Source organism: Homalodisca vitripennis, unplaced genomic scaffold (assembly GCF_021130785.1).
Source record: "Homalodisca vitripennis isolate AUS2020 unplaced genomic scaffold, UT_GWSS_2.1 ScUCBcl_2;HRSCAF=254, whole genome shotgun sequence".
Taxonomy (NCBI): Eukaryota; Metazoa; Arthropoda; class Insecta; order Hemiptera; family Cicadellidae; genus Homalodisca; species Homalodisca vitripennis.
The window spans coordinates 126,936-199,024 of record NW_025776200.1 but is presented as its reverse complement, the minus strand read 5'-3'; the positions used below and the strand labels follow the sequence as shown (position 1 = coordinate 199,024).

General features: G+C 38.1%; 3 protein-coding genes across 3 annotated transcripts; all 3 read left to right on the top strand.

Annotated features, from left to right (window-relative positions):
• Positions 1–19,390: 19,390 nt before the first annotated feature.
• LOC124370308 (putative nuclease HARBI1) lies at positions 19,391–21,153 on the top strand. Its single transcript, XM_046828596.1, has 2 exons — positions 19,391–19,443; positions 20,770–21,153. The coding sequence occupies exon 2, from the start codon at positions 20,794–20,796 to the stop codon at positions 21,151–21,153; it is 360 nt and encodes a 119-aa protein (XP_046684552.1). The 5' UTR covers positions 19,391–19,443; positions 20,770–20,793.
• Positions 21,154–40,642: 19,489 nt separating this feature from the next.
• LOC124370307 lies at positions 40,643–48,520 on the top strand. Its single transcript, XM_046828594.1, has 3 exons — positions 40,643–40,787; positions 42,092–42,815; positions 48,385–48,520. The coding sequence occupies exons 1-3, from the start codon at positions 40,643–40,645 to the stop codon at positions 48,518–48,520; spliced, it is 1,005 nt and encodes a 334-aa protein (XP_046684550.1).
• Positions 48,521–65,728: 17,208 nt separating this feature from the next.
• On the top strand, positions 65,729–66,802 carry LOC124370306. The gene has a single exon (XM_046828593.1). It carries the CDS (start codon positions 65,729–65,731, stop codon positions 66,800–66,802), a length of 1,074 nt encoding a protein of 357 aa, XP_046684549.1.
• Positions 66,803–72,089: the final 5,287 nt, after the last annotated feature.

Genomic DNA, 72,089 nt, shown 5'->3' with positions numbered 1-72,089 from the left:
TACAGTTTCACCCATACAAAATTATGATCACGCAAAAGCTCTATGATCGTGATTTTGAGCACCGAAGACGATTTTGTGAAACAATGTTGGACATTTTGTACTCTAATAATGATGTTGTGCTTTTAATGTCAGATGAAGCCCATTTCCATTTAGACGGCTATGTCAACAAACAAAACTGTAGGTATTGGGCAGCAACTAATCCCAGAGAATTGCACCAAAAGCCTCTTCATCTTCATAGTGCTAAAGTAACAGTCTGGTGTGGAATGTCAAAATTGGGGATTGTTGGTCCTTATTTTTTTGAGGAGAACAACGCTACAGTCACTGTGAACTCGGAACGTTACGTTAACATGCTACGTAGCTTTTTGGGGTCGAAACTGCGAGAGTTACGTGTAAATCGAGATCGAATTTGGTTTCAACAGGACGGGGCCACGGCCCACACAGCCAATGACTCCATGTGTGTCTTAAAGCGGATGTTCCCCTACCACATCATCTCGCGTTTTGGAGATGTCCACTGGCCCGTTAGATCACCTGAGCTCTAAGCCTGTGATTTTTTTCTTTGGGGATACCTAAAGTCAAAAGTCTACGTAAACAAGCCCCGAAACTTAATTGATCTGAAGGAGGCAATCAGTGCGGAAATTATGGCAATTCAAGAAGAAACTGTAGTGAAAGTGATGGAAAATTTCAAGGAAAGACTTGTGGAATGCATCACCGAGGAAGGACACCATCTTCCGGAAGTTATTTTCCGTACATGAATTTTGGAGGTTATTTCTTGTAATTGGGTGCCTGGGAGCATTTAGTTACGTAATTGAATAAAATTAATTTGTAAAACTGATGGAGTTATAGTTATTTAAAATCCGACCATCCTTTTTGCGCCACCCATCAAAGCTTTAAAAGATTAACTTTCTGGAGCAAGCCGTCCAAAACATATATATGGAAAGACTACAAAAGGTGCATTTATTTGGATAATGCTGTAGAAGTCTGTAGAGTAGACTGGATTGCTGCTTGATGATCTCAAGTTAAACCCCACCAGCAGTGCCAACCTTGTAACAACCGCTCCGCAGGACGTCTAAAGAAATGGTAATAAACTCCAGGATGTGGCCCAATTGTCCTTAATAGGCTGCTGTGGAACGCCTCCAGAGCGTTGTTGGTCCGGTGCGGCTCGCCAAACACGCTAAATCGATTCGCACCGACCATCCGCATCCAGACATTTTTCATATAGCTGCAATATACAAATAAAATACTCAATAACCTATAAAAACATACATTTTACCATAACATAGTTTGTTACAATCGAAAACAATTATTTGTCATACCGATATTGTTGTCACTATATCTTGGAGAAAGAAAAATGTACAATACAAAACATAAATTACCTGTACCAAAATGCATAAAAATTACTCGAAAAGGCTTAAATTGTGATAACTTCTAAGGAAAGATTTTGACAATTGCTGGAAGCAGAGTAATTGTATAGCGTTGCTTAACTTTTTCAACTTTTCAGGAGGGACAAAAAACTTGCTTTTTACCACAGATAATGTCAAATCGTGATTTAATTTTACCTGTTTTCACATTTTTAAGTTCTGTGTGAACGGTATTAGGTCATTTAATTAGTATTTACCATTCTTTTTTTTTGTAATGCACTTACGCGGGACTGCCGCTTATTATTATTTTTCGTTAGGTACTTAGGCGGTATTGACGGGTTTTGTTTTTAACTGGCTTTAGAGCGTAAAAAAGTTTGTTTTCATCAAATTTTTGTTTTATTAGTAAAGTAATTTAAATATAAAACCACTTATTTCAATTAATGCTGAAAATCAATATGGGGAAATAAACAACTCATTAAAAATGCAAAGATAAAAATTCTTTATTTTTGTTGTATTCTTATTTGTATAAAGTAAGCATACATCAAATATAAGTACTTGTAAATGGTTATTATCATCATTACATTATGAAAAGTTGTATACATTTTAAATGGTAGAATCTATACAATTTGGGGGGAAAGTACTAGCTATGGTTAAATAATACAACAATAGTATAATAAAACTAAATTATGATAGTAAGGAATCGGTAAAGTCCCAATCAATCAAAGGTTTACTTGTTTTTGTACGGCAGACTGTCATAAAATTCATGACAATCTCTAGGAATAAAATGCTTCAGTTCCTGAAGGTGTTTCCACTTTGATTCAGTGATGGGGAGTCTCTGTTTGTTAAGTGGCGGGAAGTTAGTTTATTGGCTCAACATTTTTCAACATTTGTTTCCGACTTTGGGGCAGTTCTTTGAATTCATCATTGAAATTGAATTTGTAGAGGGTCTTTCCATCCGGCTGGTACTGTAATTGCTTTTACATCGTTAACCTTTGGGTCTGATACATTTCTACCGGGTCTTATTGAATTCGTAAAACATAGTGCTGGGCTTTGAAAAATCTTTAAAAAACTGGTGTGTCAAAAAACACAGACCTGTAAGGAATAGGTGCTTTCCTGGTTTCTAAGGTCAGGCTGTGATACGTGCTCGGCAGATAAATTTCTTTTCTTCCCTGTTTGTTGTAGCTAGGTTGGTGCAGGGATTCAATTTTGCTGTGAACTGAGTCACACTCCATCTGAGTATGACCCTTTACTAGCCACTTTTGTTCGATTTACTACGTTGGATTCCATCGATAGATGTAGCAAGGCATTTGTAGCTAGGTTGGAGCAGGGATTCAATTTTGCTGTGAACTGAGTCACACTCCATCTGAGTATGACCCTTCACTAGCCACTTTTGTTCGATTACTACGTTGGATTCCATCGATAGATGTAGCAAGGCATTTGTAGCTAGGTTGGAGCAGGGATTCAATTTTGCTGTGAACTGAGTCACACTCCATCTGAGTTTGACCTTCACTAGCCACTTTTGTTCGATTACTACGTTGGATTCCATCGATAGATGTAGCAAGGCATTTGTAGCTAGGTTGGAGCAGGGATTCAATTTTGCTGTGAACTGAGTCACACTCCATCTGAGTATGACCCTTCACTAGCCACTTTTGTTCAATTACTACGTTGGATTCCATCGATAGATGTAGCAAGGCATTTGTAGCTAGGTTGGTGCAGGGATTCAATTTTGCTGTGAAACTGAGTCACACTCCATCTGAGTATGACCCTTCACTAGCCACTTTTGTTCGATTACTACGTTGGATTCCATCGATAGATGTAGCAAGGCATTTGTAGCTAGGTTGGTGCAGGGATTCAATTTTGCTGTGAACTGAGTCACACTCCATCTGAGTATGACCCTTCACTAGCCACTTTTGTTCGATTACTACGTTGGATTCCATCGATAGATGTAGCAAGGCATTTGTAGCTAGGTTGGAGCAGGGATTCAATTTTGCTGTGAACTGAGTCACACTCCATCTGAGTATGACCCTTTACTAGCCACTTTTGTTCAATTACTACGTTGGATCCCATCGATAGATTTGTAGCAAGGCATTTGACAGTATGGCATTTTTTATTTTGGGCTCCACAGCCATCTGACCATAAAACAATAGGTTTTTTGTCTTCTGCAAGCATAGTTTTTAAATTATCAATAATGCAGGATGCATAAGTTGACGCTTCAATTGAAGATGCTGTTTCGTCAAACAGTAACACTTGACATCTTTTTTCCCCAAATTGTACATAGTGAAATTGTGTACTGCTAACTTAGTTTTGAAGTACATAGAACTGGCATTCAAGCAAGGGGCTGACTTTACTGGTTCAACATCCTGAGTGAAAGCGTAATGCAATCCTTGAATGGCTTTTGCTTTGTCAATTTGTTTTTGCTCTCTAGCTTGTTCTTTTTCAATGTATGTTTGTTATACTCCTCCTCAGTAACGGTTCCATTTTTATCTCAAAGGCAGAACAAAGATCGCATTTATCCTTTTTCGGGGGCATGTATAGCTAGGTTCTTCTGTTTGAAAAATCTTATCAAATGTAAACTACTAAGTGGAACAGCGCTACTGGTCTGACATTGGTTCTTATATAGATCATAGAGCTGAGTCTTGGACACAATCGTTGTTTCTAGATACAAAGATGTAGAAGTGGGATCTACAATAATGGGCGGGAAGTTTGGCCAAACTGTCAAAAAACTTGTTTAAAAACTCAATCTGAATCGGATTTTACCCTTCTTTCTCCAATGTTATCATGAGATGTCTCAAATGAAGAGGCAGTACCTGTAGATTGTCCAGGCGTGTCTAACCAGTATCGTGCAGTCCCATTTTCTTAATTCCTAAGGTTTGTAGAAACATGTTCTGGCAGACTTTCATCTTTTGCCATTTACAGTCAAATAGTAAGTCAGGGTATCGTTTCTTCTTGATTCATCACCTTCAGCTACCCTCCGTTTAACTGGTGTGTTTTTTTAAGACATTGTTTACTATGAAAACTTTTCTTTGATGCCAGTTCATATTATTCCAATAGTTTGAAAAGATTTTCCTGTCTCTCTTGTTGTATTATGCTGTTGCAAAACCTAACTTTGGACCGTTCACAAAATCTTGAAATACACGGAGGTCCCATCCTTCTTCCTTCTCTCTCTGTGTCATGGTAGGTTTTTCCTTCGGCTGTTTTTCTAAACCCTAAATATGCTTGCCCCTTTCATTTTTTTTTCCTTTTCAGCATTTCTTTTCCATTTAGTCTTATCAGGGAATTTTGCTTCTCACTCTGTTTCTTACAACGGCTGTTCCTTCAGGAGGTTTCCGGACCTTATTGGTTTACTTCCACTTCTGGTGGCTGCTGGTCCACATCTAATATCTGCTGCTGGTCACGTAAGGTGAAGATTGAACAATCAGGCTGCTGTTAATTGATGGAATAATAATCAAGATCGTTGGGGTCATCAAAACTTGAGTCACTATCTGCAATTGAAGTGTCTTTCTGAACGTCAAAATATTTATTTCTAATATCAGGGAGCTGATGTTGTGTCGTGCTACACGATGAGACAGCTGTATCAACAATATCACTTATATTCAAAGTGGTAGACACATCCTGCAATTCCATTTCCATAGTGCTTAGGTAGCAGAGAGAATCTGTTACAATGTCCTCTTCAGCACCTGTAATAAATTCAAACTAGTTAGGAGCCATCCAAGCTCAAAAAAATTGATTATTTTCTGTTTACCAAAGTCGTATACCATTGTAAGTGTATTGGGCAAACATTCTCTTCTTTCAGCACACAAAATACATAATACATTACAATTATGCAGTAATCATGTATAAACAAAATCTAAAATAGCTTTCACTTGTTATAGTACCTCGGCCAGCTAAAAACAAAAAGTGGTGGTGTCCCTTGGAAACCATGAGGAAAATAATTGCACTACCATACAACAATTAAAGAGAATTTTTGGCTAAAACAAGACAACTGAAATGATACATCAATGATGCAGGGCAAACTCTGAATTTTTCTATACAGTACGGTACTAAGAGCTTCACACTTTCAAATCGTACTAATAAATAAATCAATTGTTGTCAATTGAACACAATAGTTGTCCGTTTTCAAAAACTTATGATTGCTTTTTAAATATTAAAAAAATTATTAACACGTAACAAATACCGTAACTTAGTTAATACATACTACTTACTTGTCATTTTTAATGTTCTTTAAATTGTGGTATTCATTGCCAGAAGAACTTTGATGTGACCTCTTAGTAGCTCTTTCAATTGTGGATGTACTAAATCCCATTTCTTTTAAGATCTCTGACGATGTGAATAAACCTCCCTCATCCTCAGAATTACTTGAACTATCCATCACTGTACTCTAAAAAATAAAATTTATCAGCGTAATTCAATTTTTAAATCTTTCATAATATCTGCATTCAGATGAGGACATTAAAGATAACAATATATCATAACGTAGTCATTGCTATGGTATACATCCCTGGTAATTAAAAGTATGTATTTTTGACTTAAGCTTTAAGTTGAAGTTCATTTGTAACTTTGTCGATGCAAACATGTAATTTATGACAATAAAATATTATTTATTTTATTAATGAAGATGCTATTTCAGAAGCGGAATGATAAAACAATTTTATTAAGACTTGAAAAATAAAAACAACTTGTGTAAGGTATCTACTGTTAGGTTCAAAACCGCCTATCTGCTAAAACTCAACGAAAAGCAGAACCGCATATCTTGAGTTGTGTAAAGTAAGGTTAAGCTAGAAACTGTTTTAGATAAATGTTAGTGTTAATTTCACTATAAACAAGATCACAAAGCAAAGAGCTTTTCCGTGAGTAAAACATAGTTTTATTCTTACCTTAATGACGCCAAAGGTTGCACAATGTAGACACAATTCCAATAGAACAGCGAGGAAATGCGAGCCGGTATCTACTGACTGATGGCTTGCTTCGCTATATAGGCGGTACTGCCACTGAGGTTGCAGATAGGCGGGGGCTGTTTCAAATGCGATAGTGGCGCTATCTGATAGAGTTTTGTTGAACTAACAGAGCCAAACGGTCCGCAGAGAAATTCTGCGTCCATTGATACCAATAACTCAATTTCAGCAAAAATGTCACTTAGGCGGTCCTGTTTATTAAGCGACGATAGGAAATCTAACAATAAACTAATTTTGAGCACACGAGAAACACCAAGGGCTAGCTTTTAATACCAAACATCCTGATAAACTTATCGAAGCAGTATTCTGAATCTGGCAGCCAGACCGTGCAGCACTGAGTAGTGAGCTATGACCCTGAGGCCAAGTGCTATTCTTTCAGCAGGCAGCAAAGCTAATGACGTTAACATCTGTAGAGCAGCCTCTACGTTGGTGTCGACTAAGTGTTGGAGGCGTATGCGATAAATTGCCTAAAAAACGTAAATTTTCTTGTATAATATAACTAATTATATGTCACCAGATAATAAATGTCCACATTTTTCCTTTATACAGTTTAAATTAAAAATTTACTGTAAAAATAGGGTGTTGCGATAAAAGAGGCACAGTAAAAAAGCGCATTGCGAAGAAAAGGTCCAGTTAACCCTGTTGGACAAAAGAAATTTAGTCTCTATGTTCGTAGAAAAAAAGGAATGTTACGCACACACAGAGCGCTCTCTGCCCTGAGCTTAAATTTGGGTACTATCTCGAGGAATGGTTATAGTAAAACAATATAATTAGAGTTAAACTTAATAAGTTATTATATATACCTGTGCAAAATGAAAGAAGCATCCGGCTACTCAAGCATTAGGCCATCTAACTGAGCAGCATTGCTCATAGCCAATTCAAAATCAGTCAAAATGACCTGCGGATTCCAATCAGGAATAAATTGTTTTAAAAATGTGAAAACACCTTGGCAGGCCTCCTGTGTCTTCCTCGTCATAAGCACAAAAGTTACTGGAAACAGCTGAAACACGAAGAATAGTTTGTTAGTTTTAGTAACTTCCTGGGCCATTAAGAGTTTTAATTACAATTGAAAATTTTTCTACATGATCTCTTTAATCGATGATAATATCTAGTTAATGCTGCTTTAGTACAAAATGCGTAAAGAAATCACATTGATTGCCCTTGAGATGTCCAATTTTTACAGTGTTTGTGTCTTGGGGAGGTGCCATATGTATGTCCGAAATAACTTTTCAACCACATATTACGTATATAAATAGAATAGTTTAAAACCATGTAATACTGTATAGACTAATGCACTACATCTTTTTATTTCTGAAATAATTTCAGTTTTTCTAAAGATTACGCCTCAAGATTAAGGTAACACATTTACATGTTTATATACCTGAAGAGTGTTAAGATAAACAAGAGGTAAATTACATGTTAATATCGAGGAGAAAGATATTAAAATGTATTTAGAGGCGATTATTGCTTCAAAAAAATTAGGCTATTATAAATTCATAGTCATGCTATATAGAACGAGATCGACGTGCTATAATTCCTCTTATCCACGTGTACATAATAAATAAATAAATGTTTTATTGCGTTAGACAATATAACACTGTATGGCAATCGTCATTATATTTGTTTAAACTAAAAATTTTCCACTCATTTTTACATCTCAATCCCTTTTAGACATACATTGTCAACATTTATTCATTCCCAATCATTCGAATTGTCCCACTCTTTCACCTAATCAGTCTTCCAATTCGGTGGTCTCCCAATGGTGTGCCATGAACTCGTCTGTGCTGTAGAATGCTTTTGCAATCAACGCAGTTTTCAGACGGGTTTTAAATGCTTTGAGCATTGGGGCATTTTTGATTGAATTTGGCAATTTGTTGACGAATTGAACTCCCGCCTGTGACGGTAAACGTTCATGAACTGCCGTTCTGTGTCTCCCAGTTCGGTAGTTCTCCCTGCCCCTTGTTGCGTAAGAGTGTATGTTACTACCTCTTATGGTTTCGCATTTTGACATGAAGAAAAGGCATGTCTCTAATACGTAGGGGCAGGGTAGTGTCAACAGTTTCAGATTTTTGAATGCTGGCTTACACGACTCTCTCCTTTGCAGCTTGGCAATGATTCTGACTGCTCTTTTTTGCAGTATGAAGATTCTGGAAACATTTGTTTTTGAGCAACCCCCCCACAAAACCAATCCATAGGAGAGGTGTGGGTAGATTAGTCCATAGTACGCCGTCATCAGCACCTGAGTTGGGCAATACTCGGACAGTCTCCTCAAAACATAAATGCCTGAGGATACCTTGGAACAAACGCTGTCTACATGAAAATCCCATGTCAACCCTTGATCGAGGTGTATTCCAAGGAATTTTGTTGAGTAGACTTCTTCGATCTCAGTCTCATTCAACATGACAGTGGGACTAGAGCCTGAGTTCGTTTGTCTCAGGCAAAATTGAATAAATGTTGATTTCGTTGGGTTTGTTCTGAGGTTGAGTTCATTGAAATGCTGGATCGCATTGTTGAGTTCAATGAATGTAATCTCTTCGAGTTCTGTTTTTGAATTCGCTTTGAAGCATAGAGTCGTGTCATCGGCATACTGGACGAGTTGTCCGCGGCTTACCGATGAACCAACATCATTGACGTAGATCAAAAAGAGTAGAGGACTCAGGATGGAGCCCTGGGGAACTCCATAATAAAGCCCTCTCCCTTCAGATCGAACGTCTGAAATTCCAACAAATTGTTTTCTATCACTAAGGTACGATTCGAGCCACTTGAGTGGCACTCCTCGCACCCCGTAATGTTCCAATTTGAGAATGAGGGAATGGTGGTCAACACAGTCAAATGCTTTCGATAGGTCGAGAAATACACTCAACGTGTCTCCTCGATCTTCCATTCCTTCTACTATCATGTCGACCAGACGAACGCGTCAGCTGTTGACTTTCCACTTCGGAACCCGAATTGGTTTGCTGATAGTAGGTTGTGTTTTTCAAAAAAATTCACACATCGAGTGAAAAAAACTTTTTCAAAAATTTTGCTGAAGACCGGCAGCATTGAAATTGGGCGATAATTTTGAGTTGAAAGGGGGTCGCCCTTCTTAAAAATTGGGGTAACTTTCGCAATTTTGAGAGAGGGTGGAAACGTTCCCGAGTGAAAAGAGAGATTAATCAAATGCTCGAGTGGCCTCAACAAATGCTTGGAGCACAGTTTTAGAAGCCACGTTGAGACATAGTTTGAATCATTCGATTTTTTCGAAGAGAGTTCTCTTATCACTCTGGCGATCTCCTCCTCTGTGACCGGGGTCAGAGCCATTGAGGCTGCTGGACTTGGTATCAATGATGGGGATTTTTGGTTCTGATGCGGACTAAGTCCTTGGTCAGTCCCAACCGAGGCAAAAAATTTGTTGAACTCCTTAGCGATCCTCATTGGGTCACTAATATGTTCATTTTCAATTTGGAGATCGATTTTCTTGTCGATCAGTGAGGATTTATTGTTTATTATGGCCCATGCGGTTTTTGAGACATTTTTGGACGTGAGCAATGCTTTGTTTACATCATAAGCTTTTTCTGTAAATTCTTTTGTAATTTTGAAAAAAGATTTTGAACTCTTCATCTAATGAGTGCTTATTAATTTCTGAGAGAAACAATAATTTTTCTCTCGAAATTAGAATACCTTTGGTGATCCATGTGCACTTTTGTTGCCTCGTTTTTTGTTGAATTTTTATCAGGGGACAGCTCACGTTTAAGTGGTAGTTAAAGGTCGATTCAAAACTACTGAATTTTGTTTCAAGGGGATCTCCAAACTTTAGAAAGCTCCAATTTTCTTGAGCGAGAAAAAAAATTTAAGAGCTTAATATTTGCGGGCCTTGTGTTTCTGATTGTTTTTTGTTGACTGGATCCCTTGCTGGTTCATGACCATTGATTGTGACCTGTTGGCCATAGTGATCTGAAATGGCTGTGTTGACCACTAAAGCCTCGGTGTCTGACAAATTTGTGACGACATTGTCAATCGCAGTCGCCGAAGTGGTCGTAACTCTCGTGGGAGAGGTGATCGACCAGTTTAAGGCCAAACGACCCCAACAAGTCAGCGAGTTTTCTAGTCATTGGACTGTTATCATATAAAATGTCGATGTTAAAGTCCCCCATGACAATGAAATTGCGCTTTTTCTTCGTCACGTCAGACAAAATTTGTTCGAAATTTGAAAAAAAGATTCATCGTTTCCGTTGGGAGACCTGTACAAGCCAATCACATCAAATTGTGATTGACTTGTTCTTATCTTTACCCCTGTAACTTCAAAATGTTTGTCTACGGATGTGCCAAACGTGCGAGGGGTAAAGGAAAAGTTGTTTCTCAAGAAAATTGCTACACCTCCTCCTTTGGAGGAGTTGCGGCAGAAAGAGTTTGCCAATTGGTAATTTTGAAATTTGAAACTGTCAATGTTGCTGTTGTTGAAACCGTGTTCGGTTATAATCAGCAGGTCGGGATTGAGTTCTTCACACATGAGTGACAGTTCGTCTCCCTTATTTGTAGCCACTTGTGCGTTTTGATGCACCAGAGTGACCTTCTTTGAGGATAATTGGCTTTTCAGATTGGATTTTTTGATTTTTTTGTTTTTTTCCTGTCAAATTTTGAGCGGTGCTATGAGTGGGGTCCCTAAAAAATTTTGCATGTTAATTTCATCCAGTTGAGATGCATGGCCGGGGTCTCGCGTAGTCGGCGAAGCAGCAGCTCCACTGAGAGCCTCTGCATAGGACACGTCCTGGTGGTTCGATGTAGACCTCCTGATGGCTGGATGTCTGGTGGCTGCCGGAGTGGGCTCGAACGGTGGCGGCACAGTCTTCACGGGCCTCTGAGTGGCTGTGAGGCTCTTCACAATAATTTCAGCCAGCACCCGTTTACCTCGCATGGAGAGGTGTTGACCGTGCCTCGTGAAATACCTCCGGCTTAACTCGTGGAACTTCAGCACCCGAAAGTTGTGCCGAACGGCCAGTTCTTCTATATAGGCATTCACGAGCACGGTCTCGTCATGGATGGGGTGGGCTGGATGCAGGTTGTGTCGGTGCGGTAATGTGGCCACGAGGAGCTCGGTGTTACTGGCTCTGGTTGTTATGTAGGGCTCAAGGTGTCGGTAGATGTTTCGCTGCGTGCCAACGGCCAGGTCATTGGTGCCGGCGATGAGCACCTCGCAGCGTGGCCCTGGTTCAGGGAATGTTGGGGTCGGCTTCAAAACATCCAGCAGGCGGGGCCCGGGCATGCACTTGCCTCCAACCGATGTCGCAGGGCAGGTCAGTTGGTCTACAAGCTCGGCGATGTGCCGAGTGTGGCTGTCACCATTGATGTGGACTTTGTGGAGGAAGGGGATAGATGTTTGGGAAGGTTTTCGGTATTTTTGGGACGGATGTTTTTGTTTTGTTTTTTCTATGGGTGGACGTTCACTTTTGGGATGGTGTGGAGCTTTGGGATTAGGATGTAATGTTTTGGTTGGTGGCGTATGATGTCGGTTCATAGTTGTTTGTCCAGTTGGTTTTTTTTTATTTTTATTTTTGTTTTTGATTTCCGTCCATGCCTGTTCATGAGGCTGATCACCACATTCGTACGCTTTTAATTGCTGTGTCAAGTATTGGTTATCAGCCTCAAGGACTTCCGAAGTGGTTTTTAAGCTTTTGTAGAGTTCAGCCGTTTCGGTACACCGCTGCATTGTACACCGCTGGTGGTTTGTGTAGGTAGGTCACACTGGACCCCGCAGTCCACCATCACGGAAGCACGGACGTTCTGGTCGACGCGAGATGGGGTGTTCGCCGTGAAGATCTGATCTGTGAACTGTAACAGCCTGGTGTCTGACTCTATAGTATGATTTAGCAGATCGTCATACTCTTTTTTTAGGCGCTCAATCTCCCTCCTCAGCCGCAGAATCTCCGCTGTCGAGTCTCCAGGCGCAGATGGCTCCCGATCTGGTGTAGACGTGGAAGGTGCAGGTGGTGCGGGCGCAGGCGGCGGTGCAGCGAGTGGTGTGGACGTGGATGGCGCCGGCGATGGTGTAGTCTTAGTCAGCGGCGATGACAGCGACCGCATTGTGACTGGGTGCTCTCCCGTGTGTTTTTGGTTGCACACCGTCACTTGTGTCATATTCGCATCAATAAAAATACGACCTCCGGTTACTGCTAATACTTTGTAGGTAAGAAGACTCGGCGGGTTCTATACCAGGAAGTAGCGCTGAGTGATAAGACAGGAAGAGAGGGAAGGAGGCATTAAGGTTGAGCTTGCAACAGTACAGCAAACTCTGACCGCTATAGATCGCATGCGCATCGTCTTAGGTGCGGCTTCATAGCACCTAATATTTTAGCACCTAATCTCATACCACCGACAGCAAAAACTTCGTCATTTAGGTGCTGTGATATTAGGCGCTATAAGGTTATGTACTGTGCAGCGTTGCCAATCGGGTGGTAATTACCACATTTTGTGGTAATTTAAGGTCTCGGTGGTATTTCAGGTGGTAATTTTGCCCCGGTGGTAAATTGGTGGTAACTTTAAATTAATTAGGGAAAAACAACGAACACTGAGAATTCCGCTTTCAGGTAACCTGATTGATTTCCCATTCAACACATTCAATCGATATAATATTACAATATATGTATTCAGATTGTTGTTGTTTTTAATACTCTATGCTAAGATAGAAATTGACGGTTGGCATAGTTAGTCTATGATAACAACAACACCAGGGATATTTAGTCTATGCTGTTAGTAATAGTGTTAGTGTTCTTCTTCTCTTGAATTTTGGTTTCTATTTTCTTATTTCTTCTAGTGAAGTTATTCAGTTGAGATAAGTTGATCAGTTTAATGGATGATAAGATTTCATAGCCGTGTGAGTTGGCTTTAGTTAAGTACGTTTTTCCAAGATACGTAAGATTTCAAGTTTTCTTTATCGTGCATTTTAATCCGTGGACCTAGAATAGTAAAGTATGTAGTGAAATTGTGTAGACTGTGGCCAAGGTATAGGCTACAAAAAATGTAGCAATATTTTTTCTTCTCGGACTAGCCCATTATTTTTATTGTGTTCATGTCATAACTGTTAGTAGTGCTTGGCCAATCTTTTCCCTTGGACCATTATTTTATAGTGCATATAACTTAAGAACGTAGATCTCTTTTTTGCAATGCTATTTTTCTTCTTGGACTATTATTTTTAGAGTGTAGATGACACTTTTGAGAGCTAGCTTTGCTGCTTTAAGTTCATACAAATCATTTGTTTTGTAAATATGATTAGGGGCCTATAGCTAGGTAACGACCTAGTCCTATTTATGCTTTGTAATACCTACTACTAGCCTATCTGCTCTGCTTCATAATTGTTTTCCCTAAGCTTAACTAAACATCACCTAACTATAGTTAGTGTTGGCCTAAACTAATTTACATTTTCCATTTACAATCCATCTAACTTTGAACTAGCTTTATTGACATGAATCTCTAATTGGACTAAACTTAAGTTACTAAGATGGATAAGTTTATTATTAAAGGTAGGCCTAAGCCTAAGAAAGATGAAGATGAGAAAAAAAAGACAAAGATGATGAAAGTAGACAGAGCAAGTCGTTTTTGTAGAAAGCTCACATGGTGAATCGAGCAAAAAATCTATTTGGGCCTAGTTCAATGTCTCTTGCAATCCCAATGGAGTACGAAGACTTAGGAATAGATCCAGATGATCCAGAACCATTAGGTCAAAGCTCTAGTGAGGAGGACCAGGTTAATATTGCTGCTAGTAGCAAGGAAAAACTGAGCTTGATACAGACCTAGCCGTACACTCAACTTCAAATACCACCCAACCAAAAAACTGCTGCTAGGCCTAAAATTGTGTCTAGGTTTACCCCATACTGCCACCATTAGGCCTAGTAAAAAAGAAAGAAAATTCAATTCAAACTGGTTGAATGACCCCCAGTTCAAAAAACTGGCTACAAAAAAAAAGTCAAAGAAAGAACCGGACAAGACATGGCAATATTGTAGTGTCTGTGATGCAGTCATGGGGGCGCATAAAACAGAGATTGTGCGTCATGGAAAAGTCCCTCAAGCACCTAAAATTAATCAAGGAGGATAGCCACTAACAAAGACTTTAAAAAAAAATTGTTCAAAAGAACTACAACAGATAAAAGTGTCAAACGAGCAGAATTAAAATTAGCCGGCCTAATTTGCAAACCAACAACCTGCCCTTTTCGCTGATGGATACATTGATTCCGCTGTGCAAATCGGTCTTTCCGGACTCAGAAATTGCTGCCTAAACTGTGTATGAAACGCACTAAAACAACAACTGTGATTAAAAAAGCCTTAGGTCCCGCATTCATGGAATTGATTTTACCAAAAACTAAGGGCACCAGGATCGTTTTTTCTCCTTGATCATGGATGAGACAACGGATCAGGCATCGGTTAATCAATGTGCCCTCACAGTTATCTATATTGATGATGTAACTGGAACGCCAAAAAACTAATTTATTTGACATGTTTGAAGTCAAATCTAGCACTGCTGTGATGAATTATTCACTGGTATGATGAACTCGCTGAAATCAAAAAAAATATACCCATTGAAAACTTAGTGGGATTTAGTTCTGACACATGTAATGTGATGGTGGGGCAGCATCATTCGGTTTTTTCACTTTTGAAAATAGAAATCCCTCACATTGCATGTGTCAAGTGTTCTTGCCACATGATCCACCTGGCGGCAAGTAAAGCATGTAATGAAGTTTACCAAAGACAGTGGAGGATTTGCTCCGAAATCTTGGGGCTCACTTCAGCAGAAGTTTTGGGAGACAGTCTGCCTTTGTACAGTTCCAAGAGTTTTTTCAAGAGGAAATCCACAAAATACTATCACCAGCAGTAACAAGATGGCTGTCATTAAAAATCTTGCGTTGACAGAGTGATTGAACAATTTCAACCGTTGAAGGCCTACCTGCTGACCGCTTCTGTCGAAGACCCGTCAAACACAGTGGATAGCATGTTAGCTGCTATGAACAACCAATTTATCTACTTATACTTGGAGTTTATGTCTTATGTTCTTGGTATGCTAACAGATTTTTAATGTAATGTTCCAATCCGAAACACCACTTCTCCATAGATTGCGACCAGGAGGTTCACAAGATGCTTCAAGATCTGTGTACAAACTACATGGACTTAAACTACATTAAAAATACACCCATCATGTCCATTGAGCATTCAAACCCCCGTCATTTCCTGCAATTAGAACAAATATATTTAGGCATTCACGCAACAGAAACATTTAATGAATTAAAGAAAAATGCAGAAAAGAAAGATATTGAAGTTTTCTTAAAAAGTATTTTAAGCTTCTATGTGGAATTGGTCACACAAATCAAATCTAGATTTGATTTTTCTGATGAAGTTTTTGATGTCCTCAGTGTCTTGGAGCCAAAAAGTGCCCAAACCTTCAAAGTAAGGTCTTTTGGCTCATGTCATTAACAGATTTCCCGTTCTGAAGAAAGTTGTTGATGTCCAAAAACTCGACAATCAGTGGAAAAAAGTCATGCTTTGCTAGACTTCAAAGAGCATAAACTTGATGCAAATGAGTCTGCTATGCAATATTGGAAGGCTGTATTCAGTCTAAAGACAGTCGCTGGAGATGCTATGTTTACAGAAATACAAAAAGTGTTTAACTTACTTTTTATACTGCCATTTTCAAAATTCATCTGTCGAAACGAATATTCAGTGAACTGAAGCATTGCAAAACCAATGACAGAAACAAATTGAAAACAGAAAAAACAGTCGTTTCATTGATGGGTACAAGGGAAGGAATCCGAAATAGCGGTGGATGTGTTAAATTTGAACCTACCAAGGAAATGCTCACAAGAAATATATGGCAATAAGAAATTAGGCCTCTTATTATTATTATTTGGCTTTTAAAAAAACTAAAACTGTGTTAATATAGCCAAATATATTGTGATTCATATTTGGTCATCAAGTGATATATTGTGAAATAAATTTTGTGTGTATATTATATATATATATATATTTATATATAAATAAATATTTGAACCTGAGTTATAGAGTAGGGCTAAACACATCATGGTAATGCTAGCCTTCTAAAGGTTTTTTAATTTCAAGGACTATGTGTGCCTAGCACTTTGCCTGACATTAAAAAATTGTGGTTAACACATTTAAAAACAGTGATCTAGTGTAATTTTTTCCATAAAGCTACAAGTTGAGTTAAAGGAAAAAAGTGGATTTTTTAGAACAACACATAACAGTTCATGTGATTTATCATACAAATTTATTAAACTGGTACATCAGTAAACAACCTATTTTGGAGGTAGGATATCATGAAAGAGTGTTGTAAGTATTTTTGCTTAACCCTTGCATGTTTGGTTTTGGTAGGCCTTTCCTAAAATAATACTTTGTAGGCCTATAGTATGTTCAAACCTAAAGCCTGTGCTTAGCTGGTTGACAGTGAGATTTTAGAAGTCATTTACATATTTTATATTCCTTTACTCCTTCTTTTGAATCACAGCAGGATTGCATGATTAATGTCTGCTTTATCAGTTTACAAGTTTCTATTTAAAAACTTTGGCATGGATCCAAGCTCATTGAAAAGTTAAATTTGTTTTTCTGAAACTAACTTTTTCATGCAAATTGTTCTCTGTAAAAAAAGTAAAAAGTTAATTTTTTTACAATATAAGTTATGATATTATGCTCTAAAATCAACCATATTCAATGCAATAAAAAATCCTGCTCGTTAAGCCATTTAAGAGTGTCTAACCTAGAAAACCTGGAAAAGTCAGGGAATTTTATATGTTCAGTTTGGTAGACACCCTGCATTTACAAATATAGACTGTCATACGATGTCGATAACACACTTTAGTAGCCTAAATATACTTTTAAAGCAAGGTGGTAATTTGGGCTCATAGGTGGTATTTTTTTCAGGTACTGGTGGGAATTTTCCAAAAGTGGATTGGCAACACTGGTACTGTGCGACGATCCACGGTTCGTTTAGGTGCCGTGAGACTGTTTCAAGTTTCAGTGTCACAGCACCTCTCTCTTTGTTCCAAAGGGGCCTTGGTGGGGACAGAGCGGTTGGAGGAGAATCCAACCTTGCCCCTCGCCCCGTCCCCGACGATCCGCTATTACAGCAAGGCGAGCAGTCGACAGCACAAGGCGAGGCGACACGAGATAGACAATCCGTCTACTCGCACAAGGGAAGGGTCCGTGCGTAAGGACTACAATCGAATGGCGAATGGCGTACAGCATGTTCGCCAAAGAAGGCGTGCCTACATGCGCCAAGACGCTGCAATACACCAGGCGTCAACCATGTTGATCCAGGGGAGATACAATGAGGCGCAGTTCCTTAACCGCGTGTCGCACTCAGCGATCACATAAGACCAATAGATGGAGCACTGGGGTTTGCCGTTGAAGTCGACTCTGGCGCGCGACGCTACAACAATGGCGCTAAGACTGTGTTCGCTGCTGTCTGGCAGGTTTTAGAACATGAGAAGGAAGATGAAGACTTGTTGATTACAAAAGGGCTCTAATGATGGCACCAAAAATTAAGTACCTTGAATTTGAATGAATGTTTAGGCCAAACCGCAAATCTTGCAAATAATCCAATAATGTCAATGATTTGTTCATCTAATTTCATTGTCTTCTACATTTTTATATAAGTTTATAATAGTTTTTATCGTCATTGGAATTAAATGTGTTCAAATCGAATATACCGTGAACTCAAAACCGGTAGTAATTTGCATTCAAATCTCTATAAAAATAGGCAAAGCCTTCTCCAATTTCCCTACATCACACAAAGTAAAAATTTTATACACGTAAGCATCATGACTTAAATAAAAAGCAAAAATATTTGGATTAAAATGTAACATCCATAGGGAATTGCAACCATTGAACTAAATACGAGATTAATTAAAATTACCCGAACGATGTTAGAAGCATGGAAAGACTCGACAGAGTGTAACATAAGTGGTAGCGCACAGACGGTTCTTCTTTATCTTAAAATCAATAGAGTTCTTATTTAAACCAATAAGAGCATATGTACCAAGTTTGAAGTCACTAGGACCTTTATAAAAGAGTCATCGCATAGACGGACAGCTTTTTAACCTCCCCATGTTCTATAACAGTGATATTTGACTCACGAGTTTTATACTTTCAACTGAAAAAGCTAGCTATTTCATGTCAAACTGTTAGATAAGTGTTAAAATGAATACAAGTACTATACATATATGACGCTTTTGTGAACCAAATACGAGATTACTCAAAATAACTCGAACGATGTTAGAAGCATTGAAAGACTCGACAGAGTGTAACATAAGTGGTAGCGCACAGACGATTCTTCTTCATCTTAAAATCAATAGAGTTCTTATTTAGACCAATAAGAGCATATGTACCAAGTTTGAAGTCACTAGGACCTTTATAAAAGAGTCATCGCATAGACGGACGCACAACAAATCATTTGAATAAAGCCTTTCAATTCTTCATAAAGCGTTAATAAACAGGCGGCTCATGACATTGCATTAAAAATATATATTTATTTTATAATTACTAGAAGAAAGAACATTACTTGAAAAAACTGAGAACAAGTATAAAGCCCCCCACACACCTTCGAACATTTCACCCAAACCTGACCTGGGCGTCGTACCCAACGCCACCTGTCAAGTTAGACGTTTACCCCCACCACTGTCGAACGTGCGATCGAGCAGGTTGGGTGTCTTGTCAGTTGTATTATGGATTTCGAGACAAGTGTAGCTGTTTGTGCTGGCGCTTTTTGTCTGAAACGACAAAAGAAGAAAAAAGATCGACGCTTGTGGTCTAAAAAAATGGTTTTTGGACCGGAGTAAGTTTAGCCATATGTCGCTTCTTGCTGAACTTGCCATTAGTGAGCCTCAAGACTTCAAAAATTATCTAAGGATGAGCGAGGAAAGCTTTGAATATCTATTCGGAAGACTGTGTGAGCACATAGAAAAATGAAAAGATAGCCTTTTGAGAACCTCAATTCCTGCAAAAGAACTCTTGCAGCCACTCTCTCCAGTTTCTAGCCAGTGGTAGGAGCTACGAGAATCTGAAGTTTAGTTGTGCAATATCTCCGCAAGCACTAGGAATAAATCATACCAGAAACTTGTGCAGCTATTTTTGATGTTCTAAAGGAAGATTTCTTAAAGGTAAGTACAAAATATTTGTTAATTAGTTTTAACTCACTCTTTTCTTCTTACATTATTATAATCCATAATTTACACAATTGTTTTTTGAGCGCAAAATTGGTTATTGTCGCGCGAGAATAAAGCAGGAGGGGTACGAAATGAGTATAACCATCTTCCGAGAGCGACAATAACCTATTTTGCTTCAAATTTATCCTATTACGTTATTACTTATTTTTTAGGTCTAAAAAAAACACACATAATTTCAGAAAAAAAATTTATTTTCAAATCTATCTTTTATAAACTTTTCAAAAACATCAAAATTTAAAGTCATCAAATAACAAAAAAAAAAAGCTGTAACAGAAGATGCTGTTGTCAATGTAATAGCCTATTATAAAACAAAACGAACAAACAAAGATGAAAAAGCAACTTATTATACATTGTCCTCGCTGACACCGGGTAGATTCAAATACTGTTTGAGTTCATTCCGAACTTCTTGTTGAGCAGTTTTTTCTTGAATCGCTAGTGCTTGACCTGCGGTAGGTTTAGTTGCTGCCGTTTGACTTTGAGCAGGTTCTGGTAAAGAAAAAATTTCTTAGGACAACGTACAGTTTGAGGTGAAATATCTACTTTTTGTTGCTGTACATGTTTTTGCTGTACTTGTTTGTTGTAGATGTTGTCGTTGTACCTGATGTTGAGTAGGGTTGATTTGGCTTTGCACATAATATGGGGTCAAAACTGAATGTCTGATGTTGATAATTTTGATCTTGTTAAGAAATATTCAGCGTCAGCCGGCCTATACGGATATGGATTGTTGTTTTGATTAGTGTCCATAAAATGGTTAAGTGATGGTATATTCCGTTGGGTTGGCTGTTGTTCTGTCAATATGGCCGCAGATGCTTTCAAACTGCCTAACTTACCGTGGAACAAAAACATCAGATATAAGCTTTTCTGCAATTACTTGTTGTTGACGGTCCATATCTTCCAGTTGGAAGCCCACGTTGTTTCCAAAAGCCCGGAACTTATTCTGATTACATAGGACAGACGTAGCTGTATCCAAAAATCGTTCTTGTTTCTTTTCAAAATCAGATATCTTTTTTTCGGTTTGTTCGAGTAGTTGATCCTGGGTTAGACCTACTTGATACTGATGGGCGACTTACTGGTGTACTTGATGGTGATGGGCGTATATCAGCGTGTATCCCTGTAGATGCGTCATCTTGAGCCTGTAAAAAACACAAAAACTGGGTTTAAAACAGTTATATATAACAGCACGTCAATCAATATTACCTCAATATAACATTGTTAATTTTAATATATTATAATTTTAACTTTTATGTTTACTTTTTGCAGTTTCCTTGCAATGAATCGGACTGGATGAACATAGCTGTGGACTTCAAAAAGTACTGGCAAGTTGAAAACTGTGTCGGCGCTATAGACGGAAAACACATAGCGATTCGTCAACCTCCGAAAAGTGGGTCATACTACTACAACTACAAAGGGTTCCACAGCATTGTTCTTTTTGCTGTGGTCAATGCTAATTATGAATTCATCTATGTAAATTGTGGTACTAATGGAAGAGTATCCGATGGTGGCGTACTTATGGAAACTGATTTTGGAGAGTTGCTGGAAAATAAAAAAAAAGGAATTGCACTTGCCGTCACCAACAAAGCTTCGATGACAGGAGAGACGTTTGCCTCCCTTTTACATTCCTTGGAGATGAAGCTTTTCCTCTGAAGGAAAATCTTATGAAGCCCTATCCAAACAAAGGAATCACCCACGACGAAAAGATTTTCAACTATCGGATGTGCCGTGCTAGGAGAGTGGTGGAGAATGCGTTTGGCATCTTAGCGACTCGATTTTAGAGTCCTTCTTTCGACAATGAATGTTAGTGTAGAGAGGGCAGAAATTCATTGTTTTGGCGTGTGTTGTACTTTACATAATTTTCTACGCCAGAAAAGTCCAACCTACCTAACTCAAAGTAGTGTGGATTGGGAGGACACTTCAGCAGGCCAGTTAAATGAGGGTGAGTGGAGGCAGAACACGCAAGAACTTCTTGGGTTTAAAAGAATGAGGCGGGGATGGCAGAGAACAATCAATTGCCAATGCAGTTCGAGGTTGGTATAAAAGTTTCTATAACAACGAAGGAAGTGTTGATTTCCAAGAAAAAAATGATTTAATAAGCGTTGACAGTTCGGTATTGAGTGTAAACAAGTGCGATGATATAGTTAACAACAACAAAAATTATAAAATATGTTGATTTTGCTATGTAGTCCTATCTTTTTTCAATTTGATAACTAAATATTGGTGAACTTTGTACATTTTTTCTTAATTCGTTTAGATACCATAACTGTGTCTTATTTATATTTTAATTCGCTAACTTTGGAAAAAAGCAATGTTGTAGTTTATTTAATTATATTGAACTTAGAAAAAAAACTAAAGTGTATTTGTTTTCCCTTTAACGTATGCCTAAATATTACTGTATTGCAATTATATATTGCAATTTTGATTAATATATTCATTCTTGAAATTTAACTTTTATATGTAAACTTATTAGATAAAAAATTAACTTATATTACCCTTCAAACATGTGCCAAAGAGCTTTTTGTCACCCACGATATTTTTAATATTGAGGTATGTTACTCTGAAGACAGTTCTAAGTAAAAATAAATAGGAAGGTAGATAGAAGTAAAACCAAAACAGATGAAATTCCTAGGAAATATACGCGTTTATTCATTACCATGAGCAATGCTCAAGGCTACACCTCTGTGGGGTTAAGTTAAATGACTGAATATCTATAAATGTTAGAAAACTTGCACAACATTAACACGCCAAAGGAAAGGATATGAGTTTTATCCTAATTATTTATTATTATTTATTTATCATAATTATTAAATAGTTTTTATCTTGGGGGCAAAATTATAGTCTATTGCAACGTACTACGAAATTAAGGAATAAAGTTGAATTTTTCAAACATCATTGACATAATGTTATACTGTTTATATATATAAATTAGTTTTGTGCTGTTTTTAACTTTAATATAATATATTGTAATCTAACTTAACCGTACGAGGTGTTGTCCAAATAATGACCCTAGCGCTCAATCCTAAGTAAAAATAAGGAAAGTAATAAACAGTAAATTGGTAACAATTAAACTGACACTTACTTTGGTTATTTTCGTCCTGCGTTTCCGCTTCCACGTCGTCCACTCCTTCTTCATCTTCTTCAAGGGACGCAATACTTCTGGATCTTTTGCTGATCGAAGATACACCTTTCCTGACTACCTCTTGGTCTGTTATGAAAAGCAGTAAATCAAAATACCAAAGAGATGGTTCATACACATCATCCTGACCACTTCCGGTAATCTTTGATTTTTCAACCTTTTTCAGCTCTCTTCGGAACGATGCCCTCAAGGTTTCGATTTTGGATTTGACAAAATTTTCTCGTCGCAATCCGGATTAACTTCCTTGCATTTTCAACGAGAACGGAATATCCTTCTTTTCTGATATTTTTGTTGGAATAATTTTTACTTTTTATGTCCCATAAAGCTCGTTGCTCCCTATAAAGTTTCAATAAACTCACACCAAAATGGTTTATTATCGTTAAATGACATTATGAAACTGGCCTCGCTCCGAAAAAACAAATAACAAATCTAGTACTACGCCACTGCACTAGGGAAACTGAGGTCTAGCCAGTCGAGGCCGCTCGACAGTTCCCCCACACACAGCCCAACATGACAGGCGCGCGGTTGGAGTTGGGTGGTGCTGTCGTACCCAGCATCCAACCCAACAAAACCATCGCGCATGTTGGGTTGGAGCCACACACTCTCGAATATGTTCGACAAGACGTTGGGTTCCCAACTGCTCGACCAACATGTTCGATAGTGTGTGGGGGGCTTAAGGCTTCAGAAGACCCATATAACATGACATACAGTGCAAGACGACAATATCGAAAAAGTATCTTAACACCTTTGTTGCTGGTATATACTGAGTGAGATCGACTACTGATTGTTGTTAAAATTAATCTTCCTGATGAGGATCAAAGTTATTAATTGCTTAAGACGCATTCTCCATACCTCTCAAAATATTCCATATGATACTATTAATAACATATCCATTTCATTGTAATCTATTTATACAGGATTTATTACATAGGAAAGAAATAAAATTGTATAATAAAGAACAAAATAGACTTTCAATCTCGGTTTTTTATTGCATTTAAAAAATTATAATTTTTTGAAATAAACTCTGATTATTGCCTGGCTCACTTGCCTACATAACGGGCATTGAAGATTTACCTGGTAACCAGGCAGTGTGTCTCAGCACTCAGTGCACATACACAAGTGGCCACAAGGAAAGACCACATGTATAGACCTTTGAGTCAGGCACACTGCACAGTTACGAGGCACTCCTGGTGCGTACCTCGTGCAATACAACAAATATTGCAATTTGTTGTAAGTCTTCTGAGTAATTATAACATGCCTATTTTGTTTTTTGTTTAATCTGCAATGCTCAATAACAATATTATATTTATTTCTTGTATTATAATTATGCAAGTTGCTAGTCAAAATTATTAATGATATGTTTTTTTTAATATACAATACTGAGTCAAAAATATATAAATTTATAACAGTTTGCAACAAAATCTTAATTAAAAGTGGTTCACAGTGTTTTAGTGGTTGTGATTTTGTTATTATTCTGATATCTTTGTTTTGCAGGATAATGATTTCATTAATTTTAGCGCTATTACCCAATAATATTAGGCCATACCTTGTTATTGATTGAAAATAGGCATAGTATGCAGATTTAACATATTTTTCAGTAACACAATTTATAATACGTCTAAGTAAAAAAATTACTCTACCAAAATATTCCTAGAAATTTAGCAAAGGAAAAGAAATAATTTGGTGTGTTAATTGTAGGGGTTTGTCGTAGAGTAAACAAAATGTTTTGAGTTTTGACTTCATTTAATAAAGATTCATTTGATCTAAACCACACTGAGGCTTCCTCAACTGATTCAATGACAAGAACTTGTAGTTTGTCAAAGTTGTATGGATATTCTAAAGAGTTGTGTCGTTAGCATATAAAAGAGATTTGAACTTAACAACGGTAGGACATTAATTTATAAATAATAAAAACGTAATAGGGCCCAGGACTGACCCTTAGGTACAACATTCCTGATCACCAAATTTTTGGACCGATTTCCATTAGTACAAACAAACTTTTCGCCTGCGGTTAGATAAATAGTCTTTAAAGAACTCTTTAAAGCCGGACTATTAATACCGCAATAGTTCAGTTTTAAGGCCCTGCTCAAGTCAAAATATGTTGCCTGAGCAAAGGCTTTAATCTCAAAAGGGTTTAGGACCTCCTTAATTAGTGAATAAACTGCATCAATGGTGTATTTACATCTTCTATTGTAATAAATTTAGATTTTTGTAATTTTCCAGATGAGCATAAAGTTCATCATGTAAAATAGTTTATATTATTACAGGACAGGTATAATTTATACTGGGCAATAGCTCTCAGGGAGACTCCTAGACCCTTTCTTAAGAATCGGGCAGATATACATATAGTTAATGGGTTCAAAAACGTATGATAAATTCCATAAAATATATTGTTAGATGATTTATAAATGTCTTTGCTTTCTGAGTTTTTAACTCTTTTGACAGCTTTAATGACCTCATCAATCGAGACTTCTACAAAGATAAATGTTTTTCTTTCAAAATATTGTAATTTCTTATTAAGCTCATTCTGTTAAAATGAGGCTTTTTGATACTACCCTTTATTTGATGTTAACCGAATTGATAAAACAAATGGTTTAAGTTATCTGGAGTGATATTTATTGATAATGCTGATTGAGATGCTAAACTTTTGTATGTTCGTTTATCAAATCCCCAGGCCTTATATTGGTTACTGCTATTTTCTATTTTTGCGACATTATGAGTTCGCTTTGCATCTTCTACGAACTTTTTATAACATTTCTCGAGATTTACATAGTTAACATGAAGCCTATCACTAGTAGAAAGTTTTGTCGATTTCTCCAAAAACAAAAGTTTCTTTCATTTGGTCCAGTTCCCCACTATATCAATCATTTTGATTTCGACCTTTAATCTCACTAACTGTGGAACGTTGTTTTTTCACTGTAGAGTAAAATGTTTATTTATTAACTAAAGTGGAGAAATATGCATGAACGAATTTTTGGGTAGAGAATACTCTTCTATTGTTAAGTAAGACATGCCAATCATGTGAAAACAAATGGTTTGTCAGATCGTCAGTAGAGGATTCTGGAAGATTAAAATAAAATGTGTCACTTGTACTTTTTGATTTAGCAAGGTTTTAGATGTTTCAGACAAAGTATTCTTTTGAATATTTAAAATAAGCCCATTACAATTCGAGAAAGAAAAATCAAAGATGTTGCATGGAATAACCTGATCTAGGCAGACTAAAAAAAACATTATCAAGACAATGGGCGCCCCGAGTTGGTTTGCCATTAATGCATAATACACATGTATGTCAAACTTTACATTCATAGGATACCGGGAAGTTTACAAAGCAAAACGTAGTGTTTATAGCGGGTACAACTTCCATGTAAACCAGTAATCTGGGTTTATCTTCTTTAATTTACGTTTTGTAATCAATTTATATGACGGGAACCGTGTGTGTGTGTGTGTGAAATTTTAACTTTTTTCGGATGGCGGGAAGATGAAAAATAATAATATACTTTTTCTAGGGTTTGCAACTATATTTCAGTCGATAAGGTATATAATCTTCATAAAGACGCTATTGTTTTTCTGTGCAAGTCATGAGGCATGTGTGTGCCACATTTTATGTACATAGAACATAGGGAAGTTCTTTTAAGAATTCCAAGTCCATTTCTACCCCTATGGGTGGATTATATTAATGACAGATGTAGTTATTGCTATGTATGATACACTGTATAATTCAAAATAATTATGTAAAGCACTTAGGAGCAAAAGATATAAGGCAGAAATTACAGGATGGTTTACTAGAAAGGAGTCACTTTAGTTCAGATATGAAAAAGTCAAACTTCTAGTGACAGTCAAGCTCCACGCGATAGAACTAATATGGGCTTAAATTAATTTAAATATCACAAAAATAATAAGTCTTTCACAATTACTTCTATCACAAAATTTGTAAAGAAGCTTTGGAAAAGATCCTGATTGTTGGATAAAAGTTGTAGAGAATACAAAAATAGTTATTAATAACGCTTGGACCAATGAATGATTGCTGGGGGGGAGGCTGTAGAGAGACTATTTATACTATTTTGACTGGAGGACAGAAATTCGTCGGAAGGCTGTGTCAGTGAACATGAGGTAGACAGTGAAAATATAAACACCGATAACAAAGACGATGATGATAAGATTATGGAAGGTATTCGGCCGCTTCGTTTTGAGGAATATTAACTTCCCTCAAGTTATCTGTTAGTGAACTTACAAATATAAGTTTATTTAAATGTTTGTTTTTGGGTAAATGAATAATTTAATTGCCTTTCCTTGAATTAATATATTTAACAGAATCATACAAGCCTAATTTAAACATTTTTCCTGTTGTGGTTTTTGTCAAAATAAAACTTTCGATATTTTGTCTTGTGTTTTTGACACACGGGGCAAGTTGGTATGTTTTATTAAGCCATAATGTAGTAAGGTTCCGGCACAGTTACTATGTACCTCTCTTGTTCTGCACCCTCACTCATAAGTAAAGACAATTGCGTAAAGTAATAAGCATTGCGTGATTTATAAATAAATACAAGTCTAATGAGTTTCCCAAAAAACTTGTTACGCCTTTAATTATTAACTTAGAACTCTGAATTATGATATATTATATTTTTAACTGTAATTATTTTTGAATTATGAGGAGTTAAATTGGAGAAAGCTTAAATTTAAAACAAAAACTGTGTTTTTCTTAATATTGTTGATTATCACAATCAAAAAAAATATCTAAAATATCTCACTTTCGCTATAATATATGGATTAATACTACCTAAACCATCAAACTTTTTCAGATGTAATAAAGGGAATATTTTAATGTGGTAGACGTTTTAAGTGAAATGTTTAGTGTGTGTGAGAGAAGTCGCCGGGATCCGGTAACAATAACATATATAAATTCCTAAATGAAACGTCCACCGCCTTCAATTCTTCTAGCGAGCGCGTTAATGCAACCCGCATAGTACGTGTCAATAACCAACTCAAAGAACTCTCCCCTAACCACGCGACTCAACGGACGATCGCCCACTGGCCACGGACAGTGGTGGCGGCCTACCCCTCCGACGATCCCCACCACTCCCTTTTAGGTGGTATGATATTAGGTGCTATAAAACTCCAGCACGATCTTTAGATGCCGTGCGACTCTCGGGTATTTCCTTAGGTGCTGTGAGACTAGGTACTATAATATTAGGTGCTATGAGAATCGGCCTTATTAGACGGTTACATTTCAGGTGCTGTGAGATTAGGTGCTGTTAGATTAGGTGCTGTGAAACGCCACGTCGTCTTATCCTGTTTTCAGTGATACGCAGCCTGCTGGCACGTTCCACTCCACCCCAAGTACTGTCAATTAGTTTTTTGCCCCATGTTTATATCTTTCTCCTCGATCTCCCTGAACCCTAGATCTAGCAGTTTCTAAAGTAGCAGTGTACTACTTTATGTTCAGCATTCGTTCTCTTAGAAACTCGTAACAATATTTATATACTCAATTCATCAAATAATCGGTATTGCTATCTTCATAAAATTTTAAAAATACATCATGTTCCATATTATTTTACAATTTAATTTCTGTATACATACATGATTCAAGAACTCGCCATGGATTGTCATCAGCTGATAAGCATGCAGCTTTTTGGGCAATACTTTAAATGTTCCATCATTGTGATCCGTTACGTGTTGACCAGCGCAGTCCGTAGTCGCGGTGAAACATAAATGGCTGCTGTCCACCCTTCAGCCTCTCCGCCAACGACACCTCGGAACAGTGGTTCGTCGCCACCCTCGATGGTCATAGAAAGATGTCTCCACAGGAGTATGGTGGAAAATTTTTCCAAGGATCGAGCTATTGGCGGGTTTCCCCGTTGACGATATTTGTATATCGTTGAGCGTACCCCGGGATTCCCTGATCCTTAAAGCTGTCCTGGGAAACCTATGGAAATCATCATATTATATAATAGACTGTCGTTTAAAAAAAACTGTATGTAAAATAAGGTTGTGTACATCTATAATCTTGAATTATGCAAAGCCTTGCATTAAAATACACTAGGATAAAAGCCTTAGATACCCGAGTTTGAAAGTTAACGACTAACTAACCAGTGGAGCTAAGAAATAATGGGAGTTACATTTAAAATTAGCTTGCTCATTTTCAAATTTAGGCATATGTTATTAATTCCGTATACTATTATTAAAGTTTTGTTTTGAAAAGTTAATAGTTCATATTATTTTATGTTTATTTATAAAAGATTAATAAATAACTAAAGGAGTTTATACCACATATGTACACACAGGAATCCATACAAGAAGAATAATATACACCCATACAATTTTGATAACTTAATATACAAATTATAAATCAATAGATTTTAAAATTAAGATAAACTAGCAACCTATTTTAGAGAACATAAAACAAAGTATCATACATATAAGATAGAATAAATAAACTATTGTAAAATTGAATCATCAGATAAAATAAAGTAATTTATTTAGACCAAATACCAAAAAATACATTAAATCTTAATAACAAGGAGATTGTTATGCAAAGTAAGTTTACAACACCTGGAGTTATAAAGTGAAGTTCAGCTGGTGACTTTACAATAATGGAATTTTATTCTCTTAAAAGATGGCTTAACCCTTAATAAGTCGCGCCCTAATTTGTTACACTTTGGGTCGCGTGGAGTACAAAAGACCGCAAGTCATATTTTTGTGTGTTTTGCCCTTGTAAATATTAACACTTTTGTTATACATTTTGAGTGATCGTTAATAAAGGAAGTAAATTAAATAAAATACTTTAGTTTACAAGTAATAATTTATTTTAAACTATAAATGTACAAATCCCAACACATATATAGTTTATAGTGAAATAGCCTAATAGATTACTTTAATATTGCAACAAATACTATAACTTCTACTTTGCATACTACTTTGCAATAAGCTATCACAATTGGTTTTATGTAAATGAAATGTAGGTTTATAGTACTACATACTAGTATACTAAACAAGAAAGATGAGTCATAAGAAATTTAAACTCGTACGGTAAATAGAAAACTATTATAATTAATTAATTGTTTGCTTAACGTAAACAATAGATGGCAATATTATTAATTACACATCAAGTGTTAAAATTATGGACTAAAAAAATAAATGCATAAAACTAGATAAATACTGTAAGTATTGTTACAATACCACTGAATGTCTTATGTCGGTTTTAAATTACATAAAACAGCTTGTAGAAATAAGGGAAACCACTCAGTAAATTTTATGGTATTCAAAATATTTTCTAATGTGGTTTATAAAAATAAAATAAACATACCGAGCAATGAACCAGAATAGAAACAATACAGTTGAAGTGCAAACCTCTCATACCTTGATAGATACTAGTCCTCACTCATCATCTTCCGAGTCACCTTCCACATGGACTCCAGCACATTGCTCACAGGTGAAACGAGTGTGTTCTCTTTATGACAGACAAACAAGTGGCATGTTTGGCACCGTGTACGGCTTTTCCTGTTCTTTTTCCTACCGCACAAGTAGCATCGACCACTTGCTGGCTGATCTTCTACAGCAGGTCTCTCTGGTGCTGCAGTCGGCTGTCCAGAAATAGTAGATCTCTTGATCATTTGTGGTGTACATAAAGCCTTCCCTATCGAATAAAGTTTTTTCTGTTTGTTGCCTCCTGTTGGCAATTACTACGTAGAATTACGTAACAGTTGATTCCTGCTATGTTTAAAAATGAGAAGAAAAGTGTCAATGACCATATATTGCTTCTTCTTGCTACATAATAGACTTTTTTTTTGTCTGTGAAAAGAACAGACATTTACTAGATGATGAGCACTTGAATATTGTGAAGGAAACACGATATTTCCGGACATTTGCCATCGTTCAGTGAAACAAGAAATCAATAACACACACTACGTTTCGAGATCTGCAATCTGATCTCTTCTTCAGGTAAAGAACTAACCTAATACATAATTAAAAACTAGGTTAAAATAAACAAATCTTACCAAAGCGTTGTGGCACGCCTAGGTCAGGAATCACAACCACCATGTTGTTTGTCAACTTCACTACCTATATAACCATGCACTTAATAAAAAACTATACAAAACACTAATCATTATAACTGAAATACGGAATACAGGTCACAATACGTCTTCATTCGTCTACTGACCACCTACGACTGACCAAAGGGCGCTAGCCAATGGTAATCGACACTGCAGACCAAAACAAGATGGCGGAAATAAAAAGGAAGGGGGACAGGAATGGGCCCTTTCGTTATTATTGGTTCATACTAGATGAACTTCTTAAAATCATATTGTGACTCCGCATTGGTTTATTACAAATATCTGGTCCGTTTGATACTTTTGGTTTTCTCTTTAGTGCATTAGTTCACTTGAATATTGGATGGCAACCATAACTCTCAGATCTGCAAGGATTACTACTACCAGTATTAAATCTACACTAAACCGACAAGGATGATTGGAAGATGAATAAGTGTCAATGGAACATACAAAGTAAAACTGGATTTGAACTCAAGTAAGATCTACCCAATTTAAGATTCCGAATCTTTCAAAATTCAAACCTATTTTTGTATAAATTCAAACCTAACATGCACCAAAACATGGATATAATTTTTGTATGTGCCCATGGCAGTATAATTAACGAAACCCTGCATGTGACTATAACGACTTGGATTGTAGATATTGATATTCCAGAGTATTAATATTTAAATTAACAATGAGACATCCAAGACGATATAAATTATTTTTTTATTAGTAAGCTCCTAGTGAATATTCAGTACAATTTATTACTAAATTGGTTAACTATTAAATATTATCTGGTTTGTCTAAAATAAAAATCACAGTTCTAAATAAAAACAATGGATTTAAACTGGCAAATTAAAAAGTTCAACGTTTCAGAATTTTCATCACTCTATTTTCCACAAAGAATTGACAAACCGTTTAGTAAATTTAAAAGTTCCTTTGGCAAGAAATAAAAAAAATATTACTCAAATATATCAAACTAAAAATCAGAGCTTTCTTCTAAAATAAAATAAAGTTTTAAAATAAAAATCTAATACCACTTGGAAATAACTAAAATAAAAATATTCACTTCTAAGTACACTTACAATTCAAAAAATAAAAATTTAAACTTCTCTTTACAATAGTTGAATCTTAACTTTCAAGTCTCTGCAATTCAGATTACAACTCTCTCAAACAATTATTAATGTTCAATTAATTTCCAATTAATAATTCACAATTAAACAGTTCGAATTAAATATTAATAAATTACTAAATTTCCAACTTTCAATTAAAGTTATTAACAAAGTTCAATTTTAATTCACTTTTCTTGCAAGCATGAACCAAATGTAACTTGTATGATTCTATTATGCTCTATTGTTCCTCGAGAATAAGTTATTCAGATTGCTCTGTAGTTTCTATGAATTTAATTTTTTCCTATAAAAAAAGACAACAAAATTAATTTAATATCAGATCAGGAAGACTATTTCAATAAACGTACAATAAATTTGGTGCTTACCTCAAAATCCCTCGCAGAAAAAAATTAAGAAACACGGCGCACTGTAATTAACTTAATCACGAAAATAACCAAAAGAAGGGCGAAAATTATGAGCGGGCGCTTAAATACTTCCCTTTCCAATCAACTTTGCAGGACATCCGCGGTGTTCTCTCATTGGTCCAGCTGTATCAAACAAGGAGAACAATAGTCGCAACAAGACAAGTTCTAATCAATTCAAGGCAGTCAACCTGCCTTCCTAACAATTTAAAACTACCAGTACTAACTTTCCAAAGGATTACATGTTCGTTTTTACCCTGACTTTTCACAATCTAATCTAAAATTATATCCAAAATTTAGATCCCAAAATTTTCATTTAACCTTAAGGAGTAAGAAAAAAATTTCTTTGAAATTTATTAATATTGATCAAACTTTATTTGTTTTACATAAAAATTATGGTTTAAGACTAAAATTTAAAGTTAATTTGACTTTTATTTTGAAAATTAAAATTTGTCTTTACTATTAAAATTGAGAAACCTCCTCAAGTGATTGTGTTAACAGAAATTTGGGTAAATAGTAACGAAACAAGTTTTTTATTAACATCCCAACTACTGTTCTTTCTATAATGCTAATGATAAATATAGGGCTGGTGGTGTAGCTGTATATATCCACACAAATTATCAATCAAACTAAAGCATCAGATGTGAAATTTAACTCAGACTGATATAATAGAGCTATCATTTCAAATGTTAGGTTATGATTTCATAATTTTAGCAAATTTATAGGTTACAGCAAAAAACCACTGATTCATTTTTATTTGAATTAAACTCTTATATGAATAAAGATTATATAAAGAAATGTAATAACCTACTAATTATAGGAGACATTAATATAAATTATCTAGAGCAAAGCAGTGTTATGGATAATTATAAACTTACATTAGCTTCCAATGGATTGGAATCCCTAATCAGCGTCCCTACAAGGATCACAAACTTGTCTAAAACTTGTATTGACCATATAATTGTAAAAATAAGAAATAAAAAACAAAGTTAGAACTGAGGCTGCAGTAATTGATTGTCAGATAACGGATCATTGTTTAACAGCTGTTTGGTTCTGGAGGCCAGGTTGGGGATTGCGTCAGCTGATTCGGTTAAAATTTAGAAATAGTCAATGCCCTTATCGCATTAACCATGACCAACTCAACAATTTACTTGATAATGTGGACTGGAATGGTGTGTTATTAGAACTTAATGCTAATAGTGCTTTTGATATGTTTTTTAACAAATTTTCTTATTTAATAAATGAAAGTAGGAAAGAAGTACATTATAAAAATTGCAGTATAAATAAATTAAAACCATGGATGAATGATATTATTTGTAAACGTATAAAAGATGAGGAACTTGTTAGTGAAAAAAGTGAAAAAACAACCAAACAATACTTTATTGAAATCGCAATTTATAGAAATTAGAAATAAACTTCAGACCGATATTCGCAACCTAAAGAATAAATATTATGAATCATTGTTTAACAGACATAAAGGAAACTCAAAAAGAAACTTGGAAAATTGTTAAGGAAATAACAAACCAGAAACCCAGTAGAGATTCTATAGTAACATTAGAAATTGATGGCAGGCATGTAAATGAGCCTCGTGTAGTAGCTAATGAATTTAATAATTATTTTCTTTCTGTTGCTGAAAAAAACTAAGTGTAAATAAAAACAAATCAGATATTTTATCCACTCTAAATTATAAAGAGTATTTTATCGAAAGGCCAGTTTTAAAATCACATGTATATGGCCCCAGTACTAGAGACAGATGTTAGGGAAGCGGTGAACTCATTAAAGAATGGGACTTCTCCTGGAGTTGATGGTATTAATTCACATATTATTAAAAAAATATTATCAAAAAATTGCTCCTGTCCTGACGTATGTTTATCAATTTGAGTTTTGAGACAGGGGTTTTCCCTGGAAAGTTGAAGGAGGCTGTGGTGATTCCAATTCATAAAAAGCAGCTCGAACCTGGCTTGTAATAACTACAGACCATCTCTTTGCTTTCTTACCTTTTCAAAAATTTATGAAAAAATAATGAAGAAAAGATTAATACTATTTTTAGAAAAAGTAAAATTCTTTAGTACAAATCAATTTGGTTTTAGACAGGGAATGAATAACGGAAACTGCATTACTAGATTTTATGGATAGGGTATCAAATGGAATGAATGATGGAATGCGAGTGAGTGGTCTATTTTTAGATATTCAAAAGGCTTTTGATACAGTTGATCACAGAATTATTGCTACATAAGATGTACAATTGTGGTGTAAGAGGTGTTTGTGTACAGATGGTTAAAAGTTACTTGCTGAATCGATCTCAGTGTGTAAGAATAAATGGGATTTTGTGAGTAATATGGGAGTAATAAAATATGGTGTTCCACAAGGATCTGTTTTGGGAGCAATACTTTTTCTAATTTATATTAACGATCTATGCTGTGCAAAATTTAATGGGAAAGTAACATCATTCGCCGACGATACAGCACTTTGCTATGTTGAACGGAATTGGAATGAAATAGAACTAAAAATGAATTCAGACTTAGAAGCGCTTCAATGGTGGTTTTCAAAAAAACAACATGGTACTTAGCTCTGCTAAAACTTGATTTATGAATTTTAGTTTAAGACGAGAGGTATTTTTGAAAAATAAAATTTTTTATAAATGCATTGATTGTATCAGTGGAGGCGGGCAGTGTTCTACTGTTTGTGCTGAAGTAAAACCTGTGGACAATATAAAATACTTGGGAGTAGTATTGGACAGGGAACTAAAATTTAAGAATCATATCATGAATTTGAAATCAAAAATAAATAGTACTTTAAGGTTATTTTATTTTTTACGAAATATATGCAGTAAAGAATTATTACGGGTTCTATATTTTTCACTAGTGCATAGTCGATTGGATTATGGAATAATGTGCTGGGGAGGGACTTATCGTTCAAATATCAACCAATCTACATGATTCAAAACGTTTTATACGAATAATAGGAAAAAAGCTTAAAACTGAAAAATCTTTCCCAATTTTTTTGCAATTTGAAAATCTTACCCCTGCAATATATGTTCGTATATAAAGTTTTAAAAATATTTTTCATTCGTAGCAGATGCTGCATAAACTGATAAGGCTTTTAAGTCTAAACTAAGACATGCAGCTAGTTTTACTGTACCCAAAACCTTCCAATACATACTTCACAAAAACATATTACTTTTTAGCACCAAGAATGTTTAATAAATTGCCAACTGAAATTCAAAATTTAAGAACAGCAACCTTTTTTGCTAATAAAGTTAGAATGTGGTTGTTTACTGTTGAAAATATTGAAGATAAGATGTTTTAAATATAGTTCAATAGAACATTCCTTTCAATAACTAGTAGTATACTATCCTATTATGATTGCATAGAAACGCTTGAAAACCTTTTGCCATACAATTCAATTCTAACAATATTTACAAATTTAAATAACGTCAAAAAATATAAATTAACTTTGAAAGACATTTCCTGCGACTGAAGGGCTTATACAAAACTGCACTTGAACGATAAATTTTCTTTTGAAATATCAGTATGTTAAAGTTTGGAAAATTATAATGTATGTGTGTATGTATGTGTATGTATGTATATATGTATATATTGTATGTATATGTAATATATATTTATACTCTGTTTTGCCATAATATTACAGGATTTCTAGTGGTGAAAGTACCTCCAAACAGGCACTGCCTTGGAGTACTCTAGTTCCGAATAAATAATAATAAATATCCAATATATTTTGTACAATACATGACCCAACATTCTGATTTAATTTTGTTATATTTAAATGTGTCAATCCATGAATTTCACAGTAATATTGTACTTTATATTTGTTGTGCATGTATGAATGTGAAGAGTGTATGTACTTTTATCCATGTTGGAATGAATGCGTTAAGTTTTAAGGATTGTAAAGTTAGGCTTGGCACTTAGTTTTAAGATACTTTTAGATTTCAATTATTGTGGTAATGGCAAATGTATTTTGTTACCTAAGTATATTATATGGTTTTTATTATCCTGTATTTGTACAAAGAACTATGTAATGTATTTATTTGGAAAATAAATTATTATTATTATTATTATTATTATTATACTATGGAAGACTTCGAAGCATGGATATATACATAGTCCAATATTACATTCAACGCATTCAAACGTGGTGTCTTTCCTCTTTTCAGGCTTCAAAGTGGTATTAGCACATACAAAGCATTTCCGTTGCACTTTCCTTTTCTGTCCGGTTGGAGTTGGTGTAGGCCGAGGGAAGTGACGAGCTGTCAGGCGCAGAGGGTGCTTGGCGCCGGCATTCGGTCCCAGTGGTCGTTGAACTGCTACTCTCTCTTCAGACGAGTGGTGAGTTTCGAGCAGCTGTCGTATTAGGTTGATTGTAAATTCCAGCAGTGATATTTTAGAATTGTTGTGCAGCTTGAACATACGTATTGTATGAATTTAGAACACAAATATCTACAGTATGAAAAAAATAATTTTCTGTACCACTTTCTCGTTTTTCTTGAAGATTCGTTGAAGGAAATCATCATGTCTGACTTATCGACAGATCTCATATTTTTATTATATTCTATTACAACTTTCGGTTTTTTTTACAGTTTTTCCTTGTCTTGTTACATCTAGTATTTCGTGGCTATAGACAGTGCTTAACATTGTTACCTCACGTCCATCACACAATCTTACTGTAATCATTTTTTCATTAGATCTAACTACAACTTCACCTCCCTTAATTTTTTTAGGGAGACATGGCATGTTTTTTCTAGTCATTCTTATTGTACCACATGCCCCTGTTTGCTTTTCATGCAATTGCTCAAATAACTGTGGACTGGAGTACCAATTGTCGACATAGAGTATATGGTTTTTCTCTAAGTATGGTTTTATCAATGTCGAAACTACCTTTGCTGAAATGTTGGCATCATTATCTGTGGTAACATATTGGGTACTCTTACCTGTATACACAAGAAAGTCAAGGACTAAACCTGTTTTGCAGTCGCACAGCACAAAAATCTTTATGCCAAATCGGCTTCTCTTAGATGGTATAAAGTGTCGAAAGGCTATTTTTCCTTTCCATAACATAAGGCTCTCGTCAATCACAACATTTTGGCCGGGATAGAAACTGGAAGAAAACTTACGTCTCACTGTCTCACTTACGGTCCGTATCTTGTACAACTTGTCTCCACCAGTAACAAGAGAATTGTCATCTATGCGGAGAAGCAAAAGAAATCTGTCTTGGGTAAAAATCTATGAAAAGATAGGTGTTTGTAATAGGGGATCTTTAGTCCAATATTGTTTTAAAATATTTTTTTTACATGTGGCATTAGGAGAATTACTCCAAATAAACAATATATTTCTTCAGGATTTGTATCCGTCCAACGGTGTATCCGTCCAACGGTTCAATTTAGAAAATTCATGTCGCCATTTCCGGTAACTGTTTGCTGATAGTATTTGTTTGTTTCACAAGATATGTGCGACAACAAGTCCCAATATATTTAATGCATTTTAAAGTTTTTAGTGTGTTTTTAGACAAATTTGTACACAGCCTATCGCAACGACAAAATGTACATTTTACTTACTTTTAAAACTCTCCTGCTTCATATGATGTTCCTTCTCTTTCAAGTCTCCTTTATTCTTCTCTCATCACACTGCTAGCCTTCTCTTCCTTTTGTAGTCTTCGTACTTTTCACATTTCCTTTTTTCTGCGATGTGCAGTCTGACAGCGTCAAAACGTTTGGCGATTTTAGCGCTGTTTGCACCGGGGCTGGTTCCAAGTCCACTAGTCTTAAGGGTGTCATTTACGGTTTTCAAATACTCAGTATTGTAGGTGCAAATTCCTTCGCTGATTGTAAGGAGCAGAGTACTTTTGAAAACAAACGTAGTTTTTGGGCATTTTGACCATAACACGCCGTGAAGGGCCTCATTTGCGTTTTGTGTTTTGCCATCAACGCATCGAGACAGCAAAGTTGTCCAGCCAAGTCTCTGGTATATCGGCATAATTTTGGCTACTACATCTTCTCTAAGAGGAGTTTTGATTTCTTGAGCGTGTGGTGGTGGGGTTTCTTTTCTTGCAATCAGCTTTGTTATCGTTGTGTATTTTAGGCTTCCATGCGTCTTCCCGCCCAATTTGCCGATGCAACATCCTACTCCATATTTGCTGGTAAACCCCCTTTTGTGCCAGCTGCCATCAAAGCTTATAGTGAGTTCGATTGGTTTATCTGGGTCAGCGACATCATCCGTTAGCAAAGTATTTGCCTCGCGCACTTCACACCGAGCGAGTTCTAGATTTCGCTGAACATTACGGGTCACTGCGGATAACAAAGCTTTCTTGTGAGAGCTATAGGCCTTACTTTGCATGGGTTTCATGTTCATATGCATTGAAAATGTCTCCAAAGCCCTCAGGCCTTTACCCATGGAAGAAAAAGCATGAACCATCCTTCGGTTTATGTTGAACGATCGGTCCTTTGGTTTCTCAGTTTCAGCCGTCTGTTGTATTCGGGTTGAAGTGTCAAATCGATCACTAAACTCGCACTCGGAACAAGTCACTGAGTATGAAATGGCATACCCATTGATACATTTAGTTTCAATTGCCACTTAGCCAACAGATTTGCATTGAGGGCAGGCTAACCTACCAAGAAACTACTTTAGTTGTTTGGGGTGAATTAAGATGTAAGTTGTAGCATTATTATCTACTTCTACTACACTGTTGTAACTACTAAATAAAGCAAAGCCATTTTTTTTAGTAACTGGTCCATCTTCATCACTAGTGTCTTCATTTGTTTCTGTATTGGGAACAGGTTCACTCACACTACACCCTAGGCCTAGGCCTAGGTCTAAGGTATCACCAGAATTCACTTTCTTCCATCTCTCTGAAATGTTCTTTGCATTTCTTTCACTGAGAGAAAGCCTCTTCTTACTTTTTCTACCCATTTCACTAAGTAAAAACAAATAAAAACTATTATTTTTACTTATAGAAGCACCGTTGAACAACAAAATGAAACAATTGAGGAGGTAGATGTAAAAAGGACTGATGGTCGAAAATCATGGACTGAGAAATAGGCTTGCAAAGATTTGAACCGACTGTACCTTTTATGTGATAGGTTTACGAGTTTTATGTGTAAGATAAAAAATATTGCTTATTTCGTAATTTAAAAGATTGCTGATAAAATCAGTGTTTTCTCTTATCAAAAATATTATAAATATGTAGAAATTAAAAGTGATACATACGCCCTTTCTCTAGAGATGATGTTCAGTCATTTTGTTTATACGCCCTTTTTCAATCTATAAGCCCTTTTTCCATCTATAATCCCTTTTTTCATCTCTCATACCTGTCTCCCAAAACCTTTATAATAATAAGTAGGGGAGGGTGGAATAATCATTGATTTAAACTTCAATAATACAATTAGTTTTATTACAAGTAATAAGGAAAAACACTTTAGTTAAAACTCAAATTATTTAAATAAAAGGAATGTGTGTTTAAACTTTCTTCAATCATTTATAAATTAAACTGTTAATTTACTTGTGCTTCTTCATAGATACACGCAACTTCACATTCATGAGAACCTTCAAATAAACTCTCATACCACTGTACATCAGCTGGATTTAAAAATCTAAACAAACTTCTGACATAGGCTACTTTTGCAGGATTCATCATTACCTTATCTGCTGGTGGAAGATTGTCAAACATGTTTGGTAACACATCTTGTTTTTTAAAATATGTAAAGGGCTGAAAAGGTCCAAAGTAGGAGTTCCCAGCTAGCACACCACCTGAGGAAGGATACTTCAGCCTGCAGTACGATTGTATCTTGAACGAATTTTGTTTGGAACGAATCTTTTTCTTCATGATTGTTGTGAATCCCTCCGACTACTTTTTTACGATGAAGGGGCTAGGATTTACTCTTGCATTTGAAAGAATATCTATATACTTTGTAAGGGTGTGGATCTTTTCTTCTGCTTTAATTTTTCTCCCGCAAACCCCAAAATTTCTGTCGCACTGGCCAAAACTATGACCTCTTACGGGAAACAAATGAGATACAGGTACTCCAAGATCCATAGCCAACCAGCTACAAAATGTTGACATTAACTTGTTTTTATTTTGGCCACCTGTACTGTCTGAGAGAAAAACTACTTCTTTAAATTCAAGATTATCTTCTAATTTTAGTTTTAAAAAAATCATACACGGTTTAATTAATAATTAATAATTTATAAAATCAAACCATCCAACTACAGTTGCAAACCAGTTTGGCGCGCAACTTTTTGGTGACCTCGGCAATGTATTGGAGTGGGGAGACGCACACGGCGCGACCGGTTTTTGACGATCTCAAACCAGTCTGAAACCATTCGCTTGCAACCGTGGGCCCGCGGTTGCAGTTGCGTTGCAGACTTCAGTCACACGTGATCACGGGGTGTTTTGTTGGTGTTTTGACGGCCGCATATTGTTAATTTCACTATGGGTGACCAAGAACTAAACATTAAGCTAGTTGGAGCAGTGGAGAAGCATGAAGCACTTTACAATTACAAACTCCCAGACTATGCACGGAAAGATGTATCGGAGAAAGCATGGAAAGAAGTGGCCGCTGAAGTAAATATGACAGGTAAGAAAATGTTTTATTTTATATTTTTCAGCGAAATTGTTACTTATTAGATTCAATTTGAGTACAAATCGGTGTTAGGCACAATAATTTTTGAACGGATGAATGTTTTACGTTCAATCTTACAGTAATCTTCATAAATTAAATTAGTATCCTAATAACATTACTAAAGTGATAATCATACCATCAGTTTATAAATAACCACATTTTTCGTTAATTTGTTTGTATCCATCACAAATCTATTGTATAGTTTTTGTAATTTTAGCTTAAGTCAGGGTAGTTACACTGCTGCTTTCCACTGCCACGGTAAACTTGCAGAAAGGAAATGATTGGCCAGATAATTCCTCAGAGCAATTGCTGATGATCCATCGTTTACCACCAAGTCTCTTGTTTCAATACCGGTCGGACGTTGAGGTAGATTTTCAGGTTGAGATATGCCTTGAGGCCTGTACTCAGCTCCTTCCTGCTTTCGAACAAAGTTATGTAGGATGCAAGCTGATCTCACTATGCTATTTACTGTTGAAGAATCACGACATCGTATTGGCCCGTTTAAGACTGCAAACTTTTCTGCTGCCATTCCAAACACACATTCAATGGTTTTCCTTCCTCGGCTCAATCTGTAGTTAAATATCCGTTTAACATTGTCCAGTGTTTTACCTGAAAAAGACCTCATAAGGTTCCGAGTCAGTGGGAAAGCTTCGTCTCCTACGAAGTAGTATGGGAACGGTATGTTTTTTTCATCATACCGCAATGGTGATGGAAAGGGGATATTATCATCATGCGTCATCCAGAATTTCATTGAGCTTGCTTTGAAAATGCCTCCATCACTGTTACGCCCAGCATAACCTGGCTCAATAATTGTAAAGAGCCCATCGGCATCACAACATGCCAAAAGTACAGTTGAGTGGAAGTTCTTGTAATTGAAGTTTTCAGATCCAGTATGTGGAAACTTTTCAATTCTTATATGCTTACCGTCCAGTGCTCCAATGCAATTTGGAAGGTTCCATAGCAGCTCAAAACGATCAGCAATGTGTTTCAACATATCTTGAGTAGGAACAGGCATGTAAATATCCCTCAGTATGTTCCGGATAGCTTCTGAGGTTTCCTTGATAGTTTTTCTAACTGTACTCTCACCTCTTGCAAAATATAAGGACACTGCCACAAATGTTTCACCAGTTCCCAAATACCTGCAACAGAAAAAAACATAGGTTAGGTGGTGAAACCTATTTAAATTATGAAATTTTAATAGGTTTTACCTAAAGAAAAGATTTTATTTTTTGATAAGATTTTCTCTGTTTTTGTTTCAGTGCAAGATTGCAAAGAGAAGTGGAGAAATCTACGAACCGTCTTTATGAGAAGAATGAAACCTTCCCCTAGTGGTTCTGGGGGGAAGAAAAAGGCATACTACTTGGAAAATGCCATGCAGTTTTGTCTGCCATTCATAAAAACAGTTACTCCCCCCTCTCCGGGAAATATGCCTCCACCACCCAGCAATACCCAGTCTACAGTTCCTGAAAATGAAGGTTCTGAAACCCAAATTGATGACCCCATTCAGTTGGAAATCGATCCTACAGACGTAGACCACTTTCCCCCAGAAATGTCACCCTCAATTTTAGATCATCCCCAACAGGCCGTGGAAATACAATCCACAAGTTCAACATCAAGTAATAGGCCTACTTCTCAAATCCCTAAGAGAAAATCCAAAAGTGCTGCGACCATAGCAGACCAAACGGTAGCGGAGTACTTTAGGGTAAAAAAGGCAAAGCTACTATCAAAACTTGAGGCCGATACCAATCAGAATATTGATCGACAGCAGGGGATCAATATGTTCCTGCTCAGCTTGATTCCTGAATTAGAAGAATTAAGTGATTCGCAAATAAAACTTTTCAAGCGACAGGTGTTGAGAGTGATTGATGATATAAGTCTCTCGGGACACCATCAGCAGCAGCCACGGTCCTCATCAGGCCTCACCATCCTCACCTCACCGACGATGTCCGACTCAAGAGAGTCACAAATAGACTTGACTCACATGTCTGATGTAAATATTCAAACTGCAGATTTTTATAACGCTTTTTCTCAAGGTCTTAATAGCTCAAACATGTAAATATAAGTACTCAATGGTAATTTCTTATGTATTTTTTCTTATGTGGATATTTTTATTCTTATGTAATTTTAAAATAACAATAAAGTTAACTTATTAAACTTACCTCAGAGTGATCATTAATCTTTCCTGTGCTGGAATACATTCCCTCACGTGTGTGTCCATCTTCTCCAAGGAAGGGCCAACCAGTCTTGTTAGTTCCAAAAATGAATCTTTTGTCAATCGGTAAAAAGATTTAAACTTCCTATCCGACTGAGACAACTCTCTAGCTGCTACAAATAGCCTAGAGTTCACATTATTTCTTAAATAAGGGTGGACCCAATGCTCTCTTTATGTCCTTCGCCGCCTTCGATAAAGGTAGTAGTTAACGACATCCTCTTCGTCTGAGACTGATGACATGGTAAGCACAAATGGTCAAGGAAATGCCAAAAAACACAGCGTAATACTCCCTACAAAATACTCCACTAATTGCACATTAGACGCAACTGATTCACAACTGACCCGTTGACGTGTGCGGACAGAAGTTTTGTTTCAGTTGCAAACTAGTTGCAGACGCAACTGGTTGCCGACTCTAGTTGCAGAACAGTCGCTGTGTGTGCGCTGGGCCTAAGGCCTACCACACACGGATCGACCCGTTTGCAACCAGAGTTTAGAACTAGTTTCAAACGCAACGAGTTTGCAACCAAAATAAAACCTGACTCCACATACGACGCGACTGGTGTGGATCAGTTGGCGATCTCTGTGCGAACATGCGTATAGTGGTATAGTAATGTTTACATTCACATTTTTTACTTGATAAATTATCAAATAATTGAATAGTTATTTGTCAAAGTGTAACTTTATCGATCATGTCAAGTACTATGTGAGGACGAGGAAGACATAATTGCATGTTTTCTACGTCGTAGACAACGAAGAATGCGCAGAAAATATTGGTGTCACCCATACATAGAGGAAAAATGTAAGGTGCAGACTATTCGTAGCAGCTGAACAATTAAAAGAGACAGACAGATAGTTTATAGCTTTCTACAGAATGTCCAAAGAGTCATATGTGGAATTGGTGACGCTGGTTGCTCCATTTGTACATAAGGTTGACACAAATATGAGGGAATGGTGTGACTGCTGAAGAAAGAATACTCATAACTCCTAAGGTATGTTATTTATTGTCAAAATACAAAATTAGATATCAAGTAATTATTCCAGATTTTTGCACATAGAACTGGTTGGCGTCAATGTCCTGTGTAAATTGCGTGTAGTAATTAACCAGCGGATGTTGGCGGCGCACTAAATATTAAGTAAGAAGTTAAGAAGTTTTTGTAATTTTTCTTTTGTCATATAATGTAATATTATAATATTTGTTCCTCAATTTTAACACAGGCGCCACGGAGTGCGAGTTTTTAATTTGTTGCTGGACTCACAAATTAATTGTTTACATTGTAATTTTCTTAAATTAATTATCGTTGGCCACAATTACTGGATACTGTGGTCAACTTATATTCCTATGATTAAGTTGTATTTGTATGCGTACTTTTAAAGGAATAAATTTCATTATTTCATTATTTCATATATTGCTGCCTGACTGGTGAGAGATTAGTGAAATGCTGGAATGTGGCGGACGCTGGTGTGACATCTGATGTGCCTGATATTTCATCAATAAGAGTAAAAACTTTGCGTTTACATTGTTTGATTTTGTGAAAACACTGAGTTCTTCCAACTCTGGTATCAAAAGCTAAGAAGGAACATTTTCAAAGCTTCTTTCTTGTTACTATCGTTTGCGGTAGTACTATTTTCAAGTCGTGTTGTTTTTGCCTTAAAATATGCAGCAAAAACATTGATCTGCTTTCAGACAGCGGCTTTTTTCTTCTGCGTTAGGCGTTTTTTACCTTCATTCGGAATGGACGATGGCTGTGAGCTGGTATGAGTTGTATTGGTATGATTGGGGATGACCGGGAAGTATTACCCTGTACTATTGACGGCGATTGCGGTGATTCAATTGAATGGAGCATCTGGAATATCATATCATCCAATATTTGTGATTCCAATAAAGTTTCGTCGGTATTTACGTCGCTACAGTTAGGAACCTCTGGTAAATTTCCTGTAGAAGGAGGAGCTAATGTTCTTACAATACGGCAAACAAAACTGCATGGCCTCTGGCCAGGTAGTAGGCCCTTCTTCTTAGCGCCAGATTTTCCCGAAGGTGAAGGTTTGATTTTTCGCATGAATACTGTCCGGAGATTACGCCACTTGTCTTTGCATTCCGCAGCTGAAAAGAAAAAAAAGGGATAGCAAAACTTGAATCGGTTGGCCGATGTAAGTTGTAGTATAAAGTAGAAATGCACAATATTGTACGTGTGATAAGTACACTAAGTATTATATATAATTTATGAAAAACCCGTCAGTAATTATGCTTGTTACATTCAAGCGTTTTTACAGGTATTTGGCTACAGGATGTTCATTTGTCGCTCTCTCTTATAATTTTGCAAGAGGCGAGAGTACAGTTGGGAGTCATTATTAAAGAAACCACGAAAATCATTTTGAAATGCATTGCAAGCAACTTACATGCCGGGTACCCAATAGGTGACCAATGGAAAGTAATTGCCGAACGTTTTGAGACATTGTGGAACTTACCAAATTGCCTTGGGCGTTAGACGGAAAGCATATCCGCATTGAGAAATATCCAAATACTGGTTTCAGAAAATTTTAACTATAAAAGTTTCAATTCAATAATCTTACTCGGATGCTGTGATGCTGATGGTGCTTTCACTATGATAGAAACCAGGGAATATGCTGGACGAAAATAGCGATGGAGGTGTTTTACAAGGTCAGTGCCATGCGATAACTGGCTCAACCATGGTGCTTTTCAAACTCCGCCACCCACCCCATTGCGATACGACGACATACAAAGACCATTCCCTTACTACTTCTTGGCAGATGAAGCGTTTCACTAGCACGCAATGTAATGAGACCATACAATGGAAAATCACTCAATGATGTAAAAAGAATATTTAACTACAGATTAAGCCGAGGAAGAAAATCTATTGAATGCACGTTTGGTATGGCTAGTGAAAAGTTTTTTGCAGTGTTAAATGGTCCCATAAGATGTCGCAATGCAGAAACAGTAATCGACATCGTAAAAGCCGCTTGTATCCTACACAATTACGTACGTAAAAGAGAAGGTATCGACTATACGCCCCGGCTACAGTGGAAATAGCTGAAGGACCATGCCCAAGACAGCATCCAATCACTGAAAGCTCTTCGGCAGTTACTGTGAGACAATATTTGGCAAGTTACTTCATTTTCTCCTCAAGCATCTCTGCCCTGGCAGTGGGAAAAAGCTATAGAATAAATCATTCTTCCAAGTGAAAACATCATTGATTGCAAGATGTCGGATTTGCAAGCCTATAAGGACTCAAGTAAACTGTCCAAAACATAACTTCAATAAAACAACTTTGTACATTTAAATTATAACTATATTTTTTAACTGACTTATTATTAATTTCTTTTTCATTTAAAAATTATAATACAGAATGTCCCATAAATAAAGGGCCAAAATCCATGATATTTTAAATGGATAAAATATTTTACATTACCGCCATTATGAAACGGTAAAAAATGTTTTATTTTCTCAAGACTGTATTTATCAACCGCATGAATTTTTAGTTTCTCACATATACTATAGTACAGATAAAGTATGGTGGTCATGAAAAAAATTCTAATTTTAAACGGTTTAAAAACTGTCAAATTATCGATGATAACGATAGGTCTTGAGATATCAACACTAAACATTTTTGCTTATTTTGACTGAAAAACCATATCGTTTGTCTGGCACTACTTCACAACGGGACACCCTGCACATATCTGCTATCAATTACCTGTCATGTTCATTGCTACTCCAATCTCGTGCCAAGCCTTGTCAGTTATATCCTTTCTAGAATATCCTGGTAATTTGTAATTATACAACACTTCGTACTTTTCGACCTCTGCTACAAGTTTTAAATTCAACTCTTGATCCCCCATCTTGCACTCACAAACACGTGAAAACTATGCAACGCAACTGTTTGGTGACAAGAAAATACGGTCGTATGCGACCAGTCGGCAACTGATTTCAAAACTGGTTGCAGTTTAGTCAGCCCGTGTGTTGATCCCCACTCCAGCACACGTCCAAGGTCAACAAAACAGTTGCGTCTGCAACCGATTTGAAAACTATAGTCGCAAACCGGTCGACCCGTGTGTGGTAGGCCTAACAGTCGCTGTGTGTGCGCTGGGCCTAACTGTCCCTATATCTCCCATACCGAACTCTAGCGCTTGTAAATGAGACTAGTATCAGGAGTGCAGGAAACTGTATTAGCAATGTTTCTTGTTAGACTTACCGGGATTGCACTGGTTGAAGACTTTAATGAGCAGAAAGACACAAGTATAACCTAACGATTACTTCGTAAATTTAAAATGAAGTAATTAGATAACTAAGTATTAAAAAAACTCTAAATCTATTGTTATTGAAACAGTCCAAACACATAGCTGGATTATCTGTGCAGTCTTTGCAGAAAGTTGTAACTCTATTGCAACGTTTTCTGGCTTCTGTTGTTCCATGACAGGCAACTAGAGACTCATAGCAAGGTAAATATCGTTTTCTTGATTTCTTAGCCAGGCCATCTCTCTTAACTAATTCGTGTCTTTGGGCAGGTAATCGTCTTGCTGAAAAAAGCACATTCAATGTTGAAAAAAATGGTAAAAGTCAAATGTTCAAGAAGCTTATAATTAAAGTTGTTTGTACAGACTTTGAGGCCTAATTTAAGTGCAAACTATTTGTTCTGTTTCCTAAAACAATACCGGTTCAGATTATTTCATTCAAATGAACTACACTAGTTATAATAAGGCTTACCTAAAATCGGAGGTGTTGAGAGTTGATTAGAAGCAGGATTACAGTTACTGTTTTCTTCTACAAGCTTTCTTGCCAAAACAGATCAAAATTGTAGCATATCCCATTTAGCTTTTCCCCAACACCGTTGAATACCACAAAAGCGTTCACAACACATGTACCCAGCAATAACTCTAGTGCAACCTTCAATGGGCAATACTAAGAACTCATTTGGTCTGATACGTCTACGCCCTTTTTGACATCATTGTAAGCTAAAAAACAGCTAGGTTTCATGATTGGCTCGTTATTTCTATTGGTTTTTTTACTGGGCAATAAGTTGTCCCCATCCTCAGGTCGAGTACTTATCAAGTTTACTCGCCTTTTGTCAACCCAGCTGATTACTTTTACACCTTTTTTGTTCTTCTGCGCATACACTTCACCCTTTTTCAATTTTTTCCTTATAACTGTCTTCGGATTAGACTTCAAATCCTTTCTCAAGGTACCACAAAGGTAAGTTTTTCTTTTAAGTAAGGCATTAGCTAACTCAACGCTGTTGTAATAATTATAAGCGTACAGCAAACTGCCGTGGCCTAAGAAATCGTGAATAAGATGCAGCATTACTTTTTGTTTGTGCCCTTTTCCAGATGTATTCGTCGTCCTGGGTATGACGTTAAACTGCCTTTCCCATCCTTTCCCGTTATCCTTAATCCTATCAATCCCTACTCACTCCTTTCCGACTGTTCCGCTTCGTCACCCGCTGGCGGAGTGCCCCAGCCCTAATCAAGGAGTTGCCTTCTTGTTAGTGTGCTGGGGCTGATGTGCGCTTGCGCTGCCGACGCGTCAGTGACGATACGGATCTGAGGACCAGCCACGTCAGTCCTTGGTCAGGAAGTGTGCAGTGAGCAGAGATGTCGGAGTCTCTGCTGCTACGTGCGAGCCCGAGTCGTGCGCGAATTTCCCGTCTCTCGGTTAAAACGAGCTAACACCAGGCCTCGGGGAACTGGGTAGGGTCTGTTTGTTTCAAGGACCCGAGGGCACGCCCGTTCCTGGTGTTTTCGGCCCGCACCTCTCCACACAAAGCGCTGGTTAACTTTCTATGGATACCTCCCCAACTCCAAGGCACAGTGTAGTAAACAGAGATTGCGAAAGTAATCTGAAAAGACCATCACCCGACTCCCATGCAAGAAGAGGACAGCAAACAAAGAAGAATAGACCAAAATGACGAGGCCTATGCAACAAACACTCCACTGTTCCTAGTTTTCAAGTCGAGAGATGAAGAAACCCTCTATCCAAAGCTAGCCCCTTCCTTATTAACAAGGCAATTGTAGGAGCAGGAGGCCAGCCAAAACTCATTAAGAAACTTCGAGATGGAACTGTTCTGGTGGAAGCGGGTTGATAGTAAACAATCGAAACAACTACTGAAGATGACCTCATTCTTTGATCAATTTCAAGTAGTAGTTCAACCCCATAGTACCCTGAACTCTTCAAAGGGTATCGTTTTCAGTAGGGAGCTGCTTGAATGCAATCTAGATGAGGTAAAAGAAGAACTTAAACCTAGTTTCGTAACTGATGTCGTCAGAATAACCCGGATGGAAGGAACGAATCAAATCGCAACTCCCGGGCATATCCTAACCTTCAACTTACCCCACCCTCCGGAGACGATTAAGGCAGGATATCTTGTTCTTTCTGTACGTCCGTAACTTTCGAAACCCACAGCGATGTTTTTCGATGTCAGAAGTTTCGGACATTCTAGTAAAGTATGGCCAAAACCAAGAACTGTGCGTACAATGCGGTAAGGAAGACCACAATGAAAAGACATGCAACATAGAACCCTTCTGCGTTAACTGCAAAGGAAAACACTCCGCAGCCTCAAGAAATTGTAAGATATACCTAGAAGAAAAGGAGGTAATAAAGATTGCCACAGTTAACAAGCTGTCATTCGTGGATGCTCGCAAAGAGTATAGAAGACGAACATTTCAACTGCCGAAGAAAGATTTGTCTTACGCAAAAGCTGCTGCCTCGACAACCCGAGATACTCCTTCCTGTTCTCATTGTTCTTCCTTGGAAGCGATGGTTGAAGCCCTGACACAACAAATGGCAAATGTCATTAGTTTTACTCTCGGCTAACTTCAATCCAATCCCCCAAGTACAACAGAAGCTACTTCCAGCGAAGACATCTGACGATCCTCGTCTACAGAGCACTAGAGCAAAATTCCTAAAAAACACCAAACGTAAAAAACTAATGTATCCGAGAAACTAAAGCCTCAACAGCAAACGCCAGCTGAAAGAAAAGCGCTCAATGACAAACTAAAAACAGAGTATTAAAAGTAAGATTGACAACCGCTCCCAAGGGATCACCAAACACTTCCAACACATTCCCGTTTTTTCATCCCAATCAAGTGTTATGGAGGAGGACGAGATTGTGGATGAACAAACCTTAGAAACAGAATTCAAGACAGTCACAGGTAAATTTAAAAATCCACAATTCACAAAAACCAGAAATAAAATAAACTTTTTTTTTAAATAACAAATAAATGTTTTCAATACTCCAATGGAACATAAACGGATTAAAATCACGCGTTGAAGAATTAAAAACATCTTCTTCAGGAGTCAAAGCCAAGTGTAGTCTGCATCCAGGAAACTAAAACTTCACTGGGCAAATCATTTTTCCTTGAAGGGTTTTCGATATTTATCGTTACGATAACCTCCACAACCTTTATGCATGTGGGGGTACAGCTATCTTCGTAGATGCAACAATTGGCGCAAAAGAAGTGAACTTAAACACTTCCCTGCAAGCTTCATGTATCTCCATTTCGGTTCCTTTTAAAATAAATATTGTTCTGTATATTTTTCCACCTCCACCATTCGTTCTCGACAGACAAGAGCTATCAGACCTGATTAATCAGTTGCCCCCGTCCATTTTCTCATGATTGGTGATTTCAACGCTCAATCACCATTTCTGGGGATCTAATACCTGTTCCTCAAGAGGCAACTTGGTTGTCAGAATCTGCGACGAAGCCAACTTGGTTGTATTAAATAACGGCTCCCCTACATATTTATGCCCTCGAAACTGGATCTTGGTCTGTCATCGATTTATCGAATTTGCAGCCCGGGTCTTGCACATAGAATAGACTGGCAGCTAATCACGGATTTACATGGAAGCGACCATGTTCCAATCCTGATTAGCTTTCCGGATATGGTGATACAAAGAAACAGGAGACCGAAAATGGATTATTAAAAAAAGCCGATTGGAATAAATTTAAACGAAACCATAATAACCCCAGAAATAAATATTCCATTGGATATTATTGAAACCGCAGTCACTAACATAAATAATTCTATAATTGCAAGCAGCTCAGGGACAGTAATACCTATATCTTCTAGTACACCGAAGCGGAACTTTGTTCCTTGGTGGACAGAAGAATGTAGTAAAGCTCTTCGAGACAGAAGAAAAGCCCTAAGAAAAATTTAAAATCAGCCAACTCAAGAAAACCTAGAGTTATACCGACAAAAGAGAGCTAAAGCCCGCCAGATTTTTAGGATTTCGCAGAGACAGTCGTGGCAAGCTTTCACAAATTCCATAACAAGGACTACGGCTTCTTCAGTAGTATGGAGGAAGCTTCGCTCGGTTTGTGGAAAACCCCCCTCCCAACCTATCCTAGAAACTTAAGGTTGGGAATAATATCATTTCCAATCCTCAAGAGGTAGCAAACCAGTTGTCAATTACCATATCTGAAGTATCAAAGACTACATCATACTGTCCTGAGTTTCAAAGATTTAAACATACCATTGAAACGGTACAAATAAAAATTATAATTTAAATACAAATAGCCCCCTTAACCTGTTATTTTCTTTAGAAGAGCTGAACTCCGCGATTACTTGTTCCAAAAACTCCTCCCCAGGACCAGACGATATCCATTATGCCATGCTGAAAAATCTTCCAATCTCTTTGCAAAAAAAGCTCTTTTAACTCTGTGCAATCGGATGTTTCAGGAGCGTTCCTTTCCCTCGACATGGCGTAGATCTCATATTATTCCCCTTTTAAAACCTGGAAAGAATAGGAAAGATCCCACCAGTGTTATCGGCCGGTGTCGCTCACCAGTTTGTCTATGCAAAATTTATGGAACGCATGGTGAATCGTAGGCTGGTATGGTTTTTGGAACAAAACCGCCTTCTCGCAAACCAGCAGTGCGGGTTTCGCCGAGGACGGTCAACGACGGATCTGTTGGTCTCATTGGAGACTACTATCTTAGATGCCTTTCTTGAGCGAAAACAGGTAATTAGCAGTCTTCTTTGATCTTCGAAAAGCCTACGACACCGCGTGGCGAAGGGGAATTGTAAACACCTTGATGTCATGGGGAGTCGGTGGAAACATCTTATGCTTCATAAATTAACTTTATGAGCGACCGAACTTTTCAGGTAAGGTTGGGCACAACTTTGTCCAACCCAATAATGCTGGAGAATGGGGTGCCTCAGGTAGTGTGCTCAGCTGTACACTTTTTGCCATTTCTATAAATAGCATCGTGAGCTGTATTACTAATCCTGCTCGATGCTCTCTTTTTGTTGACGACTTTGCTGTGTACGTCGCCGCAAAAGAGACATGCTACTGCGGAACGAATCTTACAGATTTGCGATACGTCGGCTTGAAGACTGGAGTCGACAAACAGGATTTTCCTTTTCAACTGATAAGACCCAGTGCATATTGTTTTCTAGGCAGAGGAATGCTAACCGAGCCTTTTCCTTACAATTAACGGTACCCGTATATCAGTAACTCGTACCATAAAGTTTTTGGGCATTACTTTGGACAGCAGACTTACCTGGGTTCCTCATTTGAAAGAATTGAAAGCTAAATGTCTACGGCGACTGGAACTTGCTCAGAGTGCTTACAGGACAAGGTGGGGCGCGGACAGAACATGTATGCTACGCTTTTATAAAGCTTTTGTTCGTTCGTGCCCTCGATTACGGGTGTCAGGTGTACTCCTCGGCACGTCCCAACACTATTAAAATGCTGGACACAATCCATCACTCTGCTATCAGACTGACTACCGGTGCATTCCGCTCCAGTCCGGTGATAAGTTTGCTGGCTGAGTGCGGAGAGCCGCCGTTGTCGCAAAGACGCGATCTGTTGCTAGCCAACTTTTGGTATTCTCTGAAAATCCAGACCTTTTTCAGCCCAGCTTACGACTTAGTATTTGAAAATGCGTTAACGCATAGGTATAAGTTGAAACCTAACGCTTCAGCCCCTTTCGGTATAAGAGTAGGAAACATAATAGTACGTCTCGGCATCGACGTTTTCGAGGTGCGACAAAGCCACGATTGCGACGTACCCCCGTGGTCTTTGAATACACCACCTTTTGTAAACTCGCTAGTACACAATAAGAAAACAAGATACATCCGCAAACATAATACACCAATTATTTCGTGAAGAGCTAAACACCATGTGACGTAAGTATATACGGATGGATCTAAAACTGGGACTGGCACTAGTTGCGCCTTTGTGACTGCCAGATCTGAGTTCAAATTTTGCCTCCCCCCTGCGTCCTCTGTCTATACTGCCGAGCTGACGGCCATTGAGAAGGCACTAAACATCGTGTGCCCTAGGACAGGGAGGCTGGTGGTATGTACCGACTCACTGAGCAGCATAGAAGCACTAAAGGACTTGTATCCGAAACACGTTTCATTCTGTGCAATATAAAAAACTCCCTACATGATCTAATAAGAAGAAATGTTCAAGTGATTTTTATGTGGGTACCAAGTCATGTTGGAATACCTGGCAATGAAATGGCCGACAGAGCTGCAAGGGAAGCGATAGAATTGGCGCCTTACACCCAACAACTAATATTGCCAGATGTGAAATCACACATCAAAAGACTCTTAAGAAATGAGTGGCAAAGGTCGTGGACAGAAATCAACGATAACAAACTACGGACATAAAAGGGTCAGTTCTACCTTGGACGTCCTCAAACCGTACCAGCCGCAGGGAGGAGGTAGTGTTATGCCGTCTTCGGATCGGACACACCCTTCTATCCCACGGCTTTCTTATGAACCGCGGGGATCCTCCTTTGTGCCCCGTGTGTAATGTTAATCTAACCGTAAAGCATGTCCTGATCGAGTTGTAATCACTATTCCCGACAGAGGCGCGATTATCGTCTCCCTACTACTCTTGCCGAATTGGCTAGGGGACAGTAATGAAGTTCTAGTTAAGCTCTTCGGATTCCTGGAGAGTACCTCATTGCTGGCCAGTGGTTTGAAGGGCTGTGAAGTACCTGAAAAAAAAAGAGCTTCCATCAGAGTAACCGGACTGGGTGGGCCCTTTACAGCTCACTCAGATCTATTGTTAACTAGTTTTAAGTGTTATAATATAATAGATATTTATATGTGTATATTTGTTATGTTCTTAATAGTTTTAAGAAAACTGTTCTGTATTATGTATAGTACGCCCAGTTAGTTATTATTAATATTTCTTTTGTTTTTAGTGCTAGTTTCTTGTTTTGACACTACCAAACTATGAGTAGGTGTCATATCTTGTTATCGGGCAATGATAACCCAAGTGTTTTTTGCCCTTAAAAAAAAAAAAAAAAAAAAAAAAAATTCCAGATGTAATGTCACCTTTACCTACGTATATTTTGAACTTGCAAGTATAGCCATCAGGAGAACAAAGCTTGTATATTTTTACACCATATTTGTGCGATTTGTCCGGCAAGTACTGCCGGAAATTAAGCCTGCCTCTCCACGGGACCATGCTCTCATGTATAACTACAGTTTCACCTGGAATCCTGACAGCTTTGAATCTATCATTTAACATGACCAGCAGTTTTTGTAGCTTTTTCATCCTGGGTTCTTCGCCTACTGCTTCTTCATTATTATGAAAATGAAGACTTCGAAGAAGCATTTCAAACCGCTCTCTCTTCATAGCCTGCTTTATAAAGTCATTTTTAAACATGGTGTGATTTCATCAGTATAACTTTATTTGAGGCAAAGGGCACATCCCCATCACAATCAAAATCCCTAGAAATTGTTTTATTTCTCCACTAGTACAGTCAATCCACTGCCTCATAAAAGACCTCTGTTTGGGGATATTGTTTGAAATATCTTGCCGGGCAAATCGGTTTGTTTCTTCTACGACGAGGTTAATAATATCGTCTGGTAAAAACTGCTCTAATACTGTTACAGGATTTGATATGTCAAAATCATACACTAACCCTTCATTGTCAGTATAGGGAAATTGTCTGACAGTACTCTTTATGTCATCCCACTCATTACCATCGTCATCATTACCGGTAGAGTAGAGTGGGGCAAAAGCTTGCACTTAAAGTTTGACGGCAGCCTGTGACGAGTAAAATTATTAAAAAAAACAAAATTTTGCATACAGTAACGGTAAGATGTTAACTATTGGATGACATGTTTTTATAAAAATATTCTAATAAAAACCTGCTAAAAAATGAAAATCTAAAAAAAAGTTAAAATGCGAACTTTTGCCCCGCTAGTGGGGCAAAAGTCCGCTTTAGGTGGGGCAAAAGTACGCATTTTTAATTTTGAAAATTTGTGTATTGATTACAAACTCAAAGTTAATTTTAGGTTCAAATACAAAATGGAGAAGTTTAAAAAACAAAATTAATACTTAAATTTTAAAAAATTAAACTATTTTATACTAACTATATTGGAACTTACACTTAATTACTTTTACATTACTTACTAATAATAATTAATCTGAATTTGTTGTCTTAGTAATAAATCAACACATATTATTAGTCTATACATATTAAGAAAATACAAAGGTATCTATTATTAGGTAGATATTATTTTGGATACAAAGTTACAACCTGATTACAAAAACTGTATCACAACCTCTTTAAAAGTTAGCAGTGGTCACAAATATATTGGCCTACACCTTCGTAGCTTGAACAGTCCTCATGCCACCATGATCCACATGAAAAGCACTGAACCCAGTCTTCAGTCGGAGGATCTATGTATTCTTCGTCACAAGCTGGGCACTTAATTTTTTGTGATGAGGTTGAAGGCTGCTCTAGGTCTACATTTAACGAAATGGGCTTCTTAGTTGGGACTTTAGCACGGGGTTTCCCCTTTTCTTCTTTCAACAATTTCTTTCTAGCTTTTCTTTCAACGCCTCCTTTTTTATCTCTGTGGCTTCTAGAAGCTTATTTTTAAAGGGTGAACTTGTAAATATTTCAGATTTCATTTTTTTTACTTTTTCTCTTCTGGACGCCTGTACGCTTCGGTAAAGGTGTTATCATTTGTGGGGACACCCAACGATTTTGATTTTTTTGACTGGTTTTGGGTGTAGTTTTCTTGATCGGTGTTGACTGTGTGTTGCTAGAAGTTTCTTGCTCAGCTATCTTAGGGTTAATAAGATTTTTATCACTTCTAACAAAGTTCCTTACATCATTTTCTGCGAGGACCTGATGGTCAGCATTAACTGAGCAGAAATTATCAACAACATCCTCTTCCAGGACTTCATGGGAAGCACCAGACTCATCTGCACACGCTTGGCTTGGGTTATTTTCCTCCACTGGCTGATCTGTAACACTACTTGGGAGGAAGTCTTCCTCAGAAAAAATATCTTTATTGAAAGGAAAAATGCCGCAAACCTTAAAACCAGTTAACGCTTTTCCCATAGTAGCACTCTTTTCATATGCCTCAGCAAAGATCTCTGCGACCTGGAACTGGGTAATTACTCTACCTGGATGATTCAACAGCCATCTGTCACAAGATTGGGAAAAAAATCTTTCAAAGACTTAACCCCTTGAATGCTGTGATACTCTTGCAGTACTGACACCTCACTGCGGGGTTTTTTTTGCCACTTGCAACCAAAATTAATGTTAATCATTTTATTGGCAAAAAACAATATTATACAGCACTCTGAGTACTATTTATTTAGAGGGCCAGTTCCAGAATACAATAAGGAGTAATTAGGGGGGAAAACCCGTATTTTTTATATAATGGGATGGTGGGGGGGGGAGGGGGGTTGAAGGAAACTAAAGATGGGTAGGAAATTATCTGTTTATAATTCTTTAGCAAGTGAAAAATAATACTCACAATGAAAAGAAACGTATTTATTTAGAACATTTGTTTGTATTTACACTTTGTAAAGCTCTTTGAGTTATTATTCAATAATTTTTGAGTTCGTGGAATAGTGCAAAAACACGGGCACCACACACAGCCCCAACATCGCATTCAGCGCACTGGTAGCGCGATTCGCGGCGTTTCTGTTCTCCTTGTTTTGTGTTTTTACAAACGTGACAAAATACGTTGTGCATTTTTTCTTTTTTTCCGTGGATGGTACAAGAGATGGAAAATGACGCTGTGTTAGACGCATTGGATTATCACACACAGAGGGTCGGCCACCTTTCTGTTTTGTCCGTGGTTCCAAATTATCAGCCATTATTTGGCGAACAAGCTCTAGGTGGAACTGCTGCAACGTTGGTTTTCTGCCTGTTTGACAAAGGTATATGGCATGTGCATTTAATATAGACATATCCAAAAAAAATGGAAAAAAAAAGCTTCTTATACCATCGAGTAGTTCGGCGTACACATTCTACATTGACGATCATCATGTCCGACCTGTCAACTGCTCCCATGTTTTGGTTGTAGTCATGAACAGATATGGGTTTCACAATGGCCGCTTTTGTTTTTCTGTCTAGTTTACCAGTAGATACCATCTCATCTTTGTGCTCCGATGTCAGGCATGACAACTTCTCGTTTATCAATCCACCTGACTGCTATACTTGTGCCATTATTTAGGGCTTTCCCGCTCACCTACTTCTAGCTCTTTCTGAAAACTGTGGCAATTCCCAATCTTATAGATTTTACTGTCCCACAAGCATTAGTTTTGTTTTTTGTGCAAAAAATGTAAATAAGTCGGGACTGGAATACCAGTTGTCAATAAATAAGCAGTGGCCTTTTGTTGAGATAATTTTGGAGAAAGAGTTGTCACAATTGCTCCGGAAATACCAAGATTTTCGGAATTGGAGTAGTCAGTTGTCTTTCCCAGTATAAACAATGCTATCAAGTATGTAACCCGTCTCACAATCACATAACAGGAATAATTTAATTCCAAACCTACTTCTCTTTGAGGGCATGAACATTTTGAAGCCAAGCTTGTCCTTTGAAAAGCAACAAACTTTCGTCAATGCATAGATTTCTAAATGGTTTGAAGTTGCGGGAAAATGCTGCCCTGAAAATATCAACCACTTCCTTTATTTTACTAAGTTTGCATTGAGCGGGAGGAAGTGTATTATCAGAAAAGTGCAATAAACGCAAAAATAATAAAATACCTGTCTCTAGACATGCATTTAGAGACACTATTCTTATGAAGAGGGTCACTCGACCAATTAATCTTCAATGGCTATTTTTTTGTTATGTACCTTCAACATTGTAGTAGCCAAAAATAACTTCATTTCTTTCTTCGTAATTGGGACCCACTTTTTCAATCGAGAGTGTTCTGAAGGGGGGGGATGTGGAAACAATGTACTCAAACTGTTTGTTTGTTTCCAAAACAATTTAAATCTAACAATTCGTCAGTAATAATTTTTTCAAAGCAATACAGTTCAGAACAATTTCTCTGAAAATGTGTCTGAATCCACTACCCCACTTTCCGAATTATCAAATTCAAAAAACTTGTGGAATAAAATCAGTTGATGTCCATGACATGAGTGTATTTAGTTTTTATTTATATTAACCCCTTCGTTTTTATTACTTTGGTTTTTTGATTTTACTTTAGGTTTGAACAGTTTTTTTTCTCTCTATCTTATTCTTTTTTCTATTTACATTAGAGGTAGTTTTTTTTCGTTTAGAAATTACCCTACTCGGTCCAGGTAAATTCTGTTCCTCAACGATGTCAAGATCACTAACCTCCTCTAATAATAGTGTATTACAATCAAGATCCAAGTCGGATTTCAGATTCACTTACCGATAATTGTTGGCTGGTATAAAGGGTCAGTATCAACAAACGTCATCATCCTCTGATAAATCACTCAAATCCAATCCTATTTCAGAACTCGGCATTTCTAAAAATCTTCTAATCTCATACTCGCCTTCGTTATCCATAGACATAATGGTAGTCTAATTATCCAACAACAACAAAAATTATGTCCAGTAGTAATAACTATACTAGTAATTATATTTATATAAATAAACACTATATAAATAAAAACACCTCAATAAGTCCGAAAAACACATAAAAAGCACAAGACAAGACCACTTCTGTGACTGACATTTTGACAAAACTTATTCAGAAACAGAAATGCACGTGGTTTTGTGGTAGTTGAAATATAATATATCAGGTAGCAGCACCAATCAACAAGAGAATAGTGTCCAGATAGTTCATATTGAGGCCGCTAGATGGTGTGGGCCCCTTTGTTCAGTAGTAGTGGACTACAACAAAGGAGATACATCGTGTTCCGTACATTTACGGGCGTAGCAGTGAGGGCTCCGCGGACGAAAACGTATATGTACGTTTACAGCAGTCAAGGGGTTAAAGAAGCTCCTGTCAAGAGGTTGCATCCTATGGCTACTATGTGGTGGTAGAGAGAGAAGATGGATACTGTGCTGCCTACAAAATTCAATACTTTCAATACTGATATGCGATCCATGATTATCCAGGACTAATAGAGCTGGATTTGTTTCATTTGATGCAACATGATTCTGGAAGTGTTTCAACCAAACGGTAAACAGATCGGAATTACTGTACCCAGAATCGGAACACATCATAATTGAAAATCAGGAGGAGCTCGATTCATGAGCTCTTGTTTGGCCCTTTTTCTGGCAAAGATTATGGCAGGGGGTATGTAATTTCCACTAGCACTCATTGAGCATATGACAGTGGTTAACTGACCTCTTTCTGCAGACGAAACTTTGCCGACACCTTTTTTTCCTTGAATGGAAACAACTTTGGGTTTTTTGTTGGGTACTGTACTCATTCCTGTTTCGTCCATATTGAAAATACGGGAAGCAGGAAATTTGTAGTTCATCAAGAGATTTTTAAGGTTTGAAAAAAAAAAGATCCACTTGAGGCTTGTTGAAGCCCATGATTCTAGCTATACTGGTCTTTGTTGGTGTGCGAAGGCTCAACTTGTGACCTTTTAAAAAAACTCAAACCCCAATCTTTACCTGCCTGTTTGGTTTCCTTGTTGAAGGGATGTGGTATCCCGTTGGTGTCAGCATATTCATATGCCAATCGAAGAAGGTCTTTGAAGGTGAGTCCGTAAAAACATGTGTCTAACTTCTTACAGTGCTCCGCCAATTCTTTTTCTTGTTCCTCATTGAAGACTGACACGAAGCGCCCCAGCTTACTTACTCCAAAGCCCTAAAAAAAAGCTTGTGTCATTTGGCTGTATTCGGTATCTAGTTTTATCTCGGCCTGAACATTTTTTGTAAATTAGTAAATAAATTGTAATTGTAGTTAGTAAATTAGTGGGATATCGCATGTAGATCTAATTAATATAATCAAAATTATTAACGAAATAACTACCTGTTTCAGACGTTTCCGTAAAGCTGTATCCGATACTCCAAACTCCCTCGCTATCTGCCTTATAGAGATACCAGCTTCTAACTTCTGTCGTGCTATTTGTAGCATTCCTTCAGTTATTGTTTTCCGATCAGTTTTTCTCTTTTAATTTCTGGGAAAAAAAATTGAAATTTTTAGTATTGGAGCCTAAAAATAATTAAACATAATATATTTTCAACAAATTAAAATAATTAGTTGCTTTGAGAATAAAGAAATATTTTATTCCCTTAAGAATATTAGACCTATTAGTGTTCTTTTTAAACAAGTAACTATATCACGTTGGTGGGGCAAAAGTTCGCATGCGAACATTTGCCCCACCGCGCAGTGCGAATCTTTGCCCCACATCCTGCAATTACATTATTTGCTTAGTGCTACAATCTAGCGGAGAAATTGAGAACTGTCAATAGCATCACTGCACACGTTGTTCACTGTGCTTTCAGATTATATGCGGTTTTAATTGAAAAGTAAATGTTATCAGTCTAATTAACTGTTTGCAAAAACTCGAAATATTACATCAGAAAGTATTAATTTGTAACTTACCTCATAGTTGTATTATCAAGGTATCTGGAAGTACGAAACTACGTTGACGCAGCTACTACTTTGAGACCATTACACTGATGAGCAAGTTGGCCAACTGCAACTCTCACAACACTAAAATTACCCCAGTGCGAACTTTTACCTGCCACGAACTTTTGCCCCACTCTACTCTACTTGTTTCAGTTTCGCCATTTGGCCCATCATCAGTTTCGGGCACATCGCCATGGGCGGTTTCATTATTTTGCTGATAAGGTTCTTCCAATTCTGATCTTGTATTATTTTCATAAATATTTACACCTAATTCATCACCTAAGCTTATATGTTGTGAGAAATAAAGAACTGCATTCTGAAGACTTACGTCATCTGAAGTAACAATTACGTTTTCTTCAATATTATTAATGCATGACTTACTTCATTTGCATCAAGTTCCTCATCATTACCGTCTGCATTTGAATCCAGATGGTAAGTACTACTATCTGCTCCAGATGGTAAGTATTCGCTCCCTGACACAGAAAGATCAGTAAGTTCACAAGCACTGTGGCCTTCAAGAGTATCATCGATCTCTTGTTTGTCCATTTTATTATAATTTCACTACGAAATAAAATAATTTTACTGTGGTGAATAACAAAATATTCAAAATTAACTTTATTTCCAATGTTTACATCTTTAAGAAACATACAGTTCCACATATAGTCTAAATTAAATGAATAAGCAAGCAGCATTCTTAAAGAGTGCAAATTTCCTTTTAACTATTGTGTTATATGTTGCAGAGGATGACCACAACTTGTATTTGAGGAAAAGTAATTTTCCCCTAAAATTCATTGACCTATTTAAAATGGTTTAATTTTAAATGGCTACAATATGCAATCCATTTAATTTCTCTTATAGTTTCTTTGTATACCAAAAAAAAAACAAAACTGTATATAGCAAAATAGCCGACAAGCCCTGACAAATATACTATTGGATTACTAAAATTAAATATGTCTTTTCTTTATGAGAAATTTTATAAGTTTTTGCTCAATGTCATGGTTCCTAATAATACATACTACAAACCCTATGTTCAAACGACCACCAATTTTCATATCAATATGACGATGTTGATAGCAGCAAATAAAAAATAAAATATACCGCTGTAATTAGTAAAGCAAACGCGCCATATTCATTGTCTTTCCAACGACGCCAAACACATTACTATTGGTAAATTTTTATTTCAACCTTGGCCAAGTTTTTGGGCCAAATACTCCACTATGCGCCGTGGAGATATCGCTGCAGCGAGCGGAAGTGGGCTACTGAAGTCGTCTTCAGACGCAGTGTCCTGGCGGTGCATACCGCTTGCAGGTCGCCACCCAGGAGTTGCCGAAAGGTAACGGCAGGAACCATCGGGCGGGTCGCAGAGGCGGACTCCGACGATCGGCTGAAGTGGCCATTAAGAAGGCCTTTTTAGGTGTTGGTAAACACCGCCGCGAGCTGGGCAGTGGACGCCGGCGGACTTCTCCCGGTCTCCAAAACCACGGGAAGTTGTGCAGAAGCCTCGGAGAGTGAATGGGAGGCAGCAGCAGCAGCTCCGTTGCAGGGCCTGAAGTGGCCTTTAAGAAGGCCTTTTTGGGCGATGTTGGAAAACACCACCGCGGGCTGGGCAGTGGACACCGGCGGACTGCTCCCGGTCTCGAAAACCACGGGAAGTGGTCCAGAGGTCTCGGAGAGTGACTGGGAGGCAGCAGCAGCAGCTCCGTTGCAGGGCCTGAAGTGCCTTTAGTGAGGCCGTTTTGGGCGGCGGAATCCTCATTCGCTTTCGAAGCCCCGCACGACTCCAGCAGGGACTTCAGCGGCAAGGGAAGGTAATTTCCGCCACCGGTGTCGACTGGACGAGATAGCTCTTGGTCCATATCGCAGATCAGGAGACGTCAGTTTTTCGATGTTCACTGCTCGAAGTGGAATGAGTACACTACTTAACTGTACAGGTAACAGAGTTGAAGTGAGGCGTTGCGATGCCGCGCGGCCTGCCGTAATCGGGATTCCCGAGAAAGATAAGATGACGGCGACAACAATACCGACCGGAATACCTGGAAATGCTTATTGATTGATGGAATGTTAGTTCTGTTAATCAACTACATCGTTTTATAAAAGTTCATTGAAAAAAGTAAGCGTTGCGGGAATATAACGGATCACCCTGACCTATTAATAGGCTTTCTTTTATCTAAATTCCGTGGACTGCTGCTGCTTGTACTGGCAGTAGGAAAAAATGTAGGATCCAAATCAGTATCATCAGCTTTATTTTCACTTGCCTCAAACTGTTACGCACATTATTTACCTCACTATCACTAAGAAACTGATCCTCTACGATAATATTTTGAATTGTGTTGTTACTCAACGGTGAACTACTAATCTCGCACAATTAAAAAAGTCTAAGAATAGCAGAGAACACCTAACCTCTCAAACACAGGACAGAAGCGATCACAGAGAGACAGGCAGGTACACGGATTGATACTAGCGCATTTCGCGGGTGAAACAGGCTACTATGATCAAACAGCTGTATCAAGGTCATTAGTACTACCAATTTTAAAAATGATTACAGATAGTCTTGTTTACTTCTAAAATAGTCCTAACAGTTTAAACAAACTTTTCAACTTCATAAATAACTTTTAAAAGATGTTTTCCCCGGACGGCTGATCAATCTGACGTTGGCGGTTTTTGACTAGACTTCGACGGTCCGATTAATCGGACGTTGGCGTCCCAAGGGGTAATAGAGCGCGCCGTGTAAAATGTTCCGCTGTAAATACTATTTATTTCAACAGATACGCCGCTTCATCCCCATCCCTCACCTCCTACTTTACCTAACCCCTACCAATCCTCAACACCTTCTGGAGGGGGAGCCAGTTTGCTGCGTTGTTCAGGTTTGTTTAGTTGTGGTTTGGCTTGTGGTTTTATTAGATGAGTTACCTTTTGTACGCCGTACGCCCTGCTGTGTAAGTTTTTTTGTATAAATTTGTACGCCGATCCCCCTACCTATTGTTTTCAAAATGTTTTAAATACTGTTTCTGGCCTAAAATGGTATTTTGTGTGATTTAAAGCAGTGAACTAATTTCGCCTTTTTGAGAACATTAAGCAAATTGATGGATTCTTTTGCCCTTTTTAGCTTCGTAGATGCGAACAACAACGTGGAACGTAAACTCTTGAGTACTGTACTTGATAATAAGAAGAAAGCTATTCAGGAAGAAGAAAGAGTGTATGAATGGTGGCTTTTGCTACAGTGCGTAAACATTTATTTGCAGACTGTGAAGATGCTTGTGCCAATATTGAAAATGTTCGGGAAGAGAAATTAGTACGCGAAGGATCAGACCACTTGGAAAATGATTTGGAATTTAGTGATCGTAACACGGAAGAAATGTCAGTAGAAGAAATGGGGAAATAGTGGCATAGTAAACCGGAACGTCCTAATAGGAATAGACAAAACAACAGTGTGGAATTATCATATGGACAATGCTAATTTATGTGGAAGTAAAATAAAACACACACACACACACACACACGCACAATACACCACTATAAAAACTATCTTATTATATAAAATTAAAAAAAAAATACTCATGAACATTTCTGACAAAACTAGAAATTTTGTTGTAGGATTGTTTTAGGATTGGTAAACTCTAGATGATACCATTCTAGGGACCCACTACAACAAACACTCCCTGAATCCTTTATGTCTACTTCACACTGGACACAGATAAAGAGGGCTTTATCTTTGCACGCTCATTATATGCTGAACTGAACCCGACCCATCAGCTGTGAAATATCTTCGTAGTCTATTTATATCGGCACATTTATCAAGGCAAGCTGAGGACACTTTACTAGGATTCTGTTCAACAGAAGACTCAAAAAGTATTTTTCCCACCATTTTTTCATATCTTCTGTAGACAAAAACCACTGAAGCATTTGTTCATCCTTACGTTTAGGATGTTGTATCCTAAACGAATGCCTTCATCTTCTTGATAGGCAGTCCAATTACAGTTTTTTTTTTTTTACCTTTTGGTCTTCCTCTCTTTTTCACAATAGGTAATATAGGTATTTATAGAACTGAAACATTAGCTGCAGATTCTTTATTATATGACTGTTGTACTGCAACATCACTGTTGTCAAGCTGCTCACTATTCTTGTATAAGCTATATACCGGATGTCCGAAAAAGAACTCCCTAGTTTTGGATTATTTTTATTTATTGTACAATATACAAATTACAATGACTACTACATTAAATGAAAGGTAATGAAATAATTTTTTTAACACTAGTACACCTCGATATGAGAACCATTTGTAGCCCTACAGATGTCCAAGCGATATTCGAACTCTCTCCAGGTATTAGATATTAGGTGTGACCGATGCTACTGTCCCCCAGGGGCTCATAACAGTTTATGAGTACGTGGACGGCGACCACGGGGTTACCCGAGCTGAGTATGTCATTACTTCTACTTACTTGTGGCATTCTCTTATTCTTATTCTCTTATTCTTCTTATTCTTCTTATTTCTTATTCTGGCATACCTTGGCCACCCTCTTCTACTTCTGACACTGGACATTTCCAGTAGTCTGTTCCTCTTCTTCATTCCTATATCTTCCCGTCTTGTTCGACCGTTCCAGTACATGGCCCGCTGGGAGTGCTTAAGCCGGCGCTGGTAGCCCAATCTGGCGTCGGTAAGAGCTGATGTGAGCTAGTCTCTGCCGAGGCGTAAGTCATGTACTGGTTCAGAAGCCAGCCACTTCGATGTCCTTGGTCCAGAAGTGTTCAGTAGGCAGGGGTGTCGGAGCCCCTGCTGCCACGTGCGAGTCCAAGTTGTGCGCGTATACCCAGCTTGGTAAACGATAAAAAACCGGGCCCCAGGGAACTGGGGTAGGGTTGTCCCACAAGCTACGGTTTGAGAGACGCCCGAGGCAATGCCCGTTCCCGTCAATCGGCCCGCACTACTCAACACGATGCGCTGGTATACAACTTTATGGCTACATCAAACCCCCCCGCAGGGCAAACTAGAGTTGTTAGAAAGAGACCTTTACGATCCGGACAGAAAGCGCGGTCACGCTAGCGATTCTGACGAAACGTCGACAGAAGTTGAAACCAAGCAACGGAAAACAGAAGAACCTCACAGTGAAGAACTTGACAATGCCATCCCCACACCATTATTCCTAATAATAAGCCACAAGGAAGAAGGCAAGTCTTTGAGCAAGATCAGTCCCTTCATTATAAATAAGGCCCTTGTCAACACAGCAGGACAACCAAAGTCAATCAGAAAGTTGAGAAACGGAACAATTTTGGTGGAGGCTGCGAATTGCGGTCAAGCCAAGAAGCTCCTGCAAATGCAACGTTTCTTTGACCAGGTCGAGATCAATGTCAAACCACATCCTTCTCTAAACTCCTCTAAGGGAATTGTTTTTAGCCGTGATCTCATCGATTGCAGTGAAGATGAGCTCAGAGAAGAGTTGCATTATTCGATGGTAACGGACGTGGTTAGGATATTTAGGACTGAGAACGGTCAAAAAGTTCCCACAGCTGGATTGATATTGACTTTTGCTATGCCTCAGCCCCCGTCTACTATAAAGGCCGGATACCTGTCCTTGGCAGTAAGACCTTATTTTAAAAACCCTCAGAGGTGCTTTAGGTGCCAAAGGTTTGGGCATTCTAGCAAGGTGTGCACCAATTCAGAGACTTGCTCTCGTTGCGCCACAGAGGGCCATAACGAGGAAGGCTGTAAAAACGACATCCAGTGTGTAAACTGCAAAGGGAAACACCTATCATCCTCTAGAGAATGCAAAGTATATTTAGAGGAAAAAGAAATTCTTAAGATAGTGACCCTCGATAAACTTTCCTTCAACGAGGCTCGCAGGGAGTATAGGAGAAGGGTTGCCCCTACTCCCAAAAAGGGAGTATCCTACTCTGAAGCCGCTGCTGCCCCGGTCCATCCTACCCAATGTTCATCCCTGCTCAGTTTTTGGAGGGTATGCTCCGAACTCTAACCGAGCAGGTTGCCACTCTGTGCAACAGCTTGCTGCCGTTGGAGGAGGGCATTCTTTATCGTCGCCAACAATATCTACTCAAAAGGCCCTTACAACCGGCTCAAAGCAGAATCAGCCCCAAACATATTCAGCAGTCGCATCACATTCCAAAGACAGATCGCAACAGAACATAAAACCACAGTTATCCTTGGAAGAAAAAAGACAGATTTCGTCCAAGCTCAAAGCGTCGATTCAGAAAAAGTAGACAATAGGACGAAGGTGCCGGTAAGAAATTCACCCTCATCTAAATCCTCTCTACAGTCAATTCCTGACGAAGATATGATCGATGACCCTTTGCAGTTGCAGTCGGAGTTCCAGACAGTTCAGGGAACCTTCCGCCCAACTGCAAACCATAAAAAGAAAATAATTACTTATAAATAAAAATACGATTGAATATAAAAACAAATCATGTTGCTACAATGGAATATTAACGGTTTGAGAAGTCACCTAGAAGACCTAAAGATTCCTTATAAACACGAAAAGGCCCAAAGTAATATGCCTACAAGAAACCAAATTAGCTCCACACATACATTTTAATCAAAAGGACTACAACACTTTTCGTCGCGACTACTAACCAAGCCATTGCTTGTGGAGGTGTTGCGATACTGACTGATCCCTCCTTAAAATGCCAGAGAGATAAACCTCAATACCAATCTCCAAGCAATTGCAGTAACAGTATCACTCCCTAATTACAGTAACTATATGCTCCCTGTATCTACCACCAGCCCCTCTGGTTGTGGCTCGCGATGATCTGAGTGATCTCATTGCTCAGCTTCCAGTTCCCTTTCTGATTGTAGGCGACTTCAACGCTCATCACCTTTCTTGGGGTTCCGGCCATTGCGGTCAGCGAGGTAACATGGTTGCCGGGTTGTGCGACGGATTACAACTTGTGATCCTCAACGATGGGTCGGCCACCTATATGTGCCCCAGAACTGGCGCGTGGTCTGCTATTGACTTGTCGATCTGTAGTCCCTGCCTAATCCACCAGAGTCCATTGGTCTGTCCTATCCGACCTGTCGGGAAGCGACCATGCCCCGATTTGCTGTGGCTATTGAATCCCTTACCCAGCCCGTTGACCAAGACTCCGAGATGAATAATTAACAAAGCCAATTGGGATGAATTCAAAAAGAGCATAAGTTCTCAAACCGAAAAACATTCAAAACACTGATATAAACGCAGCAACATCGTTATTCACATCATCACTGGTTTAGCGGCCGAAAAGAGCATTCCCAAAACTTCGGGAAACCAAAGAGGCACAATGTGCCGTGGTGGTCCGATGAATGCTCAAAAGCCCTAAAAGACCGAAGAAAATGTTTAAAAATATTTAATAAATTTCCGACTGAGCCAAATCTTGAGCGTTCAGGAGATCAAGAGCGAAGGCTCGACAAGTATTCAGACTGAGTCGGCGCCAATCTTGGCTAAACTTTACCGACCACATTACTCGAACTACTCCTGTGTCAGACGTTTGGAGAAAACTGCGCTCTGTGTGCAATAATCACTCCCACCCCCCATCTTAGGTTTAAAACATGGAAATGATTTTGTTACCGAGCCCAAGGCGATCGCAAATAGGTTTGCCTCCTACTTTGCGCGGGAATCTCCAAAACATCGTCCTAACGACCGCGAGTTTAAAAATTCAAAGCCATACAAGAATCGCTCCCCCTTAATCTGAATTTACACGACGACTCTCCTCTCAATCATCCTTTCACTCTCCACGAACTAAAACTCTTCACTAAAGGCCACCTCCAACTCCGCTCCAGGTCCCGATAGCATACATTATGCAATGCTGCGAAACCTACCAGCTGGTATTAAACATGATTTACTCCTTCTGTACAATAGAATATTTATAGAAAACAAATTCCCTGTGTCTTGGCGTCGATCACATGTTATCGCATTGCACAAATGGGCCAGGATAGCACTTCTCCTGGGAGCTATCGACCTATCTCACTAACGAGCAGTCTTTGCAAGACCCTCGAACGCATGGTCAATCGGAGACTCGTCTGGTTTTTTGGAGAAAAATAATCTCCTATCTCCCCACAGTGTGGCTTTCGTCAGGGGAGATCGTCTACTGACCATTTGATAACATGGAAACGGCCATACTGAATGCTTTCATCCAAAGAAGGCAAATGACTGCCTTTTTCTTTGACTTAATGAAAGCATATGACACTGCTTGGAGAAGAGGTATCATAAATACACTGGTATCCTTGGGGAATTGGAAACCACATGCTGGGCGTTCATTAACGGTTTTATGATGGATAGATCTATTCAAGTGAGGCTAGGAAAAACTCTTTCTGACCCTTTCATTCAAGAGAATGGAATTCCGCAAGGAAGCGTCCTGAGCTGTACTCTGTTCGCTATTGCCATCAATGATATCGCCTCTTGTGTCGCCCCTCCGGTACATTGTTCTCTCTGTTGACGACTTCGCCATCTTTGTTACTGCAAAAAGGCTTTCTACAACGGAGCGTGCTCTTCAGCTCACTATTAATCGCCTTGTTAAGTGGTGCGGTAGAACTGGTTTCACCTTTTCTCTGCCAAAAACGAGGTGCATGGGTGTTTCTCTAGTTTGCGCTCTGTCGATGAACCAACACTTTTTTTAAAGGGTCAGAGAATAACGCCTTGTGAAGAAATTAAATTCTTAGGCCTAACCTTCGATCGCCGCCTTACCTGGATTTCACACCTTAAAAATCTTAAGTCTAAATGCCTTAAGCGGCTAAACCTTATCAGAGCTCTGAGTGGGACGAATTGGGGGGCAGACAGGACCTGCATGCCTCAGGTTCTATAAAGCCTTTATATACGCTCCTGCTTGGACTATGGATGTCAGGTTTATGGATCAGCGAGACCTAATGCACTCAAGATGCTAGACTCAATCCACAACATCTTCTCTAAGACTGGCCACGGGAGCATTGCGATCTAGCCCTGTGATTAGTATATATGCCGAATACAGGAGAGCCTCCGCTTAGTCCATAGAAGAGTTCAACTTTCATTGAATTACGTCCACACACTCATGTCCAAACCTCAAAATCCGCCTACGACTGGGTCCTAAACAATTCACTACACGATCAGTTCATTACTAAACCGAGGCACCCTGCACCAATTGGTGTAAGAGCTATATCATACAATTCTCAGATAGGTCTAACCGATTACGAGGTCAGGGAGTTTGCATCAGTGCGATGTCCCGCCTTGGTTCCGTAACATCCACCAGAAATAATCTTGAGCCTCTCCACCTTTAAAAAACATACGACACCGGACACCATATATCATCAAGAATTCCGTCAAATCTTACAACAACTCTCTCCGTGCGATGTGATATACACAGATGGATCAAAGGATGGTCCGAGGACAGGTTGCGCTTTTGTTACTGCGGGTAGACGATACGGTTTTCCGACTCCCCAGCGACTCCTCTGTTTACAACGGCTGAACTGACAGCTATACAGAAGACCCTGAACATTACGTGGGTCTAGAACTGGTAAGTTGGTAATCTGCAGTGACTCTCTTAGTAGTCTGCAATGCAATTGGCGACATGTACTCTAAGAACATCTTGGTTCGAAGTATCTGGATCCTCACTACACAAGCTACAGTCGGAGGGAGTGGTTGTTATTTTTGTCTGGGTTCCCGGACACGTAGGCATCCATGGCAACGAGCTGGCAGACAGAGGAGCAAAAGAAGCTTTGGAGCTCCAACCATTCACCTTACGGATGGTGGCATCAGACATCACTCCTGTGGTGAAAGCCAAGCTAAAAGCTATGTGGAGTTCCGAATGGCAGGTGGTCTACAACAACAAGCTAAGAATCATCAAAGACTGCACAAGACCTTGGGGTACAGCTCATCGCCGGAGTCGGCGTGAGGAGGTGGTGTGTGTGTCGCCTTCGTCTTGGCCACACACTGCTCTCTCACGGCTTCCTTATGAATCGAGGGGACCCACCGATTTGCGCCACATGCGACACTGTTATTAACATGTGAAGCATGTGCTGGTTCGACTGTCCTTGCTACTCAAGGTGCCGTCCGAGCTATCAATCTGCCAGCTTCGTTAAGGGATGTGCTAGGTGATGACGAAACTGTTGTGAGGAGGCTCTTCGCCTTTTTTAACAGCATCCTCCCTAGTAAGCAAGATTTAATTTTAATTATTTATTCCTCCATACTTTGATACCTACGTTGTTTTGTTCCCAGGTTTATGCTTGTTATTTAGTATTTAATAGATTTATTACTCTTGTTGCCTAGATCCTAAGCTATTAGAATCAGGATGGCCCACCTACAGCCATGCTCCACCATGTTCTTGTTTTGTTATAAAATTATTCAGTATCTATTTCCCTATTATTTCGTTTTTAATTGTTGTCATAGTGGCCCATTTACAGCCACTCTGACAATAACATTGATTGTTGAGTTTGTTGCATTGTTATTTAGTATATAGTATATACTTTGTTATTGCTTAGACTTAAACTAATTTATTTAATGTTCTCACGACCTTATACGTACTACCAACAAATGACAACGCCACAACATGAGCTGTTGTCTTGAATCTAGAGGCCATTGATAACCTCTTGTGTTTTATGGCCCTAATAAAAAAAAAAAAAAAAAAAAAAAAAAAAAAAAAAAAAAAAAAACCGATGCTACTGCTGCTATGAATCTCTGGCGAAGATGTTACGTATCTTCTCTGAATACACAAAGTTCTTGACATAACCCGACAGGAAAAAATCTAATGGTGTTATGTCGGGGCTTCTTGGAGGCCATGCGATTGGGCCACCTCTACCCATCCATCTTCCTGGGAAACGGGCATCTAAGGCTGAGCGCACACATTGTTTGTAGTGGGGCGGCGCACCGTCTTGTTGGAATATGACCGGTCCCTTTTCCGCCTCGATGTCATCCACCTGTGGAAACACGTACAGTTCCAGCATGTCGCAGTAGATATCACCAGTTATGGTCTTCTCTGCAAAAATAAAAGGTCTAACAATTCGGTCGTTCATTAGGCCGCACCACACATTTAGTCATGTGAATAAAAGCTTGACTCGGCGAGTGTCTACTCCAATATCGTTTTTTGCGAGCGCCCACTCGACCGTCAGGTGAATAAAACCAGCCGACTCGACTCACCCACGAGTGCCTACTCTCCAACGATGAGGCGGTGTAAGCCCTCCGATATTAGCCAGAGAGGCTCATGGTTAATAAAAGGGATAGCGTTTTGCTGCCACCACCCTAGCTCGTAGGGAAATTTAGAATAGTGGTTGAGAAGGGTCTTGAAATAATTACTCACGTTTCT

What these genes read in the sequence shown, in the direction of transcription:
- LOC124370308 (XM_046828596.1), top strand. Translation starts at nt 20,794, where the DNA reads ATGAACATAGCTGTGGACTTCAAAAAGTACTGGCAAGTTGAAAACTGT.
- LOC124370306 (XM_046828593.1), top strand. Translation starts at nt 65,729, where the DNA reads ATGCCCGTTCCCGTCAATCGGCCCGCACTACTCAACACGATGCGCTGG.
- LOC124370307 (XM_046828594.1), top strand. Translation starts at nt 40,643, where the DNA reads ATGGGTGACCAAGAACTAAACATTAAGCTAGTTGGAGCAGTGGAGAAG. An exon ending in CGCTGAAGTAAATATGACAG is followed by an intron (nt 40,788 to 42,091) that starts GTAAGAAAATGT and finishes TTTTTGTTTCAG; the next exon opens with TGCAAGATTGCAAAGAGAAG. An exon ending in CAAATAGACTTGACTCACAT is followed by an intron (nt 42,816 to 48,384) that starts GTCTGATGTAAA and finishes GCCCTTTTCCAG; the next exon opens with ATGTATTCGTCGTCCTGGGT.